Source organism: Cibotium barometz, chromosome 47 (assembly GCF_041138505.1).
Source record: "Cibotium barometz isolate CiBa-2024 chromosome 47, ASM4113850v1, whole genome shotgun sequence".
Taxonomy (NCBI): domain Eukaryota; kingdom Viridiplantae; phylum Streptophyta; class Polypodiopsida; order Cyatheales; family Cibotiaceae; genus Cibotium; species Cibotium barometz.
In genome coordinates this window covers 41942985-42015073 of record NC_141092.1, presented here as the reverse complement: position 1 = coordinate 42015073, position 72089 = coordinate 41942985, and the positions used below count along the sequence as shown (strand labels likewise).

Below are 72089 nucleotides of genomic sequence, written 5' to 3'. Positions count from 1 at the left end.
CATATCTTAGGCATATATATATGTGGTCCCACACCTCTCTCTTCCCCAAATTTGAAGAAGACAGATATAAGGGACCCTAAAATTAGGGTTTTTTAAAATTTTTAAATTTTATCATTTTTAATCAAAAAAGGGTCCCTCAGTCATATGTAACTCCCAGAAGTACCTTTTCAAGGTCATTTTCAGCAATAAATACCTCTTTCAAGCCCCATATCTTTTCCATCATATCTCATGCATATATATGTGGTCCCACACCTCTCTCTTCCCCAAATTTGAATAATGCGGGTATAAGGGATCCTAAAATTAGGCTTTTTTAAATTTTAAATTTTAATATTTTTTAATAAAAAAAGAATCCCTCAATCATATACAACCCCCAAAAGTACATTTTCAATGTCATTTTCAGCCATAACTACCTCATTTTCATCTCACATCTTTTTTCATCACCTAATCCTTTTAAAAAATGTATGACTTTAGTGTCTTTTATAAAAAAGTGACTCCCTGACCATAGCTAACCTCAAAAAGTAAATTTATATTACTAGTTTTAGCCTGCAACTGCCTTCTTTTATTTCCATCAATATATTGCAACTTTCATCTTACTCTAATCCTTCTTTCATTGCTGACCTGAGTTTAAACCATGCCTCCTTTAGAAGATATTACTGATGTAAGAAAATGTAAGATATATCTTCATATTCATGTGGCAGAGGAATATGCATCAATTAAACGTCCTGATGTAAGACAACCATTGGATAATGTATCCACTTCTTTACTTAGGGCTCAAGGAAAGAAACATGTAGACTTATGGGTTGACGATGCGCTCTATCCTCGTGACCCATTAACCTTAGATAACCCACTATTCAGTGATCTGACTAGTTTAGTACGTCACATTAGTGATGGGGAAAATGGGCTTCTTGGATATTGTAAACATCTACAGTCTGTGGTGGCGGGGCTTACATGCAACATATATACACACATCAAATTTGCATCTTCAATCAAATATTGAAGAATTAACAAACCAAGTGCAAATTTTAGAGGATAAGAATAAATAAAGGAGATACAAACCAAGGAACAAGAGAAAGAATTAAATAAGCTTAGAGTCAAATTATATCATTTGAAGAAACCCCGGTTCGTGCAAGGGAACACCAAAGAGAGTTATCAAAAATTGATAGGCTTGCAATATAGGCGATGGTGCTAGGAAAAGGCAAATCATGGCAACAAGGTGAATAATTGAGTGTTGAATAATTTACATAAGAGTTCTACAACTAACACTTTTCTTCAACCTTTACATTTCAAGAACTTTTTGATTGATGCATCAGTGGTGGCGGAGAATACACAAACTTACACCCAGAGTCTTTTGAAAGCTTGCATTAGGGAGCAAGACATGTTGGCTATTGTTCGTGACCGCAATTACAAGGGATTTCATGATGTTTTCATGAAATAAATCATGAAGGACATTAAGGGGATTTTGAGTGCAAATGATATTCAAAGTGCTTGTGATGATGAAGCAAGTATAAGTCGCAAGGGCCATGAGTCTATCCATACCATCATAAAGGAGGCTCTTCACAAGTGAGGGGTCAAACGTCACTTTCTTCCACCTCCATACAAAGTTGCATTGGCAAAGAAGACAAACAATGCACATGTAATATCACTTGTCGGTGAGTATTTCCATGTAGAGGGAACAAAAGTATTGAAGGACAAATCAAAGGGTGATATCAAAGTAGATTATGATGCCTTCAACAACATTTTCGTGGACTTAAAGAGGCTTCAACAAGTAATGATCAAATTTTTTAAAGTCTCTCATGAAGGTTAGTATGATCTAAACTTTATTATTCATGAAAAATCAAATAACACGTATATCGAATCATGTGTTGCTTCATGATTGTAAAGTCTATAGCAGTGGTCTATTTTGTATTGAAGCTAGATGAGTGCTAAATTGTCAAAGGACGCATATTGGAAAGAATGGGATTTATACTCATGAATGAGGCAATGGCACATGCAAAGGACAAGGACAATGGCACATGACAAGGACAAGGACAAGGACAAGGTGCCTTCTTTCAGTGTTCAATCTGAAAAAGACAATTAGTGGTAAGGAGCTTTTGAGGTGCCAAGGAGAACCATGAAATGCTAGATTGGATGCTTCAAATATGTCCTTGGATTGTTGACGTCATCAAGCAACAAATAAATGGTGAAAAACTTGAAGTTCCAGGTGTGGATACCTTTGTAGTAGATTGGCATTTAGGAGGAGATTTGAAAACAATCAAATGCATGCTTGGTTGTGACACAAGTGCTACCTCTTTACTTCCTTATGCTCTATGCATGAAGAAATCAAAGCAAAAGTGCAAGAAGGAAGATGAATTGCAATGGATTGATGGAGTCATGTCATGCAACTTGGAAGCACTGCCAGATAGGGATGCCAAGGATCCTACATGGAATCCCATCATTTCATTCCTATGTAAAAAAATACACTTCTACACATTACATGCCATGATGAAAATATTTGATAACTTGCTCAAATTGCACATTGACTTTGCATTCACTATGAAGCCGGCCGCTTGATCAATGGAAACCATTTCCAAAGTGGAGGATCTACTCAACTCTCTAGGGGTGCATGGAGGCAATATCAAAATAGTGAAAGATACAAAGATGTCTAGAGATAATCACGTTGTGGTACAAGTATCAACGAGTGGAGAAATGGCTAGGCGATTTTTGAACAACATGTCAAGGAAAAACTCCAAAGCAAGATGGGAGTTGTGGAAAGAGTTATGCAAGTATACTTCTGATTGTGACAAGGATGCAAGTCTACGTAATAAGCATGCAAAGGTTTGGGCTTGTTTTGACAAGATGGTGTCAATCATGCTATTAAGTACTACCAGCGCTGAACAATGAAGCATATTCAAGACAACAATCATCGAGTTTACTCAGCTGGTTATTGACAGTTGGGGGGAAACATTAATCACCCATTTCATGGTACATTTTTGTTATTATCAAGTTGTTACAATCTATATGTATTTATAATCACTCATGCAATTGCTTGTTTCCAGCATATTGTTTACGCTCATGGATCATATTACTTGGAAAAGTATGGTTCCCTTGACATGTGGAGCACCCAAGGGATGAAGAAGTCACATTATAGGGCAAAGAGAATCTATTTCGAGAACACTCGGCATGGTGGAGGGGTGACATGAATAAATTACCTCATTGAAATGTTTGATTGGTTTTTTCGATACTGGTTTTTTCGATACACATTAAGTAGAAGCTTATTGAAGGAGAAAACAAAGACATCTCAAATTGCAAAAGTAGTCCAACTCCACATATGAAGGATACCAATAAGGCTAGATGGAACCAAAGTAGTGGGCCAACATGCCATGCTGCATGGTGTGCTACAATGGTTAGAAAGGGCATATTTTGGGTGAAATAACATTAAATTGTAATGGACATAATTTTTTTTGGTTTCAAACTAAATTGTAATTTTTAAAAATTTGACTTAATGTTCGGGTGCTTGTAAAAAGGCTCTATGGCCTCATTTTTGTCATTTCACTTTCGCTCTCCTAAATTTCTCACCCATGGCTCGAATTAAGAATACTGTACGTAGAGTACCTCCACATCCTACCAATGCTGCTACTCGCACTAGAAAGTCTCCTTACAATCACGATAGTACGAAATCATCAAGTGACAGAGCAAGTAGGGTCCTCCACCATGGAAAGGACTAAATATTCCACCTCCACGAGGGCAATGTGTTGGGAAGATGTTCTCTGCCAATATGGGTCCCCTTCCAACATGAGAGGAAGTCTAACAAGCAGGTGGAGGACAAGGAGGCTCTAAAAGTGAGGGGAGCATGCCTCGTGTTTTATATTTACAAGCACCTACACAATAGCGGCAGGTAGTAGAACCTCCACCACAACCTCACTGTGGCCGCCCAAGGACCTGACTAGAAGAAGACTCCTCGCCCTCCAAGGCCTCAGAACCCAAATGTGCCTCCACGTGCACCAAGGAGAGGAGGAGGAAATATGGAGTCAAGGCACTCCAAGAGATACTCAAATTTCAAAAATATATGGATCTCCTTATTCTCAAGGCACCTTTCACACGTCTTGTAAGATAAATCCTATACAGTTACTCTCAAGTCTACCGTGTGCAAAGCCTTGCCTTGGGAGCTTTACAAGAAGCTACATAAGCTTTTTTGGTGACCTTTTTTGAGGATGCAAACCTCTGTGCTATCCATGCCAAGAGGGGTACTATTGTGACAAAAGATCTTAAATTAGCTAGACTTTTGCATCATCAAGACTTGTAATCAATGGTGCTATGTAAAAATTTATCTTTATCAATAGAAAGCTCAAGTTTTTTTCCTTGTCTCATTTTAAGCTTGTATAATCATGGATTTTTGTTTTGGGACACATTTTAAAATACATAGTTTGAAATATATTTTATTAATGTACCATGTGCAAAATTGAACTAGATTGCACCAATTTTCTCATAGAGCAAGTCTTAAAACACATGAGTGAAATCTTTTGTAGATTCTTTTTGAGATTTTAAACATTTATAATTTTTTTTGTTCAATTGAATTGTAAAATCGATTTCTAAATTTGTAATAAAAAAATTTTAAAAATGAAAAAAAATTCCTAAGAATCCAAAACATTTTTTTCAAGTCTTTGTGGGCCTTCCAAGCCCTCCCCCAAGCTTCGAGGGGGTTGGATGAGCCTGGAAGGCCCCAAGCGAGCATGGGCAACTTGGGGCAAATAGGGTTGCACTGGACGGACCTAGAAGGCCCCAAGCTAGCACAGGGCAACTTGGGGCCAAACAGGGCAACCCTATTTAGCCCTAGGTCGCCCCATGCTGGCCTAGGGCCTTCTCGGCTCATCTAGCCCCCTCGAGGCCTGGGGGAGGGCTTGGAAGGCCCACAAAGGCTTCAAAAAAAATATTTTGGAATCGATAATAATTGCTAAAATTTAGTAAATTAGTACAAACTCAACTACAAAATTGGACTCACTCCATTCAACTACAAATTCAAAATCAATTGCACAGTTAAAAAATTCACTTCATGTAAAATTTAACTACAAAACTTAAAATTGAACTCGCCGTAGATGACTTCAAAACAATTGTATTTATATTTCTAAAAAGGGGAATTACATGAGAACCATTACAATTTACATCCCAATTTTTTGAAGTCTTTTGATTACTTCTTTTGAGGCCTTGCGCCTTCGCTTATCGAGGGGAAGAGTGCCCGGCACGATGGAATCCACAATACACTCAGCTTCTCTCTCTCCTGCTCTTTCTGTGATGGCTATATTGATAAGGAACTTATGAGCATAGCTTTGTTGAAAGGTTACAAAAATGGCCGAATTGCTAATGAGGATAATTTTTTCTACATTCTTGGAGACGCTAGACAAGCACAACACTTTAGATAAGGCCTTGAGAGAAAAAAGTTAGAATTTTCTCATAGGGCTAGAAGCACTGTGGACAATGTAATGAAGCAACACCTTTAATTTAGGTTTAGGACCTTGGTGTGGGATTTCAGCTGACGGCACCTTGACAGGAGGATGGCAAGGCTAGCTCAACCCATTAACACCTTCCTCCGTTTAGATCTATGAGGAGTGTAAAACCTCTAGAAAGAAGGCATGAGAGCAGTGTCCATAGCAAGCATCTACATCAGCGTCCATGACAGCAACATCAAGTAAGCATCCACACGGTAGCAACGCCCAAGGTTTTCTTGAAGCTCACAACAAGTGCAGCAAAGGATAGCACACAACAGCGTGACAACTTCTTCTTAAGCAGCAAACCTTTCATTGCTCTCTCTTCATTTCACCTCAGCAACGTATCGTCGGTAGGCATCGTTGCTTCATTTTGGCGTCACAATTTTTGAGCTCAATCTCATCGTCTGTTTCAGTCATCACCGAGAAGAGGAGAAGAAGAAGACGAAGATTGTGAAAATCTTCAAGCTCCCGTATGTGAGCAACAGGTTAAATAGTAGCATGCTAAGTGACATGCAAAATAGAACTCTCTCTCTCTCTCTCTCTCTCTCTCTCTCTCTCTAAGAGCAAACAAATTTAAAAAAAGAAAGATAAATAACTTGATTTCCTTAGAGAGATCAGCCTATTCATCTCTCTCAAGCGTACCCTAAGGGTAAACAAACAAAAAAAAAAGAAAGAAAGAAAAAACAGCCTCATTGCCTTAGAGGGCTCAGCCAACTTAAGTGCAGGTTGTTGCCCACAGTGAGAACACCATAGTGAGGAGGAAGAGGGCAAAATTGCAGCCAACAGCGTTTGAAGGTGAAGTCACTGAAGGGGAAGGTGACTTCACCTTTAAAATTTTTTTTAGGGTTTTGAGTGCCTTGGTCCACATTTCCTACCTTTTTGTCCACCCACACCCAAATACCCGGCCATTTCCATTAATACATGGACACTCCTTTTGACCTACCCATTATTCCTCTTTTCCAACCCATTTTCTTGGCCCATACTCCAATTGTCCACAGTCCTTCCTATTATTTTGTCCAACCTCTTTACCTTTCCACATTCTCTTGAGGATTTGGGCAGCTTCATGTTGAAATATACAAGTAAATAGGGTGTGTGCGGGAACAAGCCCTTGGTTAGAGGCTGTAAAAGAGAAGATGTAAATGTGAAAGAACCTGTGAAAAGGTGAGAAGAATCTACTGAGAGAGAATAAAGGGGCATGAGAAGATTTAGGAAGTGTGGAGATATTCTGGGAAGTGTGGAGATATTCTGGGAGATATTCTGGGAAAAGTGAAGAGGTGGAGAGAATCAAGCAAAAGAGGTGGAGTGAATCAAGGGAAAATCAGTGGGATTAGATGCTTGGATGTAAACTCTATAAATTGAGGCATTGGCCTAATGAGAATTTGCTGGTTTTTTATTATCCATGCCTACATTAAGCTATTTGTTAATTATTCACTAATCACATCTTAATTATTTGCTAATCACTTTATTAATGATGTTGATTCTAGTATTTGATCCACCATAGCTCATCACATTGCTCTAATTTCAATATGGTATCAGAGCCATGCCTAGAATCCATCAGGTTTATGAGCCCATTATCTAATTAATTAGGATTAGTAGATAATTAGAAATTAATCAAAATTTTAGTTAGTTTTTAACTCACCTGTGTACCCCCAGCTGGTGGAGGAGCTCTAGCTCTTTGCACACTCAACCATTGCCCAAACCCTTCTAATTAATTAGGATTAGTAGATAATTAGAAATTAATCAAAATTTTAGTTAGTTTTTAACTCACCTGTGTACCCCCAGCTGGTGGAGGAGCTCTAGCTCTTTGCACACTCAACCATTGCCCAAACCCTTCTAGCACAAGTTAGCTTAACCATTGCTACTCCAGCCAAGCTAATCAAAAGCGCAAACCACCAAGAAACGCAGGAGAAATCGCGATTTTTGCTGGCACCATTTTTCTGAGGAGGTTTTGACATTGCTGCTTCATCCAATCAAATTGGTCTAATTTCTCATAGCCCCGGGGGTTTTCAAGCATGCTCTACAAGCTGGTGAAGACAGAATTCAATTTCATCAAGGCTACAGTGAGATCCAAGCTCTTCATCAAATCTGCAGGTGACTTTGGTAAAACAGAGATTAAGCATTCAATATTTAGTCAAATCTTGTGTTTATTGGCTTAATCCTCTACTAGACTCATTGCTATTGATGGTTTTGAAAGCATTTGAGCTCATTTGAAGTCTAAGGTACCTGATCTGGACTCCCCGCATACTCTATTTTTTGCACACAAAACAGTGGATTAATTTGCTAATCAATGATTAATCAGTACTAATTACTGTATTTTGGTGTAATTGAGGGTTCAAATTAACCATTAGGTATCTGATACAGATCCCTATAACTTCATATTGCAATTCAGAGTTTGTTTGATACTCCAACCATTCCATACAAATCGGTTACCCTTGATTTAATGTAATTGGTAAAATTGCAATGATAAAATTGTCTGGAATCGATAATTTCACACATAAAAAAAGGGCCGACCGCCCAAAATACTTTATTGAATGTATTAATTTTAATTAAAGTACTTAATCCAAGTAATACATTTAATCAAACATATCCAAATAATAATTTTATATAAACTTATACAAATTGAACTTATTTGAATCATTCAAGCTTGATCCAAATAGTACATGCCATTCATTACATATCAACCAAATAGTACATGCCATTCATTACATATCAACCAAAAAAGGAAAAGTTGAATTACAACGATTAAAAAAATTTACAATGGCATTATCCAATTACACTCCTAATTGCAATTCCACACCCACCCTCGTCCGTCCAAGAATCACGAACCATGAAAGAATTCTCCATACGTCTCCAAATCTACACAAACACATATGAACAAATATCATCAGAGCATGGATAGTTAAGAAAAATTAACTCAAAAATTAATGAAGAAAAAGTTAATACCTTTCGACATTCTATCTTGAAGCTTGCATTTTGTACTTTCTCAAATTCCATGATTAGTAGGTGTTCTCAAACGTCTGCTAAGCTCCATTCTTTGCTAGTGTTAACAAGGACAATGGTGCAATTGGGTAGTTTGACCAGTAGTTCTATGGGTGAATCAACACCCTCACATGAATGCAGTGGATAGTAAACCCATTCATTAACCTTGAATCTCTCTCCACCAACCCACATACCTTGCTCATTCCTAGAGTTGTTAAGAACATACTTAGAGATGGAATCACTAGGTCTCCTATTAGATGTTTCCATGGCTGAGAACTTTCTTACAAGAGGATAAAGTGACTTGAGTGGGATTTGAGGAGAAATAGGGAGGTTAGAAGGCTGCTAGAGGATTAGACAAGAGCTCAGAGAGCCATTAAACCGAGAATAATTGCACCCATGGAGCTGTGGTACCGTCTATGGAAAGCATCGTAAAGAATCTGAGCTATCACAAAGTTCCCAGCAGTTTCATTGGTCGGATCATACAGATATAAGGGGTCCTGAAATGATAATTCAAAAAAGAAAAACAACTTTGGTTTATTTTACGACAGCTAAAGGCTTAGAGATGACAACAAAAAAAATCACACAGCCTGTCAAGCCACTCATAATAAGCTTATAGGTTTAAGCACACTACCTTTGTCTTGAGATACAAGGAAACAAATACAGAAGAACAAATATACATATATATATATATATGGAGACATGCAAGGACGAGGACACAATGTTCATATACTCCAGATTGATGAGTTGACCACCAATTTTAATGCTTCTTTTGGCATGATTAATGTCCATTAGATGGTATGCATTGATTTTTATGATCAACTATGGTCTTTATGGATTCGAGGAGCTTCTGTGCTTTTATCCATGGTTATATAAGGATCTTTTGATCTTTTGGATAATATCATGTGCTTTGAAGGTAGCATTTGCCTTCGTTTTTTGCACATAATTTTGGAGTATATTTCTTATACTCTTATATATATTCCAACTCGGATACCTAGTTGCTTATATATCTAGGTGAGTTATTTTTCTACCCTTAACTTTATTGTGTTTTGGGTAGTTATCATTAGAAAGGCGCCAATAATTCAATTTCTTTTCTAATGATGTACTCAGAAGGAGTTATTCCTTGATGTAGTCTCAAGTATATAGAGACAGGTTTAGTATGTGAAAGTCTGGATAAGGCCATCTTATTCCTTTTATACAGGATTTTATTCATATTTCCTAGACGGCATACTAGGGAGTTTTAAATTGTTAAGGTATGTATGGGTGGTATCATGGTGGTATGGGACGCTAGTGATCCCTCACATATATTATCTTATGGGATAATTTGGGCTCAAGATTGTTGCTTTGCTTACATCACTTAGCATGTTGTCCTCAACATTCAAAGACAATCTCATTTTCTAAATTCACTAGAAGTTATATTGTAGGCATTTTTTAGATAAACTTCTTTTATCTGTAGCTTACATGTTTTGATGAGGGTAATCTTGTCTGCATTTTCACTTGTTGAAATCTCTTTCTTTAGAGTTCAAACAAGTTTATCTTGTTGTGTTCGGATAAAGAAATTTGGATTGTTCCTTTGTTGGCATTTCTTTCTCAAGTTTCGTACTTTAGGTGATTTATATAGTCAACCTGATTGTTTACAGATGGACATATGTGACTCATCGAGACGCTGATGACTCTGTATGTTGATATGGGTAACTCGAGACGTCGATTATTCCATATGCAGATGTGGGTATGTCGGGGCACTGATGAATCCCTGGTTCTGAAGTTATAATGCCATGTTTTCCTACTATTCCGAATGGTTTAACGAGGAAGTTACTTTGAATGTGAATTGCTTTGATCGTCCGCAGTAGTCTGATGGGCAAACAGAGTGTATGAATTAGATTGTAGAGTATATGCTTCATGTATATGTCTCTAGAAAATCATCATATTGGAAAAAATATCTTCCAATGATGGAATTTGCCTATAACAGTTTTAAATATATGGCTATTGGTTTTTAGTCCGTGCATACTTATGTATGGGTATCAGCCCAGGGCACCTACTATTGATGTCGGTATTAAGGACATCGAGCTTGATGCATCGAGGGATTTCTTGCGTGATATGCAGGAAATGCTGACCGAAGCTCGAGATTCTATCAGGAGGAGTGCTCAAGATAGGGCACGGTTTTATGCTGATAGGGGACGCTCATCTGGGTCTTTTGAACTAGGAGCGTTGGTTTATTTTAATGTTCCTAAAGATTCTCAGACTTTGTCAATAGAAAAATGCTTGAATTCATCTCCTAGATATTGTGGTCCATTTTCGAGTTATACATCGGATTGGCACGGTTGCGTTTGACCTTAAAACTACCTCCACATGTTAGAGTTCATCCAGTCTTTCATATCAATAGATTGAAAGGAAAACTGGGAGATGAGGATAACACAGTTACTCGTTGAAGTTGAAGATTTATCCTATGTTCCACATGAACCTGATAAGGTACATGAAGTCAGGGAAAGGAAACTTTGTAGCTGACTTATCCCTGAGGTTAAAATTAGGTGGAAAGATAGGGAAATAGAGGATTGGACTTAGGAGTCGGTTGAGATTGTTCAACGCAGTTCTCCTTCTTTTCATTGGGCAAGAGTGCAATGTTTTGAGAGAGGGGAAGTATGTTATATGTACATTATGTGTGCTATGTTATATGCACATTATGTGTGCATATACTAGGAGGCTAACCCACATTAGGCTTGTGAGCATGGGAGCATGGGAACAAGCTCTAGTGGAGCATGGGTTAGGACTAACCTTAAGGATTAAGGTTAGGGTCAGGCATCCAAGGGGTCACACATGGGGAATGGAAAGTCAAGTCACTTGAGGGTCCTCCTATATAATAGGGGCATGGGGCACACTCAAGGGGGCTTGGGGGCTTGGAGCCTTATGCTATGGTCTCTTGTGTAGAGGTCCATATCTACTCATCTACCGTTTCACACTATAGCTACATGCTATTGGATTGGAGTTATACCTCTTGATGGTATGGGACATCAACGTAGAGGTATGATGTATTTCATTTATAATTCATGTGTGCATCCCTTGGGCTCGGGGGTGGTTGGGTGGTTGAGTTTATGCCTGATTTATGCATGTTTATGCATAACAATTATCTAGAGAGATCTTAGGGTTTTAACAGTGGTATCAGAGCAATCTCTATTTAATTGTTGTTGATTTTTTTTACTAAATTTTAATATTTACTAATAAAAATGTTATTTTGTTGATTTGTGTTGATGAATTTTACGTGGATCGTCAATATGGCAATTGGAATGCATGTTACTACAATTCAATGGATGAAATCGACGTTGCGGGGAAATTTCGTGAGTTTAATGCTATTTTTTTTATTTTTTATGGTTTAAAATAAGCATTAATGGAATTTTTTACAAAAATACCACATATTTTATGGTGGATATTTTTGGTAGAATAAATTCCCTAAATTTCTATAATTTTTTAAAATTTTTCCTAATTTTCTAGGAGTTTTTTGAGCATTTTTATGATTAAAATGTATTTTTTATACATTTTTGCAGGTTTTTTCCGCGGGTATGCGATCAAATTTCTGTCAATTTTCTATTAAAACTCAGTAGGGGACAGCGTGTTGATGCATGAAATGCTCTCTCGTGTGCGTGGGACTCTCTCTGCCTCTCAAATCTGATTTTTTCTTCTTTTTTCTGTGAGAAATTCTCTTAAAAATGATTTTTTAAACATTAATTATAATTAATGATTATGATTAAGTATTTTTTAATTAAAAACTTTAATCAAAGATTAAAGTTAATCTCCATGTGGTTAACAGAGGAGAGATAGGAGAGGAGGATTGTATTTTGGATGGAGAAAGAAAGGAGAGAGGGGAGAGGGAGGATTCCCTCTCCATCACTTCCATCAGGCGCAACGCGGGGGGGGGGGAGGGGCAGCAGCCGGCGGGAAAAAACGCCCACCCCTTAAAAAAATCAATTCCCATAATTTTTAAAAAAGAAATTATAAGTTTTTTATTATTAAAAAAAAGCTTTTGAAATCTTTTTCAAGAAAGCTTGGGAAAAAGCCAGAAAATGTGAAATTTGAGATAAAAATTCTGAAAATTTCTTCTTGAAACTTTTTGGCTATTCATCTTCTGGAAAACCTTTGGCTTTTCGTTTTCCCGAAACCTTTTGGCTTTCCAAATTCTGGAAAAACTTTTGACCTTCCATATTCCGGAAACTTTTGACCTTTCACATTCCGATTTTTTTTTGTCTTTTCATTTTCCCAAAACTTTTGGCTTTCCGTATTTCGGGAAAACCGTTGGAATTTGGAAATTTTTTGACCGTTGGTATTCTAATGCATTCGGGGTTGATTAAAAATTTCAAAAAATTCTTAAAAATTAGTGGAAAATTAGACAAAGGTTATTTTAAATTTTAAAAAAATGTGGGATTGGTGTCTGGCATGTGGTGTGTCCATTCGGGCGCCCGTGACCATTCAAATTTCTTTAAACATATATTTTTGACCCAAAAATTTAGAAAATCCATTAAAATTATAAATTTTCATTGGATTTGAGAATTGTCGGGCGGAATTGGAAATTTCGTGAACGATGGGATTCTCAGGAAAAATTAGAAAATTTCTAGAAATTATTTTTAGAAATCTTAAAAATTGGTATTTTTAAAATATCAATGGTATTTTGGCAAAATTAATTGCTAAAAATATTCTGGAAAAATATAGGTTTGGAATGCCATAAGATAGGTTTGGTGGAATTCAAAATTATTATATTTTGAGACCCTATAAAATTAGGGAAAATTAAGAATAAATCATGATAATTCTTTTTCTTGAGAATTTAATATTTTCGAGGGTTATTTAATGTTGAAGTACGTTTTCTCATGCTGACATTAGATAGATGCGGGTTATTCGCATATTATTAATACAATTATATCTCGTATTAATGAATACTTATGTTTGGATTAATTCTAAACGATGTATTCATGATTTTTTACCATTGTTTAGTCATTATTTTTGGACATGTTCCTTAATTTCTTTTGATGGCTATAATTTACATTCAAAGTGTGTTTCACCTTTGACACTTTTCCATGATAACTTATTTTGCACTTGTTTAAGTGTGGTTTGTGCTTAATTTCTTAAGCCTAAGCCAAATTCTATCATGGGTTAGTTGATCAGTTTGTTTTGGTGGATTTTTATTGGATGTTTTCCAAGTTTTATATGGACTCATCAGGTTCTACCTAGATCACTTGTGTCTAGGGGTTTTTTATTGAGTGCTACATACATGTGTTTCACTTACTTACTTTGGAGTTTTGCTTGAACGACACAATGTTCATATACTCCGGATTGATGAGTTGACCACCAATTTTAATGCTTCTTTTGGCATGATTAATGTCCATTAAATGGTATGAATTGATTTTTATGATCAACTATGGTCTTTATGGATTCGAGGAGCTTCTGTGCTTTTATCCATGGTTTTATAAGGATCTTTTGATCTTTTAAATAATATCATGTGCTTTGAAGGTAGCATTTGCCTTTGTTTTTTGCACATAATTTTGGAGTATATTTCTTATACTCTTATATATATTCCAACTCAGATACCTAGTTACTTATATATATGATGATTTTCTAGAGACATATACATGAAGCATATACTCTACAATCTGATTCATACACTCTGTTTGCCCATCAGACTACTGCGGATGATCAGAGCAATTCACATTCAAAGTAACTTCCTCGTTAAACCACCATTCGGAATAGTAGGAAAACATGGCATTATAACAGCAGAAACCAAGGATTCATCGGTGCCCCGACATACCCACATCTGCATATGGAATAATCGACGTCTCAAGTTATCCATATCAACATACAGAGTCATCAGCGTCTCGATGAGTCACATATGTCCATCCGTAAACAATCAGGTTGACTATATAAATCACCTAAAGTACGGAACTGGAGAAAGAAATGCCAACAAAGGAACAATCCAAGTTTCCTTATCAGAACACAACAAGATAAACTTGTTTGAACTCTAAAGAAAGAGATTTTAACAAGTGAAAATGCAGATATGATTACCCTCATCAAAACATGTAAGCTACAGATAAAAGAAGTTTATCTAGAAAATGCCCACAATATAACTTCTAGTGAATTTAAAAAATGAGATTGTCTTTGAATGTTGAGGACAACATGCTAAGTGATGTAAGCAAAGCAACAATCTTGAGCCCAAATTATCCCATAAGATAATATATGTGAGGGATCACTAGCGTCCCATACCACCATGATACCACCCATACATACCTTAACAATTTAAAACTCCCTAGTATGCCGTCTAGGAAATATGAATAAAATCCTGTATAAAAGGAATAAGATGGCCTTATCCAGACTTTCACATACTAAACCTGTCTCTGTATACTTGAGACTACATCAAGGAATAACTCCTTCTGAGTACATCATTAGAAAAGAAATTGAATTATTGGCGCTTTTCTAATGATAACTACCCAAAACATAATAAAGTTAGGATAGAAAAATAACTCACCTAGATATATAAGCAACTAGGCATCCGAGTTGGAATATATATAAGAGTATAAGAAATATACTCCAAAATTATGTGCAAAAAACGAAGGCAAATGCTACCTTCAAAGCACATGATATTATCCAAAAGATCAAAAGATCCTTATAAAACCATGGATAAAAGCACAAAAGCTCCTCAAATCCATAAAGACCATAGTTGATCATAAAAATCAATGCATACCATCTAAACATTAATCATGCCAAAAGAAGCATTAAAATTGGTGGTCAACCCATCAATCCGGAGTATATGAACATTGTGTCGTTCAAGAAAAACTCCAAAGTAAGTAAGTGAAACACATGTGTGTAGCACTCAATAAAAAACCCCTAGACACAAGTGATCTAGGTAGAACCTAATGAGTCCATATAAAACTTAGAAAACATCCAATAAAAGTCCACCAAAACAAACTAATCAACTAACCCACGATAGAATTTGTCTTAGGCATAAGAAATTAAGCACAAACCACACTTAAACAAGTGCAAAATAAGTTATCATAGAAAAGTGTCAAGGGTGAAACACACTTTGAACGTAAATTATAGCCATCAAAAGAAATTAAGGAACATGTCCAAAAATAATGACTAAACAATGGTAAAAAATCATGAATACATCGTTTAGAATTAATCTGAACATAAGTATTCATTAATACGAGATATAATCATATTAATAATATGCGAATAACCCGCATCTATCTAATGTCAGCACGAGAAAACGTACTTCAACATTAAATAACCCTCGAAAATATTAAATTCTCGAGAAAAAGAATTATCATGATTTTTTCCTAATTTTTCCTAATTTTTTAGGGCCTCAAAATATAATAATTTTGAATTCCACCAAACCTATCTTATGGCATTCCAAACCTATATTTTTCCAGAATATTTTTAGCAATTAATTTTGCCAAAATACCATTGATATTTTAAAAATACCAATTTTTAGGATTTCTAAAAATAATTTCTAGAAATTTCCTAATTTTTCCTGAGAATCCCATCGTTCACGAAATTTTCAATTTTACCCGACAATTCTCAAATCCAATGAAAATTTACAATTTTAATGGATTTTCTAATTTTCTGGGCCAAACACCAACCCCACATTTTTTCAAAATTTAAAATAACCTTTTTTCACTAATTTTTAAGAATTTTTTGAAATTGTTAATCAACCCCGAACGCATTAGAATATGAACGGCCAAAAATATTCCAAATTCCAATGATTTTCCCGGAATACGGAAAGCCAAAAGTTTTGGGAAAATGAAAAGACAAAAAAAAAATATCAGAATGTGAAAGGTCAAAAGTTTTCGGAATATGGAAGGTCAAAAGTTTTTCCGGAATTCGGAAAGCCAAAAGGTTTCGGAAAAACGAAAAGCCAAAGGTTTTCCGGAAGATGAATAGCCAAAAAGTTTCAAGAAGAAATTTTCAGAAATTTTTCAGAGAATTTTTATCTCAAGTTTCACATTTTCTAGCTTTTTCCCAAGCTTTTTTGAAAAAGATTTCAAAAGCTTTTTTTTAATAATAAAAAACTTATTATTTTTTCTTGAAAAAATTATGGGAATTGATTTTTTTAAGGGGGGCATTTTTTTTCCGCCGCCTGCTGCTGCCCGTCCTCCCCCACCCCCCTCCCCCCCCCGCGTTGCGCCTGATGGAAGTGATGGAGAGGGAATCCTCCCTCTCCCCTCTCTCCTTTCCTTCTCCATCCAAAATACAATCCTCCTCTCCTATCTCTCCTCTTTTAACCACAGGGATATTAACTTTAATCTTTGATTAAAGTTTTTAATTAAACAATACTTAATCATAATCATTAATTATGATTAATGTTTAAAAAATCATTTTAAGAGAATTTCTCACGAAAAAAAGAAGGAAAAATCAGATTTGAGAGGCGAAAAGAGTCCCACGCACACGGGAGAGCATTTCATGCATCAACATGTTGTCCCCTACTGAGTTTTAGTAGAAAATTGACAGAAATTTGATCGCATATCTACGGAAGAAACCCACAAAAATGTTTAAAAATACATTTTTAATCATAAAAATGCTCAAAAAATTCCTAAAAGATTAGAAAAATTTTCTAAAATTTCTAGAAATTTAGGGAATCCATTCTACCAAAAATATCCACCATAAAATATGTGGTATTTTTGTAAAAAATTTTCATTAATACTTATTTTAAACCACAAAAAATAGAAAACAAATAGCATTAAACTCATGAAATTTCCCTGCAACGTCGATTCGCCATTGAATTGTAGTAACACGCATTCCAATTGCCATATTGACGATCCATGTGAAATTCATCAACACAAATCAATAAAATAATATTTTTATTATTAAATATTAAAATTTACTAAAAAAACAACAACAATTAAATAGAGATTGCTCTGATACCACTGTTAAAACCCTAAGATCTCTCTAGATAATTGTTATGCATAAACATGCATAAACCAAGCATAAACTCAACCACCCAACCACCCCCGAGCCCAAGGGATGCACACATGAATTATAAATGAAATACATCATACCTCTACGCTGATGTCCCATACCATCAAGAGGTATAACTCCAATCCAATAGCATGTAGCTATAGTGTGAAACGGTAGATGAGTAGATATGGACCTCTACACAAGAGACCATAGCATAAGGCTCCAAGCCCCCAAGCCCCCTTGAGTGTGTCCCATGCCCCTATTATATAGGAGGGCCCTCAAGTGACTTGACTTTCCATTCCCCATCTGTGACCCCTTGGATGCCTGACCCTAACCTTAATCCTTAAGGTTAGCCCTAACCCATGCTCCACTAGAGCTTGTTCCCATGCTCCCATGCTCACAAGCCTAATGTGGGTTAGCCTCCTAGTATATGCACACATAATGTGCATATAACATAGCACACATAATGTACATATAACATACTTCCCCTCTCTCAAAACATTGCACTCTTGCCCAATGAAAAGAAGGAGAACTGCGCTGAACAATCTCAACCAACTCCCAAGTCGAATCCTCTATTTCCCTATATGCAAGAGGGTTAGAAATTTGCTACTGCAAGATTAAAGACACACAAGAGGATTGGAGAGAGATTACAAGATTACATCAAAGATTAGAAGGTTGCAAGAAAGATTAGAGAGGTATTAGAGAGCTCTAGGACTAATGGGTTACAGGTGTAATTAGTTTAAGAGCATAGAAAGGGGCTAGGAAGCTTGGAAAATCTTTTTTTCACTATAGAATAATATGGAAGTAGTTTTTTGGAGACAAAATCACATTTTTGGAGGAATTTTTTTCCCCAGTTTTTAGGGTTACTTTTTGGTCGAGTAGATGTGGTGGGACCCAAGGGAGGTGAAGTGACCCCTAAGGACACTAGTTGGGCTACTAGATAAAAAAGGTGATGTGATTGGTGTTACTAGGGTGAAAAGCCTAGAGTATAACAATAAATACCCCTATTTTAGGTCCTAAAGCTAGTGGATAGAATGTGCACTCCCCCCCTCCCATTGCTCTAAACTTGATTAAATGTCATTAAAATTAATCCTAAAGGGCCCTTTTTGCAGTCCATATTTCCCCTAATGCCTATTCTGGACATCCATTATGATCTTCATGTGCTCTTCCTGGATCTGGGTGACCTCCTATGCTTCTATGATTATTTGCCTTTCCATGGCCTTGTTTAAATCATCCCACATCTGCAGGGCTTCCCGGTTCCTTCTGGCCCTTTTTGTAGTCCATATTTCCCCTAATGCCTATTCCTGGACATCCATTATGATCTTCATGTGCTCTTCTTGGATCTGAGTGACCTATGCTTCCATGTGTATTTCCATGACCTTGTTCAAATCATCTTGCATCTGGTAGGGCTTCCTAGTCCCTTCTGGCCCTTTTTGTAGTCCATATTTCCCCTAATGCCTATTCTCGACATCCATTATGATCTTCATGTGCTCTTCTTGGATCTAGGTGACCTATGCTTTCATGTTTATTTTCCTTTCCATGGTCTTGTTCAAATCATCCTGTAGGGCTTCCTGGTCCCTTCTGGCCATGTGTTTCTTCATCTCTTCCATCTCCTGCTTCAATCCTTTGCTAGCTTATTAGATTTCCTTAAGCTGCCTCTGTAGGTCATCCACCTGGCCAACTTCTACCCTCCTTCTGTGAAGCTCTTCCTGCAATGGTTCCTGTTGGCTTATAAGGTTTTATAAGGCTTTAACACCTTATTAGATGATTTGGGAAAATCCTCGGTACTATGGGAAAACTTAAATTGAGGTTGTCCCATTAACTTTAGGAATTTTTCATTTAATTTGGAAAATTTTTTAATGTGTGGAGTCCAAGAAATATGTGCTCTATTGCTGACAGAGATATTCATTGAGTACTTCTTAAAGTTATCAGCTCTTTGCATGATGTGGAAGTTCAAAATCTCATAAATGAAGATGGTGTTAATAAACACCTTAGAAAGAATTTTTTGCACTTGCAATTTGTCTTGAGAAAATAGGGTGAGCATTAATAAGATGAAAGAATTCAACTTGCTATAGATCTTTAAGAAACAACCAACAAACGTTACAACTAAATTTCAACTTTATATACCTTGCAAGCTTACGAGTTTAAGTTTGATAATTTTAAACTCGCTCCTCTATAGTCTTTAAGCTTTCTTGGGCCTTTAATTGGATTTGTTTTGGAATCTTGACCTTTAATGGGTTGCTTTGTCCTTTTCGAGTCCATGAGAATGCAATTGCATCAATATTCTCACACCTATGGATTTCTTATATTACACATCCATTGCTTCTCCCAACAACTAACATAGGCTGCCTCTACATCATTTGTGCCCCTTTTCCTACAAATAGGTGCCCAAAATTGTATCAAAACCTTATTGTAGTTAGTGGACCTTAGATCCATATCCACATATGATTGAGAAACACCTACCCATATTGGGTAGGTGGATATGGACCTTAGATCCATATCCACATATGATTGAGAAACACCTACCCATATTGGGTACACTAGATCTGATGGTCGCACTAAGATGAAGTCTCCTTTTTTGACATCTACTATAGGTGTGAATGCCTCCTTTGGTCTTTTACTTTGAGGTCCACAATAGTGGTGTTAACCTATGGCGGACATTGAGACGTATTACTTTTTATGTCATATAATTATTTTATGTATTCTAAGTCATGGGCCGGGCTTGTCAGCACGCACCACATGTAAAGGGTAAGGGGATTGGGTGATCACCGATGAGAGGTGCACCTCGAATTTCATCAGGATAAGGGGGTTAGGATCGGTCGGCCATGTGTGGGCACCCATGAGGTGTCTTGGAAGATGAAAAAATCAAGTCCTTCACATTAATCTTCCACCATACAATCATTAGTGATGGATTTTCAAAGAAGAGGGTCATACATGATGATCCTTGAAGGGCCTTACAAAGTAAGGCTAGTTCATGATTGGGAATCCAATCACATTTATATATGCAAAGGTAGCCAGTCCTTGAAGATACACCTAAAAGCAAGGAAGACTCATCCCATGGGGCATGGCATTCTCACCAATGAGTCTAATATACAACTCAAACTGCATCGGACATGTGTAAATGTTGTAATAAGTTGTTGGATAATGAAGATGAGAACCAAGACTATGAACCTCTCCCAAATCTTGACAAATCTAAGTATTGGGTAACCATGTACACTCTTATACAATATCTTGAAATAAGGTTTGCATAACTAGATGGGATAGAAATCACCTCCATGTTCATGCTTAGTGTAACATCCCTTCTATAAGCTAATAATGACTTCAAAATAGGAGTAGCTCAACTCATCTAGCAAGGACTCCTCTGTAGAAGAATCAACTTCTGCTTTACCCGCAATCACTTGGACAAGAAGGATAAAACCACATAGAAATCCTAAGAAGTATTTTCTCCCCATTATGAAGACAAATCTAAATCGGATTGATATAGAAGGATACTTTGATGAAGAAGCGCTACTATGGACTTCTCACCTAGTATATGCTCTTCCAAATCCATAAGAAAAAAGAGAAGAAATGAGAGACTGACAACAAAAAAAGGAGGGCGTGCCTTAAAGCAGCCACATGACAAATCCATAAGAAAAAAGAGAAGAAATGAGAGACTGACAACAAAAAAAGGAGGGCGTGCCTTAAAGCAGCCACATGACAAAAGAATACCCAAAGATGTCATAAACCCCTAAGCGTATGAATATTTGTGCATGCAGCCAATATCCAACCAGGCATCCAAAATAGAAACATGACAAAAGAATACCCAAAGATGTCATAGACCCCTAAGCGTATGAATGTTTGTGCATGCAGCCAATATCCAACGAGGCATCCAAAATAGAAACATCCATGGAACCTCCTCACCACCATGAGCTAGAGTTCCCCCAAGAAGACCACCTAGCAGCATGGCCAACCTTGGTGGACACTGGGGCTAGCCTTGGTGGACACTAGGGCTAGCCACAATGTTGTCTTGGGAGACATAGACCTTATTAGGCCACCCACCCCTCACACCATCTATAGATGACCCTTATCGCAGTAAACAATTCCCAATTCATGATCATTGGTTATCTTGATGAATCTAACCTATGATGTGGAAGTTTTATATGACCCTTGCAGGTACAATGAGAGAGAGAGCATCATCATCGAAAAGGGGAAGGATAATGGACACTAATTGCACCGTCACCTCTACAAAAAAGAACCATATTGCTTGAGCTTCCCTATGGAATGGTTATCATACCTTTGGTAAATGAGGTTACCTCTAACATATCAACATCCCCATAGACCATCATTCCAGATAACCTCTAATACATAACACTTCCCTCATATTGATGCATCGTCGGTGGTGGCGGTCGGCGGGCCACCATCTCCAAGCCTATGAGAGAACCAAAACCTCATTGATAAAGACGAAGACGAACCCCAAACATTAACTTTAATGGACTCTAGGGAGGTTACTAAGGAGTCGATATAGGTACTCTTGGTAGCTAAGGCAAATTATCAACACCCAAGCAAAGACTAGGCAGAGCCACCATTTGGCCTAAAGCCTAATCATGAGCAGAGATCTGCCAAGTGGGAGCCCCATGCCGTTAAGCTACTAGAGGCTTAAGACTTCTACAAAAAGGGAACCCATTCGTTTTGTCCCATGAACCTCACCATCTGTATAACCCATGAAGCCAAAAAGATTCAAGTGATGACGGTGAGCCTCAATACCCCCAATACCACTCTAGCATGTTGACACTTCATTAGATACAAATGGAACCCCCACATTTGGTTGCCAAGGTCAAAGAAACCTGTGCCCCAAAGCCCTGCACAAAAAATTCACCCTTGAATGACCAAATCCAAGTGGTTGTGGAGACCCAAGTCCATGCGATGCCATCTCCAAAGTCTAAGAAAGAATGGAGAGTAATGGTAGCACCCTCGACGTGCATACCAAACCCACCAATAAAGAATGTGAAATGGCAACACTCCTGATAGTTTTAATTTTAGATGAGCCCGACTATTCCACTATGCCTCATAGATTCTCTCTAAACCTAGAGGGATCCCCATGGTCCCCCCCATGACACCCCCATATGCTAAGCCACAATATCAACTCACCAGTTGGAAGGCCAAAGTGCAAACAAGTGCACCAACAAAGCCGATGATGATGGCATTCAAGATTTTGTCATGGATGGGCAAGTGATTCTCCACCCTCACCCTATTGAGCATGTGCATGCCTCACCCATGTGCACACGCACCCAAATGTACATACACCTACCCCCCACACATACGCACACAAAAAGCCCAAGGGATTCATAAGCCATATCTTATGGTATCATGTAAGTGTAAGGGAGGGGGGTTTTGGAAGGGGAGACTTAAGCTTATAAGTTAGGGGGGGTTGAGTGGGGATTTATGGTGGTAAAACGGGGCGCGACAAGGGAGTAGGAGAGAATGAAAGTAGGGATTTTGTTTCTTCTTGTATATAAGTTTATAATATGTAATCTAGTGGTGTAGTTTAAAAACTGGATTAGTTTACTACTCTTTTAAGCTAACCACACATGGAACAATTTTTGGAGAGTACATGTAGTTCTTTGTGCTTCTATTTTTCCTTCTTGTTTTTTGTGGACTAGAGTAGCTACTTCCTAAGAGTCCTAGGCTGTGATACCATGTAAAGAAAAGAGGATCTAGCTCTATGATGCATATGCAAGAGGCTAAGGAGCTTCCATGGCTATGGAGGTAGAGAGAGTAGAGCATTCATATTGGTTGTGAGAGAGATAATGAATGAAAAAGAGGAAACTACGAGTTTGCAAGTTGTGGACAAAATGTTTTGCATAAAAGATTACAACCTATTCATTTCTTATGCCATAAAAGATTACAAGATTAGCCTCATGGCCTTCCACAACCAATCACCATGGACCCCAGATCTCCCTCTTACCCTATGTAAAGAATAGAGGATCTAGCTCTATGATGCTTATGCTCTAGTGCACATTTGCTCATCCTAGGCATGCTAACATCATTATCTCAACACCCTACACTACATTGAGTCCTATTATACTATAAACAATTCTCGTGGGAGGTTGAGATGTTGGATGGTTCACTTTGTCAGATCCCTCTTGCCAAGGATCTCATGTGAAGACCCCTATATCTCCTAGCCCATGCATCCAAATTCCATAGGGGGAAGGGAGTCATGGCCGCAATGGGGCTAAAATGGTCTCAATTGACATAGTCGTCACGGAATGGGTGTGCAACCAGCCTCTATTCTCACCTTCCTCACATACCACAAGTCTTGGGACCAAATAACATGATGTCCTTCACCATCCTAACCGAGTTGATTTTTGGCCAATCGATAAATTGGGCCAAAGCCTTCATTGCTTGTGCTCTAAAGCTCTTGCAAGAATCTAGCAAGTAAGGTACATTGCATACATATCCTCACAATAATACCTTTGTCATCCTTTGTCATGCCATTGGCAAAGAGCTTACCTTTACCCTCCTCAATCAAACCCTAGCCCTTTATTTACTTTAATTTGATATCTTTTTATCATTCTATTTCAACCCCCCACCTTCCACACCATCTTAGCCCGCATTAACATCGTGCAACACACCCTTTTCTTCTTTGACCAAGCCATATCCTTCATGGACACCATACTCCTATACTCCATTGAATCCCATTGCTTGTGTCCAATCTGGATACTTAGTGTCACCTACTCACAAACTTTAGTGGGGAAGAAAATTTCCTCAACCTCATAGCACCACCCACTACTTCCCCATCCATGCAAAGTCACTTCACCGGCCATGATAGCCATGAAAACCCTTATTTGTCGAGTAGGGAATTCTACTTTCTATGAGCTTTATAACATGCCCAATAATCACTACAACCCGCTTGCCAGGCATCCTCCGATAATAGTATATAGTTTAATCTCTCGAACAAGCCCTTGCCATTGTCGAAGCCATCATTCAAACCATCCATGTGGCTTACCGACAGGACATGCCTATGGATGAGGCTTAGGACGCCTTTGCCTTTTTCCAAAGTTATAAGCTTGAAGATGAGAAGGACAACAACCTCGTTGAGCTCTTAGAAGGAACTTAAGGCATGCAGCATAACCTTCTAGAGAAGAAGTTTCCATAAGCTAATCAAGTCCCCCTCTTTGGATACCTTGGGCAACAAAGAAAACCCCAGAGCCAAACCCATGACCTCTCCAATCGGCCCAACTCTAACCCTCACCCATAACCCTCCCATTAAACCATCCGTGCAACATCTTCCATGGAGCCCCTTTCCCATTGCTCAATCCCAAAGCCTTGATATTCTCCCACCATAACTAAACCACCTCATTAACCACATCACAAGCCTCCCATCCTCAAATCATTCCACAAGGGGCTGGATCTCAATGAGGAACCACTGCTAGCTACTTAGGAAGAATCTAATGAAGATAATGGGAAGGACCCAAGGGTATCATTACCTATCTATGAGTAGCACCTCACTTACCTGCCAACCGTGTGGGATCTCACATTCCAAAGCAGCTTCAGATACACCCTTTGACGTAGCCAAAATCTGTCTAGTGATTACTTACTAGTAGACCAACCATGACACACCAAAGGAGGCTAGCACTTTGTTGATCCTAGGTACTACCTAGTCGTGTAAGTCACATAGGAGTCCAATCCGAGTGGTGATGGTCCTATCTCCTCAGTGATCACCAAATGTGTACATGGCCATGTCTAGACTAGTTCACATGTGTACATGGCCATGTCTAGAGAAGTCTGCATACAATGGGGATACATGGCCACACCCAAAGAACTCCACACTGAACCTAAGTTCAGTGTTAATCAAAAGAAGGTGGTCTTGGCATAAGTTCCTATGCATGGAAGAAAAAGGATCAACTTATAACTTTCTCTACATTGATGGCCCCACACCCCTCATCATCACCACTGAGATATGGCTACTAATGCAAAACTTTAATGACCTCTACTATGCCAAGGTCCTTCCTTGCTATCATCATTATATACCGATTCTTCTAGTCGACTTTTAATGTACAAAGGGTACAACACACAAGCTACTTGAGAAAAGAGTTGAAGAAAGTGAAATTAAAAGTGTTGAAGAAAGCAATTGAAATTTTTAATGAAAGAAGCTTCTACATGCGCCCATCTTTTTCCCAATGCCCATGTGCACCACTTACAATATATGCATTGGCTCTACATGTATTATATTACAAGTGAAACATATGCATTGGTTCTACATGTAATATATTACAAGTGAAACATATGCATTGTTATTTCATGAACCTACATTTAGCCTCATCACCAACAACTATCTAGTACAGATTTGGATGGGGGGACCATGGCAAGCGCAAGCCTAGCCCATGGTGCAACCTATCGCTTGAACCTTCCTCAAATGAGGAGGAACCTTCCATAGCCTTGTCTTCGAGTCCACACATTAATCCACACTACCATTATCCCATGTGCTCAATGATGTTAAATCCCCCATGTCTTCGAGACCACACCACCCATTGATCCACACTGCCTCTATCCCATGTGCTCAATGATGCCAAATCTCCCAAACCATAGCGGCCACCCAACCCCATTGCAACCATAAGCAAAGTTTATTACCATGCCTCAACTAATACAAGAAAAGGGATGTCAATTAAATGTCAAAGAAAGTAGAAAAGAGAGTCAAAGAAAGTAGTTGAGTTAGAGAAGTCTTCATGTTGGAGAAGTGCACACACATGGGCAAGGTCCAAGGTTCCCCAAGCAAGTCGTACCATGGCCTAGGCCCACCATGGTCCCCCCCCCATCTCGAAATATACATAGAGGGTTGGCATTAGCGAGGCTAGAGTTGTAGGTGCATGTGTTTATGAGAGCCATGAGATGCAAGTGAAAAAATTGTGATGCCCATAGTGAAATATGTAGGTGATGTGCATGGGAAATGGGCAGAAGGTGTGAATCACTTATAGTTCTCATGAAGACATCACAATGAGTGGTTTTATGGCTGGAAAGATATAAATGATGATTGCTTCAATTGAGTGACACCAGTGGAGTGGAGTGAGCCCCTAGCGGCCTCACATCAAGGAGATAATCCTCATTGGGGTTGGCTAATTGTTGCTAGTTCCCGAACCAACCCTTGCATATCCTTCTTCCTCTTCTTTTTCTCTTGTGTAAGAAAGCATGTTCATTTTGGTGAACATCTTTGGCACCGCTGCCATGGAATGCATTTAGCTTAGGGTCCTCCACATCCTATCACTTACTAGAGTCTGTGGCTAGGCCCCATCCCCCATGTGCATGTGCATACCAAATCTACTTCATTACACTAAAAGGATAGAAAATGATGTCGTGAAAATGACACTAAATGAAGGTTTTTTTTTTCACATTGCATAGATGTTCATTAAGTGTTATATTTATTTAATCATAGGGCTCACACATCATTTTCATGGCTCAAATTGAGAAAAATTGGTTGGCAAAATAAGACTTGAATTTAAAGATTCAAAATTTTAAAATTTTAGTTATAACACTAGTTAACATATACGATAAAACGGGTTTAGCTTGAAGCTCATCCTTTTTTTTCATTGTTAGAAAAAAAGTTTATTTTTGGTACTAAATTCAAACTCAAAAAACCTCCAATATGGCCCCAAAATGTTTTCTTGCAGCACATTAATTAATTAATCAATGTGCACTTCAAAAACGTGATATATTTCAAATGTTTTGAAGGGTTTCAAAACCTTTCAAATTGTCAGTATGCTTCATTATTTGTGTAGTCTAACATTTCTTGCATGCCTTTTGTTTCTCTTGGTCGGCATGCACCTCGCCTCCATCTTAAGCATTTAGCCTTGTCTCACCTCGCCTCCATCTTAAGCATTTAGCCTTGTCTTTTTTCTCTACTCAGGTCGACGTCTCTTTTACTTCGCAGGTCTATATTTCAAACTGAGAACTTGCTTCTCTCTCTCTCTCTCTCTCTCTCTCTCTCTCTCTCTCTCTCTCTCTCTCTCTCTCTCTCTCTCTCTCTCTCTCTCTCTCTCTCTCTCTCTCTCTCTCTCTCTCTCTCTTTGCACGCCCCACTATCTGTCTCGAGTATGCAGGTGTCCACACAAGATTTCCCCCTCTTGAACTGTAGCCAATCGAGAGCAATCTCAGCAACCTTGGGGAGCGCCATGGACTTGGTGAGGGGAGAAGAAGCAAACACTAGTTACACAATAAAGAAGCCAAGGAGGTGGGAGGGGAGGGGAGGGGAGGGGAGGGGAGGGGAGGGGGCAAGCATGTTGCGTACGAGATGACGAGTAGGCTTGAGAAGGAAGACGAACATTGGACTTGAAGGTATACCTTATTCAAGGTATACCAAGAACGTTTGTTAATGCCATGTGAGTGGCATTAATAAATATGCATACAAAACATTCTCAAAATGCATACAAAATGTTCTCAATGTCCATAAGGCAGGACCAATAAAAGCATTAAGAATACGGCACAATATGTACCCAAAATATTTTTGGGGTATGATTTATTAATTGCTTTTCGACCCGCTACTAGAGATTAATATTTTGGGTACATATATTAGTAACGTTCATGCTGACCATGTGTTCACACGCTTGAACATGTGGTTGCATTAATTTTTGACAATTTTCGATGTAGCTATCCATTTGGTGGTCATCTTTTTGTGCATTAATGCTGCTCGGCGTCTTCGGCTGGTGCTCCCCTGGCTCTAGTGCTCGTCTCGCATATGGGAGGTGCTGCTGTCCATGCTCTTTCATCCGATTATCTGCGTGCTCCCTTGGCTCTAGTGCTCGTGTCATGTATGGGAGGTGTTGCTACCCAATGCTCTTACATCTGATTTGCTCGTCAACTATCAATGGCTATGTATCTGTTGTTTGCTACGCTAGACTATCGATTTGGTCGTCAACTATGTATTGTTTGCTTTGTTGTTATTTGTTCGCCTGTGAAGTTTGCTTCATTGTTATTTGTTTGCTACCACGTGTCCGATTTTGACGGTCTCTCTTGCTACCGCATGTGATCTTGATGGTCTCTCCTCCGAGCTTTAGCATGCGATAATTTTCATATATTATATTTCTTGTTTGTGATTAATGCAATGCTATTTTCTACTTGTGTATGCATGTTGTCTCCTATGAGTTATAGCATGAAGTCTCGATGTGACGATTTCATCTATTTTGTTTCTTATTTGTGATTGGTAGGCTGTTTTCTACTTGCGTATGCATGCATGCAAACACATGCATGTTTGTACACTGGCATGGATGTCTGTAAGGTAATGTTTTTTTTTTAAAGCCTCAGACGTTTGCATATGCATGCATGCACACGCATCCATGTTTGTACACTACTATGGATGTCAATATGCCAGCGATTGGTTTCGTGTTTTCGTTTGTGAGATTTTTGCTCCGTTCGTCCTTGTGCTTGATGTTGCATATGCATCCATGGATGTATATGGATGTTTCTATAGTTGCATCGATGTTAGTAAGCGATTGATTAATACAGTTGCATGGATCCATCTACGTACAGTCAAATGTATGTTATATTTGTTGTATTTATTCAGGATTCTAACTGTGGGTAACATGTAGGTACATTGCTGTGGGTAACATGTAGGTACATTGCTGTCATGTATTTCTTCTTGCCATATCGTGTTGTCTTATGCTTTTTATGGATGTAGTGACTTCTAGTTTTAGTCTGCTATATAAAGCATTTATGCTTACTATTGGTAGATATAACTTCTAACCATACTGTGGTGTGGGCTTTTTTTAAAGGTCAATATCCTTCTTATTTAATGACTTCCAGTACTTTTTTCTTCAATTAATAAAAATATTCAGTGCTCGCTTTGTGTGGTCGTGATGCTTCCTAAAAGAAGACCCTTTCATGACATTCGTAACATAATGAAGATTGATCGACAACCTTGTTCTTCATCTATGTTATGTCATGACATGGACCCTGGTCCTTCTTGTACGCCCTTGCTGTGTGATGAGGAGGTGAACCCTCTACATCCATTGTACCAAGGGGTCAGTGCAATCCGATAGCGAGCAAAATTGTGATGCCCCCAAAAGGCTCCTTCATTGTTCGCAATCTACGTGCAGTGAAGCAGAAAGCTCGCTCCTTAGGTGTGAGCATCATCTATGAACGTCTCCCTTGCATGTTCCTTATGCTGTAGGTTCATGTGCATGTTCCTTATGTTGTAGGTTCATTTACATGATCCTTATGCTATAGGTTCATTTACATGTTTCTTGTGTAGTAGGTTCATTTACATGTTCCTTATACTATAGGTTCATTTACATGTTCCTTGTGCTATAGGTTCATGTGCATGTTCCTTATGCTATAGGTTCATTTACATGTTCCTTATGCAGATTACTTGAAGTCTTATTTTTAAATTTGCATGTTCCTTATGCTACAGGTTCATCTGAAGCTGAAAAAAAAAGGCAAAAAGCCAAAAGTGGCACCTTTTGTGGACGCTCTACCCAATGATAGGAACACAAAATCTGAACCATCTATTCACAAGATTCCTAGTTTCCTAGAGCAGACAAAAGAACTAAATTGTTTGAAGTCTCTGTGTTCGACTGTTTTGTTATAGGAAATAGAGACATCAATATCTACTCGTGGGGGAGCCACTAGAAGAATTCGTTAGGATGGAATGCCTCAAGGGTCTGTTTGCCCTTGAAAAAGGTGGTACTCTAAATCATCTCCATTTCCAGATGGTGATAACTATGATGGCTCCTTCACTGATCAGCATTGGTAAAGCGATTAGATGATACTTGGATGGGACTTCTATAAACCAGAAGGTGGCATGGTCATGTGTAGACATCTACGGAAGATTCAAATTCACACATTCAAAGGCATGGTCGGTTACTGCATGAAAGACCTCCATAAAGCACATTTCAAATTCTTCTCACACAATGCCTTCGCATAAGAGATAACTAGAGGCAGACAACTGTATGCACTATATGGACAAGCTGATCTTAAAAATAAAGTTTCCTTTGTCCCCTGTAAATCTTTTTGAGAGAGCATATGTTTTTATGGATAACTATGTATGCAACAAACTAGGTGCATCATTTGAAAGCACACTTCTCAGAATGGTGCACACAAGCAAGTACTACCTTGCTATATCATGGATAATACCGAAGACAGGCAATGGAATGCATAGAAGAAGGTTGGTAGCAATTTGGAAAGTAATGAAAGTGCCTCACCTTACATAATGCATGGACATTAACGAGATTTTCTTCGCAGACACCCCTCGTGGTAGATATTTTGATCCACTGTATCACTATGCAGACATCAATGAAGATGATAATTTAAGGAGTAATGGAAGAGATGGTGATATGCAGCTTGGAAGCCAGAGTAACCCTATCATTGTAGATGATAATGATGATAGTTCCCATGCACTACAATACATCTTATCTAGCTATGTGGGAGAAAACACACAATTTCGAAAAAGCTATCGTGGATGGTGATGAGTTTGTGCCACTTTCACCATCCGTTTGTAAATATGTCGGTCTTACGGAGGAAGAGGGGTGTTTTTTATAGTTCGCTTTCAATATGCTGTTGCTTTGGTTTGTTACTTATGTCATGTTGTGCTACCATATGTAAATTTACTCATGAATAAATTTTGAGGCTTTTTTCAATAATTGCCTTCGTTCCTTCAATTATTTAATGTTCTAAATTTGGCCAGTGATAAATCTGCAATATTTGTCATGTAAATCTCCACATTTGTACCTTAATGTTTGTCAGACCTTAATATATTAAAGTATTTATATTAATTAGCTGCAATTATGTAGCTAATTAATGCACACCAAACAAAAAGTTGTGAATATGCACCCACAATGTTTTTTTTGTCCGCTTTAATTAAATAGATGGGAATTTGCTGAAAAACACAAGCTATGCCTAAGGTGTTAACCTTTTTTTAATGAAGTTTCTTTTCTTAGCATCGATGAATTGATGATATTCCACAAGTTGTTTGAACACGTGTCTCTGTGCATGAGTCAACCGATTAGGAGAGTAGATCTGAAGAGGGCCATGCATTACTGTGCATCGCAATCTCTCCCTCGCTATACTATGCATCATGATCTCTCTGTGTGTCGCATAGGTCCAGGAAAGCAACACTTCTCTTGCGTAAGGCGCATGGCAAAAACGGAGGTAGTGGGCGAGGGAGAGAAGAGGGAAGAGCAGGGAGAGCAAGGAGGAGGTGGTGGCCATGCCACTGATCAACAAGAGGTGGTGGACGTGGTGGATGACATTTAAGGAGGACGAGTAGGCTTGACGATGACGGCGAGTAGGCTAGATGACTATGTGGCAGGTAGAGGATGTTGCGGGTAGGCTGTTGAGTTGGAGACGGGCAAAAGGTTACCTTATTTAAGGTATACTTTGCACATTTATTAATGCCACGTTAGTGACATTAATAAATTTGTTGAGTAGGAATACGTGGACTAGCTCTGCCCATTCATTTCAAATATGCTGTGCTATTATTATTATTCTTCTTCTTCTAGGTGTAAAGTTTTTTATGTGCAAGCCACCCCCCCCCCATTTGCATCATCATGTGCTCGCTTGTTTTTATTTTTTTAACTCAATTGCGTCTTACTTTAATGTCATTTTCTATAAATTTCCCATCCATGTAGCATCTCTCCAAAACTCGTAAAATTTACTTCCACAGTTTTTTTTATAAAAAAAAAGCAAAACTTGTGAAAACGGTATGTGAAATTTCTGTAATAGCTTTGTAGAAGTTGAATTATAAGCTCGATGTGTCGAAAAAACAACAAGTGGATGCGTGGTGGATTGGTGGGATCATTAAACTCCATGTGCATTTAATTTGTTGTGGACTTAAATCTTTACTATCGACAGTAGGAGTTCAATTCAACAAAAACAAAAAATAGAAAATTTAAAACACTTTTAGAACTCTACTTTAAAAAAATAATAATTCTTTCAAGTAATCGTACTTTACATTGACATTACATTGACGAGGAAGGAAGGGATCACATAAGGTATGTGCAAATTCAAAAAATAAAACTAAACATTTTACAAAAACTATCAATAAATAAAAGCATTAGAAGATATTAGTTGTAAATTATAGGTGTATATTCACTCAATTTTATTGTAGGTGCATTAATTAAATGCCACTTACGTGGCATTTAGTTAATGCCTACCATACCCCCCTCCCCCTCCACAAGCTTCGAACGCTCACTCCCTACCCTCGAGCGCGCGCAGGCTTTGGCGTCGAACCCTCGCTCCCTACTCAGTGCCTCCCCTCACCGCCTGCTGGCCTCGTCCGCCCTCGACTGTTTGCCTCCCTCGCCTCAAATCTCCTCCCCTCGGCAATTTGTGTCCCCTGACCCACCTCACGTCCTCACCCACTTGCTCACCTCCCCCACCTTGCCCTCACTTGATCGCCTGGCCTGACCTGCCTGTGATAGACTCCACCTACCTGGTCGCCTCCACCCCTCCCTCCCTTGCACTTGTGCATGCTGGGAGGGAGTACGCAGTTTGCTCTATGCAGTACGCAGGAGGTGTAGGAGCAAAGAGGTGAAGGACGATGATACAGGAGGTATAGCAGTAAACAATTTGCTCAACGAAAGAATGTGTTTTCTGGAAGCATGTAGAAACGCCATGTCACAATGAAACAAGATCACGCGAGATTCTCACCAAAAAAACGAAAAAAATCGTATTATTTAACTTTAGAAAAATCAACAAAAAGATTTTGGGTGCCTATAATATGAAGAGCAAAATTAATAAAAGCCACCCGAAAAACGTTGACTGATAGACTCCACCTGCCTGGTCGCCTCCACCCCTCCCTCCCTTGCACTTGTGCAGTTTGCTCTACACAGTTCGCAAGAGGTGTAGGAGCAAAGAGGTAAAGGACGATGATACAGGAGGTATAGCAGTACACAATTTGCTCAACGAAAGAATGCGTTTTCTCGAAGCATGTAGAAACGCAATATGTCACAATGAAACAAGATAACGCGAGATTCTTAAAAAAAACGAAAAAAATCTTATTATTTAACTTTAGAAAAACCAACAAAAAGATTTTGGGTGCCTACAATATGAAGCCACCCGAAAATCTTATTATGTAACTTTAGAAAAAATCTTATTATTTAACTTTAGAAAAACCAACAAAAAGATTTTGGGTGCCTACAATATGAAGAGCAAAATTAATTAAAAGCCACCCGAAAAACGTAAATTGCGATGGAAGAGGCAGTGTCAAGAGACAGAGGAGGGCGAGGGCGAGGGCGAGGGCGAGGGCGTGGTACGGGAAGCACAGGTGCCACACCCACCGCCATTAACGCATCAGGTATTCAATCCTTCTCAGCACATGTAGAAGAAGCTCCAAAAAGAGGAGGGCCTTCAAGAAGGGGTAGAGGGGCATCAGGGCGAGGCAAACGCAGAAGATCTTCACAGGAACAAGCACCTCAAGTTCAGGAAACCAGGGTTTCTGAGTTGCCTTTACCCTCAACATGTATGGAAACAGGATTTCTGAGCACCTTGGAATGTGCAACAGGAGATGCCCCAGTTGAATCCAACCAAATTGATGAAAATACACATGCCCCGAAAATTAGGGTTTCTAACATGTCTGTAGAGTGCGCCACATTGCCTCTACCATGTGCAGGAGCCTTGGAAGCAGGAGTTCCCATTAGTTTACATGTAGCAGTGCCACATGTTGACCAAAGCAGGCTGGATGACCATGTTGAATCGTGTTCTCTTGAGGTACCACCTACTGCATCCTCTTTGCAAAAAAGAGGTAAATTGCGAAAGCAAAAAGAAGATTTTCTCATGTCAACAAGGTTTGAATCTAGTACGGCAGATGATCCAAGTCGTGAGGGTGTTCGTAAAAGGACCAAATCGCGAAAACTAATCGAAAATGAGTCACTGTTAAATGAACTTACTGTAGACAATCCTCAGCCTAAGGCTGCTGGCAGAAGTAAACCGCGAAAGAAAGTCGAAGATGCTGGGCCCACCAGTGAAGCTAGTACGACAATTGGGCCTCAAGTGACCAGTGAAGATACCTCAGTTGATCCTCCACTTGAGGATGCTTGCAAGGCATTAAATCAAATTCTAGCATGGCCAACAAGTCAAGGGCAAGATCAGCCCGATGCCACCACAGGTGCTATGTGTGTCAATGCTAGTGGGTCAACACATCAGGGTATAATGAAGGAGGTAGGTCACCTCGAAGCATCAGCTGTGGAAGCTGGAGCAGCTTTGACGTATCCAGGCAGGCCAACAAGAGAAGACTTTGATGAAGTGTCTGCTGCCACACATGGAGCTTATGCTAATGCCAAAGCTTTGGCGAATAAAAGAAGAATGTGGTTACTTCAAGAGCATGGTGGTGTTACAAGGCCAATGCCTCAAGAGCATGGTGATGGTACAAGGCCATTACTTCATGAGCATCGTGATGGTACAAGGCCATTTCTTCAAAAGCATACAAGGCCATTTCTTGAAAAGCATAGTGATGTTACAAGGCCATCACTACAAGAGCGTGGTGATGCTTCAAGGTCGTTACTTCAAGAGCATGGTGGTGCTACAAGGCCGTTACTTGAAGAGCATAGTGATATTACAAGGCCATCAGTACAAGAGCATGGTGATGCTACAAGGCCGTTACTTCAAGAGCATGGTGGTACTACATGGCCGTTACTTGAAGAGCATGGTGATGTTACAATGCAATTGCTTCAAGAGCAACGTGGTGTTACACCCTTGGCAGATCTAAGGTCTGTAGTTCTAATGGAATGTCACCGTGATGTTTTATCTGCCAAAGATGGAGCTTCTGCTGACATGAGAGATTCTGCTGTCAGTGTTGGAGCTTACCCCAACATTGAGATCGTCAAGGACTGGCACCTTTACTGCCCATATGCACCATTTTCAGCTAACTTAAACTATGTTTATGAGGATGGTAGGCCACAAATATCACACTTGCCTCTTTTTGGATCATCTCGTGCCACCATGTGTACAGATAAAACAATACCGAATTACTATGATTTGGTAATGAATGCAGGGGGATCTGTGTGGGCACTGGATTGGTGCCCACAAAGGCGATTTAGAGAGGCATGTAGAAGGGAATACCTTGTTGTTGGAACCCATCCCTATGATTCACCCGCTCACAGACTTGGTGAGCCAGTTCATGGAAAAGGCCTCATACAAGTATGGGCTTTTGATGTGCCGTTACACTTTCAACCCCAGGCTGGTGGGTATCGTCATGACAAGCTACGTGCCAAAGGAAGACCAAAGTCAAGAACTGCTTGCCAAGCACAGCCCAACAACAAGAAAATAGTAGATGAGGATTTCAGAGAACTTTCTGTCCAAAATGCTGCTGAGATCTCAGAAGAAGATGCATTCAATCTGGATAAGATCCGGTCTGTCTCCTTGGAAGAAACAGAACACGATTTAAGAGTTGGCATTGACATGGAGCATAATCATGGAAATGTAGAGACTTTCATACCTGCATCGACTTTCTCCTCCAAAGAAGAAGAGTTTGATTTGCCCCAAATGGTCTTGGGCTTGGCACATGATGGAGGACTCACTTGGGATGCAAAATGGCAGCCTGCGGGAGATGTGTCTTCAGATCTTGACAGCAAAGACTTGTATCGATTGGGTTATTTGGCAGTTCTGTTTGGAAATGGCTCGATGCAGGTGTTCGATGTGCCCTTGCCAAGCCTGGTAAGGGAATCAAAAGCTTGTGGTAGCAGACAGTCGAACCCTAACCCTGTTGTTGTGAAGATGAATCCTGTTTTCAAATGCTCAGGGCTTCCAGCGGGCAGGCTAAAAAGCATGCCCCTGACATTGGAATGGTCCTCATCACCACAGGATCTGTTATTAGTTGGGTGCCATGATGGAGTGGTTGCACTCTGGAAATTTAATCCAGAGGCATCGTGTGTTCGAGATACTAGGCCATTAGCATGTTTTGTGGCAGACTCAGCACCTATCAGGGCAATTGCCTGTGCACCAGAAGGTAGTGAGGCCGAAGGCAGGAACATAATAGTCACAGGTGGTCATAGCGGTCGCTTACAGTTTTGGGATATCCGTGATCCATTTTATCCATTGTGGGACCTGGCTTTAAGCAAGGGAGGATGCATTCTAAGTATTGATTGGCTTTCATATCCCAAGGGCATTATTCTTTCTATGGATGATGGGTCCATTAGAACCCTCAGTCTTGACATGGCATCATGTGATACTCCAATAACTGGAAAGCCATGCACAAAGACGGTGACGCACGGCATGCATTCTATTTTCTCCTCATCTTTTGCCATCTGGACAGTCCAAGTGTCAAGATGGTCTGGTGTAGCTGTGTATGGAGGGGAAGATGGCTCAGTTATACAGTTTCAGCTCACAGAAAAGTTTTTGCTTAGTGACAGGACGCGAGCAAGGGAGCCACACTTCATGTGCTGCAAATTCACAGAAAACCTAGGCACTGGTGTCCTTTCCATTATTTCTCAAAACTCTGCTGCTCCTGTGCAGTTGAAGAAATACAGAGCTGATAACAATCAAGCTCCCTTTTCCAAGGTGCTTTCCAAAACGGCTTCTAGTAGAATGACGGAAGAAGAGGCTGAAGTTAAGAAGAATTCTCGCAAGCAGTCTTCAAAAAGCTTACTTCGCTCAGTGAGAGGGAAAGAGATAGATGACCAGGGACCCAAAATAGATGCTTTTACTACACCATCAAATGAAGTGAACCCCCTGGCTTTGGTTCCATTTGATCTAAACAATTACGAAAACTCCAGTGCTGGATCCTTGTTGACAGGGAATGGTAATTGTAGTAGTGAAAGAGGCAAACAGAAGAAGCATGGAAAGCCCTCAACAGAACACTCAGCTCAATTGAGTGGTAACACTCAAGCCATGATAAGTCCGGGAGGAGAAGCGGATACATTCTCATCTGGTGAGGGCCAGCCAGCTGGAAAATTGCCAGAAAGGATGCCTCCTAAATCAGTTTCTGTGCACAGGATAAGATGGAATCCAAACAAGGGGTGTGAGAGCTGGGTATGCTTTGGTGGAGCAGCTGGGATTGTTAGGTGTCAGTTAATCATGCCCAGAGAATAGTACATCAAACTGGCTTCTATTTGTGCAAAGAAAGGGTTTCTAAAAGCAAGAATAATTGGTTTGATGGAAGGGAGTCAGGACTGATACACGTGTTGTTGGTGGAAAGAAGAGTTAGATCCTCGCTAATGCTTATGTCATATTGTAAGAAAGATAGGGTTAGTGTAGCAAAGAAAAATGTGAAAGTCTGAGGGGTTTGAGGGCTTACTGGTAGTGAAGCCAACCTGCGAGATGCACTCCACGAGGTGCTTCAGTTGTATGTTGTGCTCTTCATCTTGTGGCTTAGCTGCTACTCCAACTGGGCTATTCATTTTATCTTTATTTGTTAATAAAGTTGTGACATCCACTTTCCTTGTGGTTCATGCCTGTAAAAGCTGATCATTATTTGTAGTAGTCTCCTCTGCACTACTTTGACCTATTCTTCTAGCTGCACTAGTGTCTATGTAAGTACCTCTTCCTTTGCTTTTAGCTTTGCTTTTGATTATTGGATACAGGTTAGATGTGACACCACTTGCTGGTGTCTAGTGATGGCCATTTCCAGCTGCTCTTGGCTTGCTTTCAACTCGACATTATGTGCTCTTATTGCCTGTGCATGCTTCTTGTCCAGTTCCTCACGCTCCTTCTAAAGGTATTTCAATTCTTTACCTCTTCATCCTTGTGTTATACTGTGATCTTTTCCTTTGCCAACTTCTTGCTTGCCTCGTAGTCTCTTTTTACTTGTAGCTTGTCTTGAAATTCTTGTGCTCTTGCCACCTCTTGTTGCAAATTCTTTCTTCTCAACCTGCATCTTTTTGATGTGCTCAATGACCTGGGCTTGCAGAGCAGCCTTTGAGATTCCTCTACATGAGCCATAAACTCTGTTATACCTGTCCACCAGCTTGATCTGCATGATCATGGACATTGCCCGTACAGTCAGTTTATTTGCTTTTTCCTTGACATTCGTATACTCGACTTTGTTGTTGGAAACTTTCTTCTTCAATATGTTGCCAAATGGTAGATCCTTCTTTTTGAATCGGTGGGTGTGGGTAGCCGAGGGCAGCTGCATTGCCTTGTGATATCATCTTCTCAGATCATAACCCTCCTTGTGCTTCCATCTGGCATAGTTACCGCCCCAGTGTTTGTCCTCTTGTCATGTGACTTGATGAATTCTCAGTGCACAGCGAGGCATTGATGATTTTTGGTAACTGCTCTGTGTATTGGTCCAATCCAATAGCTCGTAAGTTCTCTTTTACCTCTAGAGCAATCATTTTAGTGGGGAGTGGTGCTGAAAGAGATCTTTAGCTTTGGCATGGGCACCTCCCTGTTGATGATGGTCCCAGCCACACCAACGTAGAGTTGATTTCTAATGTTACAGGATGGCTCCCCCTATAAAGGAGTACAAGGATTCTAATTATGCATCCTCGGATCTGGAGGCTTCGATGCACTGGCTGGTAGAAGATCCTCCTTGCTTGTATACCCTATTTTCTTTTTCTTTTTGGAAAGTTTAGAATGTTAATGCTATCTGCAGATGTTAATGCAACTTTCTGGAACCTCTAAGTTGCCCTGGTCTGGGTTTGGTCAGTGGTTAGTTGTGACAGTCTGGTTTTTTACATAGCCCCATGAATATCTAGAGATATTCACACCGATAAAATGGTAGTCATTATTAGTAAAATTTATTATAATGATTTAGAGATGCATGTAGAGTAAGGACTAAGTGCAGAAAAAACAGGGTGCTTGGCAATGCATTGGTCAACCTCAAATGAAGGGGAGATAAGGTCACTGTTCATGCTGCATCAAGCAACCGCCCCACCAATCGAAGAGGCTTGTCTCTAATGCTCTGGCATTGCCTCTCCAACAACAACAAGAAGCCCTGCTATGCCCAGTCAAATCCTTGCCCAATAACGAGCCTCAACCTGCATCTGTCGTAATTCCCCTGCACCATCAGGTATGTTCAAAGGCTTCACCAGCCCTGCCTCTCCCACACAAAAAGGGGGCCTGTTTGTCTCCTGTAAAATTGCCTCTAATCTGGGGCTCATGCTCACTTCTGCTGCAAGCATCCCGCTCAAACGATGGGGGACTACGACTTGTGTTTGTGCATGCAGATGCACCCACCCCCTCCAACACATGGGCTTTATGAGCCCAGACCCTCCCAAACGCGCGGGGGGGGGGGTGGGGTTGGTGGGGAAGTGGGGGTTCCTTTCTGCCTCATCTCCATACATCCCCATAGTAGGGCCCTCACCTTCTTCTGCAGCATATGCCCCCTCAATCAAAGGTGCCCTTGATTCTGGCCTCTGCATCTGGCCTCTCAGCCGTACGCGAGGTCCATTTCCTTCACGACACCTCTGCCCCCTCACACATGACGGGCCTTTTCCAGCTTTGTTGTTACAGTTTCCAACCACCTTTCAGAGGGGTCTCTCCTTTGAGCCACAACCTTCCACATGGCCCATGCCTTCAAACAGGCTTCTGTCAACAGCCCCTCCCAATGGGCTTGCTGGTAATCAGTATGATGTGCTTGTCCCTCAAGCCTCTATCTCCAAAAATTCACCCCTACCAAGTGAGGTTCTTTCAGGGGCACTCGCGCCCAACATGGGCATGGTGAGCAAGCAATAAGCTGTCTTGAATGGATGCAAAGTAAGGGCCTTTCTCCAGATGTAGTGACCTTTACCTGCATTTTGAAAGCCTGTAGCAGCATGGGAGCCATAGTCACATGGGATGGGAATGGACAGATGGAATGGGGGTCTGTTTTGGAATGGGAACGAGAACCCCGAAAGAAAATGGGAACGACATGTCACATGCACGCCCATGCCGTGGCTAACCCTGTGCATGAACAGTCTTAATCCCTGATAAGTCAGCATACAGTAGCAAAGCATCAGAACCATCATCTTCATCATCCTTGGGGCATCATTGTAAGCATCAGCATCATCATCAGATTCAGCAGCATAAACACCATCATCAGCATAGTCATCATTGACATGGGGTTGGGAACCCTGTCCGGCAGCCAACAGGGGGGCTTCAGCCTGCTGTCGGCAGCGTATGGGGGACTCAGTGGCTTGTCAGCAGCAGCAGCACTATAGGGCCAGCAGGTGTTGGGCATCATGTGTAGCCAAGCGCAGCATGAATGCAAAATATTCTTGTTTATTTGTCCAGACAAACAGGCCGACAGACTGACTGCTGGCAGACTGCACTCTCAGCATATTATATAAGCATCTCACCACATTTCAGCATAAGTCAAGTCATTAGTTTCATCATTCCTTCATTATAGCATCAGTAGGACATGTAGAAGGGCCAGGGCCTAAATCATGTACAAGCAATCAGTTACCTTTTTGTACCAATACAAGAAAACCTGACACCTAATCTCTCTCCTCTGTCTTAATCTTGTGTTAATTAGCATCAATGTTCTTAATCATGCTTACGGCTGTGGATCAGTATAGCAAGGCTTCCACACATGCAACATTGGTATCAGAGCATTCAAGCTCAGCCCACTAAGCTGTCCCCCAAGGAAGGTGCACAGTTCCAGCAGTTCCAGCAAAAAGGATGCAACAAGGTAGTAGATGGAGTGCTCTGCAACAACAGGCGAAGCAAGAGGAAGCATTCCATGAGGGTAGGTATGCATATCCAGTACCTCATTAAGCTCTCAAATCATTTCCAAAGGCCTAGCAACAGGCATGATCAGTTCCAGCAGGTGACCCAACGTTGTGTCAAGGTTAAGGGAAAGCAAGCATGGGGACAACAGTGAACAGATGCTCAATTCTTCATCAAGACTTGGAAGTGGAGATTAGGAATGAAGGTGTTCAGACCAAAAATATCAGTCAGTTAAAGTCAAAGTCAGTAAAAGTCAAAGCTAGTAGCAGTTCAAGGTCAGTAGAAGTTCAGGGAGGAAGAATGACAGATTGTCCACCCCGTCATCAATTTTAGCAAAAGGGAATGTCATGTGCACGCCTGTGCCATGCCTAACCCTGTGCATGAACAATCTTAATCCTTGATTAGTCAGCATACAAGTCAGTATCAGAAACCTCCGCAAAATTCACCATCCCAAAGGTCTTTCTTGACATGCAATATGGTTTGTGGCAAAGCATCAGAACCATCATCTTCATCATCATTGTAAGCATCAGCATCATCATTAAATTCAGTAGCATAAACACCATCATCAGCATAGTCATCATTGACATGGGGTTGGGAACCTTGTCGGCAGCCAACAGGGGAGCTTCAGCCTGTTGTCTGTAGCCTGTGGGGGACTCAATGGCCTATCAGCAGCACTATAGGGCTAGCAAGTGTTAGGCATCATGTAGAGCCAAGCGCAACATTAATGCAAAATATTCTTGTTTATTTGTCTAGACAAACAGGCCGACAGGTTGGCTGCTGGCCGACTGCATCCTCAGCATATTACATAAGCATCTCATCATTTCCAGCATAAGTTAAGTCATTAGTTTCATCATTCCTTCATTATAGCATCAGTAGGACATATGTAGAAGGGCTAGGGCCACCCCTATGGGGCTGGCCAAAGCCCTAAATCATGTACAAGCAATTAGTTACCCTTTTTGTACCATAGTAATACAAGAAAACCCGACACCTAATCTCTCTCCTCTTTCTTAATCTTGTGTTAATTACCATCAATGTTCTTAATCATGCTTAGGGCTATGTATTAGTACAGCAAGGCTTCCGCGCATGCAACAACATGTCATCACCATATGGCTACCATTTGCAAGCTAAGGAGATGCAAGGACATATATTGCCAAGCCTTTTAAATGCAAGGACATATAATGCCAAGCCTTTTAAATGCAAGGTCATACACCACTCTCATATGATATGATATGATCATAGAAAAATACAAAAATTCTCATTTAGACCCAGAATGCCTTTAGCCAAGGATGCACGTTTGCAAAACAGGAATGAGAACGACACAGGTTATGGAACGTGTTCCCTCGTTCCCAAGGCTATGGAATGGCGTTCCATGTTACTATGATGGGACCAGCTAAGAAGGGCAAAGAAATACATGTTGAGATCATCAGGGATGTCGTGTGCATAGCACATGTACATGTAGACCAACCAGGTTGTGACAGTTTTGGCTCCAGATCTTGAGCAAGAGGCCAGGAGAAGCTATCGTCGGCTAGGGCAGCACGTGGGTAACTCAACCAGCCATGTGTGCAGCCGAAAAGACTTTGTGCAATGCATGAAGCAAAACACATGAAAAATAACAATCAGATCTGTCCTCTGCTGCCTGATTGATGTGGAACTAGCCGAACAATTTGTTTGGAGCCTATATAAGGCACCCATTGTTTCTCATTCAGTTCCTCTTTAGGATTGAGTCACAGTAGGGTCCTAGATTAGGTCTTTGACAGCTTTTTCATGGGAAGCAAGGCTTCTAGAACTTGTATATATACATTCTTATGAATACAGATTTTGATTAGATTAAGATATAGCCATCTCTCTCTTTCTTGTGCTCCATTGCGTTTGCATCATATGTTCATATGTAGTGCTTTGTTGGATGAGTGTTCCGGCCAGAGCTTCTCCATGTGTCATTGGTATCAAAGCATGTGATCCCAGGAAGCTAGCTGAAGATAGTGTGTTTCTACTATCATCTATTTTGTTGAGTGTCTCTACCCCGGACTAGTGGTAGCACCTTGCTCCATTAGTCACTCCCTCCCTTACTCCATCGTGCATTGGGCCGACTCCCGTCTTCACCCGCAGCTGGAGGTGCTTTGGATGTTTGGATCCATAGAAACAGAGTTCAGGAACTCAAGTGCTGAAGAGCAGTCCTAGATGAGGGTGCACAGTCCAGGGAGAGTAACACAAGACAAGGGTAGAATTCCCAGGAGGATGGCCAGGTGTTCAACATGACCCAAGGGGAAAAGGCAGTCTTGTGGGTCGGATGCCATTTGGGGCATACCAGGAAGGCCCACAGGAATACTAGCTCCAAGGGATGCTCACATCCAAGGGGTGTAGCTGCATAGATCTATCAAATTTGGAGTGGATGCAGAGCATGGCAAGATTAACCAGGTTGCCAGGAGTCCAAGGATGGCAGTGGGAATTCACATGGAGCAAAGGGATGATGATAGTCATCCAAGGCAACGGTTGGATCCCCGTCATCAAGTTTAGTAGGAGGGGATGTCATGTGCATGTACATGTAGACCAACCAAGCTATGGGACAATTTTGGCACCAGATCTTGAGCAAGGGGCCAGGCGAAGCTGTCGTCACTGGCTAGGGCAGCACACGGCCAACTCAACCAGCCACATGTGCAACCGGCAAGACTAGGTGCAACGCATGGAAAAATACTAGTCGGATCTGCCTGACTGCTGTGGAACTGGCTGACCAGTTTGTTTGGGGCCTATATAAGGCACCCATTGGTCCTAGTGTTTCTCATTTAGTTCCCCTTTGGGATTGAGTCACATGGTCTTTGACACCTTTTCATAGGAAGCAAGGCTTCCAGAACTTGTACATATACATACTTACGAATACAGATTTTAGGATATAGCCATCTCTCTCTTTCTCGTGCTTCAGTGCATTTGCATCATATGTCCATATGTAGTGCTTTGCCGAGTGAGTGTTCCGGCGGCCAACAGAGCTTCCGTATGTGACATGGGAGGCTTGCTACAAAAAAAGGATGTTCTTGGCAATGCATTGGTGGATATGTATGCAAAATGCGGTGCACTTGCAAAGGCACAACAACTGTTTGAGGAGCTTCCTGTTCAAGATGTAGTGTCTTGGACTGCGCTAATCGTAGGGGATGCCCAACATGGGCATGGTGAAGAAGCACTCCACTATTTTGAATGTATGCAGGGTGAGGGCTTCTCGCCAAATGCAGTGACCTTTACATGCATCTTGAAAGCCTATGGCAAGCATAGCAGCAATTGAGAAGGGCAAAGAGATACATGCTGAGACCATCGGGGAGGGATTGTTGAGGAAAGATAGTGTAATTGGCACTACATTGGTGGAAATGTATGCCAAACGTGGTGCTCTTGGAAAGGCACATGTATTTGATGACCTTCCAATCTCCTGGAAGGCATTGATTTTGTAGGATATAGCCAATACCAGCACGGTGATGAAGTACTCAAATGTTTTGAATGGATGCAATGTGAGGGTCTCTCTTCGGATGCAGCGACCTTTGCTTGCATCTTGAGAGCCTGTAGCACTGTAGGTGCAGCTAAGAAAGGGAAAAAAATACATGCTGTGATCATTAGAAATGAGATGCTAGGAAAAGATAGTGTACTTGGCACTGCACTGGTGGATATGTATGCCAAATGTGGTGCACTTTCAAAGGCACAAGAAGTCTTTGATGAGCTTGCAATTCGGAATGTTGTCGCTTGGACTGTGCTCATCGCAGGATATTGCAAACACAGGCATGGTGATGAAGCACTCAACTGTTATGAATGGATGTAGAATAGTGTGCTTGACAATGCATTGGTGGATATGTGCCAAATGTGTGGCACCCACAAAGGCACAACAAGTGTTTGACGAACATACTAGTCTCTTGGATTGCATTGATTGCAGGATATGCCCAAAATGGGCATGGTGAGGAAGCACTTGGTTGTTTCAAACAAATGTGACACGAGGGCCTATGTCCAGATGCAATGAATTGTGCTTCCATCTTGAAAGCCTATGGTAACATAGGAGCAGATGAGAATGTCAAAGAAATACATGTTGAGATTGTTAGAGTGGGATGTACTGCAAAAAAAAAAAAACAGGGTGCTTGTCAATGCATTGGTGGATATGTATGCCAAATGTGGGGCACTCATAAAGGCATAACAAGTGTTTGATGGACTTGCAGTTCAGAATGTAGTCTCTTAGACTGGATTGATTGCAGGATATGTCAAAAATGGGCATGGTGAGGAAGCACTCGGTTTCGAACAGATGCAATGTGAGGACCTATCTCCAGATGCATTGAACAATGCTTGCATCTTGAAAGCTTGTGGTAACATAGGAGTAGTTGAGAATGTCAAAGAAACACATGCTGAAATTGTGAGAGAGGGATCTGCTGCTCAGAAAAAATAGCTGCTTGGCAGTTCATTGGTGGGATATGTATGCCAAATGTGGGGCACTCGCAAAGGCACAAGTGTTTGACAAACTTCTAGTTCAAATTGTAGTCTTCTTATGATTTTGGAAGGACATCACATCTGGCATACATATGCAATCATAGCCAAATTATTTATTCATAGCATTCCTCATTCCCCAATGTATTTCTCGCAAGTGCCTCTAGGTTGCCAATCTTTCAAGATGCAAACAAATGTGATTGTGTCTAGAGAGGCACAAGTTTTTCATGAGCTTCCTATTAGGATACACTCTCATGGAATGAGCCAATTGCAGGATATTGCCAACGTGGGCAGGGCGAGGAAGCAAACAATTTTTATGAACAAATGCAACAGGAGGGCATATCTGCAGATGCAATGACATTGCTTCCATCTTGAAAGCTTATTGCAGGATAGGAGCAGCTAAGAAGGGACATCAAATACATGTTGTGGTCATGAGAGAGGGGTCTCAACTCTCCATGAACCCAGCGTGGACGGTGCCAACCATGAACCTATAAGGATTCCTTAGTGATTTCGTGCCTAAAATCTAGAGATTTAGATTTCTTCAATGATGAAAAAAATGTCAAAAGCAATCTCGTAGAAAAAAATGCAATTGCAAGTGCTTACCTTGTTGTATTCCAACTGTCCCAATAGTGTGATGGATCCTTAAAATGCTTTTTCCATAGGAGGCCCTTGTCAGTGCGAAGGAGAAGCGAGAATGCTTCAAATTTGGACATAGAAGGTCATGATTGTTAACCTTGAGCTGCTATTGTTGGCCCAAGTGGGTTGTTGTAGATAGACAGTTAGGGTTGGCACAGTACACACTCACATAGAGTGAAGCAAGTCACAGGTTAAGGAATTCTGTGCCCAAGAGCCTTGTCACACGATCAAAACGAAACCCTAGGTTTTTGTGCGGCTAAACCCGCAAAGAAAAGCTTGTGGATCTTGGGGCATTTGTAAATGTGGATGATTGGAAATCAACCTCTGGTACCTTTGACCACAAAAGTTGTGTTATCAACCTATGGTTTCTGTTTCTTATGTAGAGGAAAGAATACAAAGGCATCACAAATAATATCTGAAAGTGCATCTTAGACTAGTTTTGGCTGTTTCGTAGAAACATGGAACTAGATCAAGAGAAACTAACTCTGCTTCCCTCTAATAATGTTAACACCATCCTACTAGCAAACATTCCTATGTTGCTAACCCAGACCAAGCATGTAAAGATTAAGAACCTCCACATTATCACAGATACACGGAGCAGAAATCTTCACAAAGCCACACTCATCCAAGATAAGAGAGTCATCAAACCATGTCTACATACTGAGAAACCTCGGGCGTTCGTGGTATCTAGTGTTCAGTCCAACGAGGTGCACAAGAAAGAGGCCACGTGTATGGAAGCCTCCAAGTATCCACTGGATGGAGGAGGAGAGGGCAAGGAATTTTGATATTGATAGGAGATTCGATCCCTCAATTGACCGAATACCTCTAACTTCATGTATATATACCACGATCAAGTAGCACAAATGGATTTTTTTGCAAGATAGGATTTGGAATGCTTATGTTCTCAAAGAATTTCTTGCTAAAAGTATTGTTGGAATGCTACCAAAACATTGCAAGAGTTTTGTATAACTATGTTCATCAAAAGTACTTATGGCATATCCTTAATGTTGCTATACCCCTCCCCTCTCCTCCCCTCCCCTCCCTCCCCCTTAACTTAAATTTAAGATTTAGTATTCACCTAAATACCCCCCCTTACCGCTACCTTATAAGCTTATGTCTCATTTCAACAACCCCTCCTCTTGTACACTCACATGATATCATAAGTTTTCTAAGAGTGAATCCCTCAGTCTTACATGTCATTCCACACATGGACAAGAAGGGCTTTCTACAAAAATGACTTCAAAGGTTTTGTCTTTGAGAATAATGTGGCAAGTGCCCCACCCCTAGTAGGTGAGGATATCCTTAAAGGTAGGTCCAAATGGAGGGCCATATTTGTGCTTGTGTGCATGGCCATCATGTACCGCCTCATTTTCTTCTTTGCACTCAAGCTCAAGGAGAGGCTTCCTTCCTTCCTCCATAACCTCAGATTGAGAGGGCTGCCTTAGGCAGGTTCATTACGCCTCAAAATGATATGGATGAGGAGGATAAAATCTAGATATTGGGACATGCACCGGGGCATATTTTCTTTTTTTTTTTAAAGCTTGGAAAGAGCCCGCGCATCCAAGCATTTTTTTAAAAGAAAATATTCACAAGTTCTTTTAAAAAAATGCTCGGAAGGAGGCCACGCCGACGTGGCCTCCTTCCGTGCATTTTTTCAAAAAGAAAATAGTGTATATACTCTCTCCACATGCATATGTATATACTCTCTCTCCACATGTGTACACATGTGTATACATACATGCATGCATATATATATATATATATATATATATATATACTCTCTCTCCACATTCATACATAAATATATACAAATAAGAAAATATGCCTAGATCCGCCTTTGAGATTGACACAGACACAGGCAACGATGGAACCGTCATCGACTCTGGCATGCCATTGACAACCTTTGTTGATGAAGCACACATTGTCATCAGGCAAGCTTTTGAAAGCTCTCAAACTTGATGCACATTGTCATACCTATGCTAAATACCTCAACTTTATTTTCCACTGAAGTCAACACAAAACGGGCTCGCCGAGTGCCTGTTCCGTGACCACATCCTCCATATTGCCGCGCTGTCAAACAAGACAACAGCTCTTTGGCCACCTATGTATCCAAAAGTCTTGAGCAATTCGTTGTACTCATACTCTTGGTCATGGGCGCCCTTCTGCTTCTCTTTGAGCTCCCGACTAACGATTGCACCAACTGAAGCACCAAGATCCGAAGAACTAGGGACTGCTCATTGGGGTCTGTGTTGTGGGAGTAGGACTCACCACTAAAGCTGTGGAGGCTGGGGTGGTTGTTTGTGGAGTGGTAGTCTTCTTAGGGCACTCCCTAGCACCTACCCTCCTTCTTGTACTGATTCATATCTCTATAGCTTTAAAGAAATCATTTAGCCAGGCTAGGGCCACAACCAATTGAATAAGGGCAGCTTTAAATGCAAGCATTCATCAACATGATTTTATTAATCAGAAGATTTTTTTATTCAAAAAATTTAATATTACTATTAGCTTTTAATATTATTGACATTGAAATTAGAAAATACTTGATTTGGTCTATAAATTTAATTACATCAAATGAGAAATTGTCTTTAGACTAGAAATTGCCATGGTTTATGCCTATCAACTTTCATATTAGATGTTCTAGTGGGTTGAGGGTGGTATTTTTGAATTAGTAGTCCCTTCTATTATTTAGAATGCAAGTCCACACTTTATTAACTCTAATCCAATAAGTCCTCACTAAAACCTTTATTGAAAGATTTCATATTATCCCAAACCACTATCTTAGACTAGCAACACTTCATAAGTTCCAACCAAATATCAAGTGTGCTTGTCCCACTTGATATCTGGCTAGAACTTGTGTATCACCGAAGGGACACAATCTTAAGCTCGATGGTTGGTATGAGGATCTCAGATTGTTATGTGCTTTAGCATTTAGATGAACATTGTATTGATTAATCTTGCTGATCTCAAGTCTCCCTCGAGTTCATTAAATGGGTTGGAGCATGTCCCTTACAAAAAAATTAAGACTTCAAAGCACTTGGAAGGCACTCTTAATATCTTTTGTTTTTCCTCCAATCCTACACATACAAGTTAAACTTGTATGACGTATGAATGAGTTTTACCAAATAGTTTGTTATACAAGTGCTCTTAAGTCTTAAGTTTCAGAGCACTTAGAAGGCACTAAAGTTTTAGACCACTTGAATACATACCAAATAGTTTGTTATACAAGTGCTCTAAAGTCTTAAGTTTTAGAGCACTTGGAAGGCCTTAGGTCATGTAGTGAACTTGAGGGTTTTTATTGCTGGCTAGTTAAGGGTTTCTTCTAGGTTTTCTTTAGGGAGATCTCAGGCAACAACATAGGCCAAGAGTGCACGCAGCAGCCACCATGAGTGAGTGACGGGTGTCGATGACGCCTGAGAAGTCCCGAGCATGCACAGAGAGAAGCCATGTAAGTAATCTATCAAGCTTTAATGAAAGCTCAAGGAGCACCTGCATGCGCGGGTTCTCAATGAGCTCACATGTTTATTCCACTTTTTAGGCTTGGTTGTGGTCGTGGAATTGATTTTGAGACAACCCACCTATGAGCTCATTTCAATAAAACATTTCTTACATGCCCTAGTTTACAAACATTGCATGCCCTAGTTTACAAAAATTGCATGCCTTGGTTAACATTAGATAACATGCTTTGGTGTACATTAGTGTTTTACCAAGCAGTCTACAAACATGATTGCCTTGGTTTACTCCCATGATTGCCACTCAACTTCATGTCTTTGTAAGCTCAAGGAGCACCCGCATGCACGTGGGTGCTCAAGGAGCTCACAAATTCATGAAATGCCAAGGGTGCTCAAGGTGCGTGATGATCTTGATCTCCAATATCTTAATATCTACCAAGTGTAAGTGGTTCTGATGACAACTTGCCATAGATCCTTCAGTGTCTACCAAATTCTCAAGAGCATTCCCATGTATCCTTCAAACGCTCATAGACAATCCGCCGCACACGGGTTCTCCTTGAGCTTTCATGGGATGGTCTGTCAATCGTTGCTCCATGTGAGCCCATCTAGCTACTCTCACAAAGAAAAAGCCTCCACGTCTTGCATATCCCTTTGAAGACTTGCACATGGTCTAAATCTTTGTGCAAACCTATCCTCTTCACTACACGGGTGGATTTTGTCCCTATATCAGTAGGGTTCAAAAAACTTGTACTAAACTTAGTGTGCTTCAGTAGACATGGCACATGTATTTAATGTCTGGGATCATGCATGTGGCAATTCTCAAGGTTCCCCCCTAGTTGTTTGCTTGTCCGAAAAATTTTAAGTCCCATCAATGCCTTCTTCCTTGACCAAGCAATGTTTTCTCTTTCTGAAGGGATACGTTACTTCTTGAACTAGAGAAACAGCTGTTGTTGCAGCTCTCAATACAACCATCCCAGTTCCATGCTCTAGCTACGCTGCTTGTGCACTTGACAAGCCCTTGCACAAGATCATATCAAAACGTATCGCCACAAGAACATATCCCATCCTTGAAACTATGAATGCAAGAGTCATCTTGAAGGATAATCTCCCTACTTGCATTGTGACAGTCACTGTACATCCTCAGATTTTTGCTCACCCGCACAACAACGTCTGCCCTTGGGGAGTGTTAAGAAGCCCAAATGCTATTGCCAATTTCTCTACATGCTCACATAACACAACTTCCTTGCACTCACCCAAAAATGGTTTAAGGACTAGATCTAGATTTGGCATATGCTTTTCTGCCTTCATGCAGGTATTTAACATTTCTAGCATTGTTAAGACTCCCTTGCTTTGCTTTATCACCCACCACAAATGCATGCACCTTATCAACACTAACCTCTATTAAAGAACTTGCACATTTCTTCTTTGCTCCTACATGTTCCCTCAGTTCCTCTATTCTAACAGCATCATCACATGTGCCAGCACTTCAATGGATGTCCGCCATGAGCACATACAAAGTTGCATCTCACCAAACCGAATCAAAAAGTAACCAAACTAGGTTCAAATCTAGTCTAAATTCAATCAAACTGAATTTGGAAAATTTTAGAATTCAGTTAGCTTTGGTTAGAGCTCCCCTCTCCTATAAATAGAACATGAGTCCTTTGAAAAAAAGGTGAAGAATTTTACTATACTAGAGTTATGCTGAAATTACGCTAGTTTCTACTACTCTCTAAAATTCTCTCCAAATTGAAGAAATTGGAGCTTCCCTCTTTCTTCAATCCCCATTGGTGGCTCCATCAACATACTTAACCAATTGATTGGTTGGGGGCCTCTACCGTGAACAAAGAATCAAGCAATTTGTAAGGTAAATGGTGAATTTTGATCTTTTCTATAATTTCTCAAAGTTTCTCTCTTCTCAACCCCTCTCAAGCTTGAGAAGCTTAATTGGAATGGTTTTTGAATGCTATTGAAGTTAATTGATGAATGGTAGTGAAGAGTTACATAATTTGATGAATGATATTGAAGTTAATTGATTAATGATAGTTAAGAGTTACATAAATTTCCATTTATGTTTAATTCAAATGGTTTTTATGTAATTTCTCTCTCTCACTCAAGAAATGGTCATACTCATGACCCATTCTCAATCCAAATGAAGCTTTTCATAAAGTTTTTCTTTAATCCAAGATTAATCTATACTAGAGGTCAAATTAATGGCTTTTTTCTATGCTTTTAGTTTATGTATTTCATGAATATTGATGATTCAATCCATTATGGATTAATGATCCACTTAGGGATCATTCTAATTATTTCCTTAATGATAAGCTTTATCCTTTAGAAAAATTGAGATTTATCAGTCATAGCAGCGGAGCTATGGTAAAATTTTTATAAAAATTACGCATAAAATAATTTCATTCAAAGCATGAAAAGAGGACTTCCTACCATATTCTAGGAATTATCATCCTAGATTAATTGAAAGATATTCATTGTAAGCCTAGAGAAATTGGTTTTTATATTATGCATAATTGATTTTCATGCATAGAGGTATGCATAAAAGATTATTATTTTAACATAAAAGTGTTACTTTTATCATAATTAGATTTCATGCATAGAGGTATGCATAAAAGATTATTATTTTAATATAAAAGTGTTACTTTTATCATATTTGAATTTCATGCATAGAGGTATGCATAAAAGATAATTATTTTATTATAAAAGTGTTACTTTTATCATATTTGAATTTCATGGGTATGCATAAAAGATGATTATTTTATTATAAAAGTGTTACTTTTATCATATTTGAATTTCATGCATAGAGGTATGCATAAAAGATGATTATTTTATTATAAAAGTGTGACTTTTATCATAATTGAATTTCATGCATAGAGGTATGCGTAAGAGATGAATATTTTATTATAAAAGAGTTACTTTTAGCATAATTGAATTTCTTGCATAGAGGTATGCATAAGAGATGAATATTTTATTATAAAAGAGTTACTTTTAGCTTAATTGAATTTCATGCATAGAGGTATGCATAAGAGATGAATATTTTATTAGAGTTACTTTTAGCTTAATTGAATTTCATGCATAGAGGTATGCATAAGAGATGAATATTTTATTATAAAAGAGTTACTTTTAGCTTAATTGAAATTCATGCATAGAGGTATGCATAAGAGATGAATATTTTATTATAAAAGAGTTACTTTTAGCATAATTGAAATTCATGCATAGAGGTATGCATAAGAGATGAATATTTTATTATAAAAGAGTTACTTTTTGCATAATTGAATTTCATGCATAGAGGTATGCATAAGAGATGATTATTTTATTATAAAAGTGTTACTTTTAGCATAATTGAATTTCATGCATAGAGGTATACATAAAAGTTATGGGAAGTGATAAGATGTGATAAGATGCATATGAGATGAGTTACGATGTGATAAGATGAGTTAAGAAGTGATAGGATGTGTATGGGATGAGGTAAGAAGTGTATGTGATGGGATAAGATGTATATGGGTTGTGATAGGGTGAGAATATGGATGTGAATGTGGATGGGTATGTATGGATGTATGCATGTAGATGTGGATGCATGAATGTGGATGTATGGATGTGAATGAGGATGTGGATGTGGATGCATAGATGTAAATGTGAATGTGTATGTATGGATGTATGCATGTAGATGTGTATGTGGATGTATGCATGTAGATGTGAATGTGAATGTGGATGTATGGATGTAAATGAGGATGTGGATGTAGATGCATGGATGGAGATGTGGATGTATGGATGTAGATGTAGATGTATGAATGTGGATGTGGATGTATGCATGTAGATGTGAATGTACGCATATAGATGTGGATGTATGGATGTGAATGTGCATGTAGATGTGGATGTATGGATGAGGATGCATGAATGTGCATGTAGATGTGGATGTGAAAATAGATGCATGGATGTAGATGTGGATGTATGGATGTGAATGTATGGATGTGAATGTGGATGTGGATGTGGATATAGGTATGGATGAGGATGCATGAATGTGCATGTAGATGTGGATGTGAAAATAGATGCATGGATGTAGATGTGGATGTATGGATGTGAATGTGGATGTGGATGTGGATATATGTATGGATGAGAATATATGATATGTGATGTGAAGGAATCTGAAGTGATGAGATGGAAAATGATGTGATGGGATGAGTACACATATAAATGGAATGTGGAATAAGTAATGTGGATTGATGAGGGATAATGTGGAAAAATGAGAGTTAATATAGAAACTGTATTTGTAAACTGTTTGTAAATGCTGTTTGTAAATGGCTGTTTTATGTCAAGAATGCTGGGGAAGCATTTTGACCGTCTTGTGATTAAGGTCGTGGAGACCTAACTGATAAAGTTGCAACTGCTGGACGGAGAGTCAATGGAGGACGTCTCGCAAAGCAAAGTCGGCCGAGGTCTTGACCAGCCTCGGTTCGATTAAAATGGTGAGCTTCCGGTACGGTGGATGAGGGACCAAGGAAGCGGCCTATGAGTGAAGCGCTAGGTCACCTACGAAGGATCCTAGAGGGTGCTGACCATACGGTACTCGGGCTCTGGGTCGCCTAGGATACCCACGCGTGCATCGAGGAAGATATTGGAACAAGGAGTAAGAGTTGTTTTGTGAAACCGGGCATGGATCTGGTTGATTGACCTTGCTGGTCTTCAATGGATGAGTCCATGGCTCTTTATATGGATCTGTTGGTTGATCTTGCTGATCTTCAACGAGAGTCCATCTTGATTTTTATAAGTGATGATTTGCCGAGTATTATGGGCTAGGAGCTATTGAAAAGGCCCCTGAGTGGACAGGTGGTGAGCGTTCTAGTTGCCAATGATGCCATAGATACTCTGATGAAGAAATGATGGAAAATTAAGAATCAACAGGATAATTTGGAAGATGGTGATCAGTGATACTATGGTTTTATTAAAGGATTGTTTTAAAACTGGTTGAATCTGTGAAAAGGCAATTTCATATTAGGTGTGTAAGTGGTGTGACTAGTTTTATTTTTGCATGAACTTCTGGCTAGGGGGCCTTGGAACTCTTTTCCTTGGTACCCGGGACAAAACCTAACCAAATTCTTAATTGGATCCCATCACTACAGTGGTTGGGCGGTTGGCTAACCCATGGGATCGGATGGGGTTAGGCTGGACTAATGGATCCATAAATCGAGACTCAAAAATTCTATTATTACGATAGATGAAATAAATCCCGGATAGTAATTGTTCTATGGATAGGAATCAACGGCTGTGCCTCTTGATGGGAAAAAAAGCGTTGATCCCAATGATCCAAGTGCAAGTTTCTTCCTTGATCTGACCGAGTATCTTTATAGGTGCAGTCAGATCAGATTGATCACACTAATGGTCTTGACTACGTTAGAGTAAAAAGTTATCCTGGAGGAATCGCCCGTGCTTTCCGGATAAGGGAAGTTTTTTCGGGTTCAGTTTTGGAAAAACCGACGGATTAGTCTTTTGTCCGGATATCCGTGGACGACGCCCCAAATGTGGGACCCCTGTCCCGCGCGAGAAGTGCTACTTCCGCTGCTAGTATCTCGAAACTGTTGCTCGGTGGGAACAGGGATCTCACAGTTGGTATCAGAGCCATTCGGCTAATAAAGATCAACTGAGAAGCCAATTATGTCAAAAATTTATCAAGAAACACAAAAAGGTTGTAATTGTGTGATATAAGTCATACAATTTGATATTCAAACTGAAATTCGTAATTTGGTAATTGGGTCTTTAGATGGAAGTACCGCAATTATATAGAATCCCTGACTTGCTTGAGGCCTAGACATGATGGTATTTACCTTATAATTCCAAGGGCCGTGACTACCCGTATATACCGAGAGTATAACTGCAGCTCTTTACTGACAGTATATACGAGTAAATCTAAGACTTGAAATTATAAGCATTAATGCTATCTAGATGATGATTTCGAATGTGGTTGATATGATTTTAAATTCTGTTTGAGAACTGATGAATTGATTTGGATTCTGATTGAAAAATGATGAATTTTGAAATTTAGTTGAAATGTAATAAGCTGAGCGAAACCACAATGAGGATGAATGGGACGAGTCCCTGTGATGTTATTCATAACTAGAATGATGATAATGAATTCAGCAAATCACTATGAGATTAGTGGATTGTGCTATCAGATTGCTACTGTTAACACTTGACCGGTAGATCAAGTTAAGGGATGACAAATTGAGAACTTGCTTGACTGAAATTCCCGTTGGAGGAATGTTCAGAAGGAAATTTTTTGGTCTAATGGACCATTATCAAGTTAAAGATATGAATGATATGATCTGAATGAATTGTTATTTAATGATGAGTTCTATATAAGGGATATTATCCTAGTATTCTGTTGGGTTGACCAGAATATAAAGAACCCCAGAATAAAATTGGATCTTAAGGAAAAGAGTTGTCCTCTACCTTGCGAGATGAGGACATCTCGCATTTTTAAGGGGGGGTAGAATGTAAGATTCCTCCCCAGCCTTCGAGGTATGCAGGAGTAAGAATCTCCCTTTCTGATCTTATAATTATTCCCTCTCTAAAATAAAAGAAAGATTCTGTTTAAAAAAGGAAGACCCTTTCCCTAGAATACTTCTCAGGAGTCCCTCCTGTTTTAAGGATTCAGAACAATGAGTTCAAAAGTGAAAATCGGTGTTTTGGATATCAAGGTTTTGGGTCTTCATTCGAGTACAGCCCAAAAGAAGTTCTTTATCTCTTAGGAGGTATAAGAAATTATCCCCCAGATATTGTGGGCCTTATCTGAATTCAAAGAAAGTAAGTGACTTAGCCTACGAACTTCTTTTATCTCCTCATCTCAAAGTTCTTAATGCCTTCTATAGAAATATGTGCCAAACCCAAATCATGGAAAGACGGTAAAACTTCAGTGGCAAGATACCGTTGGCTTCTAGGTTACGCTAGCTCCTTCCTTTATATAAGTCGTAACTTTTACTTATTGCTCACAGTAATCTTACTTCCATCGATCTCCTTTCTTTCTTAATCTCCTTCATGGCTTGGCAACAAGAATTAGTTTTATCCATGATGATTTCTCACCTTCAAGACGCAAGCGAGTCTGTGAAGAAGGATTTTATAGAACTGTATGAGCGCTCACTTTTTCCTCACCTAGGAACTTCTGTAGCTCAGACCAAATGGCGGACCTATCAAGACATAACTAGGATAACACCCTGGGGTCAGCAGTACTTTCGTAATAATGTCCGCTTGGCCATGGTTATTGAAGCTTTGGGTTTGGGTCCCCGATACTACTGCGTCATGAGATCAAGGCATCTTGGTTTTTCTGGGCGGGTCTTCTTACTGGCGTGTTTTCTTCCTCATCAGAAGATATGCCTTTATCCCATTTTTGGCTTGCCTCTCAGAGGTCCTTTTGTTAGATCACCTCATACCACTGAGATAGGTGCGGCAATAACCAACAGAATTATTCCCATAGATGAGTTACCTTATACGTGCGCAGCTTGTGAGTGCTGCTTTTGTGATCATATGATGGACGGACGTATGGAAGTGTAAAGAGTTCTTCTATCTTTACTGTATATGTTCCAAGAATGAATAAAGTTTAAATCTTGTTCTTGTCTTGACCCTTACTCTCTTTGAGACTTTTTTATTTGGTGGTTAATCTTAATTAAATTTTCTCTCAGTCTCATATTCGTGCATCTTGCGAAATTACCCCCAGTTTGCGAGATGAGGACATCTCGCGTTTTTCAAGTCGGAGAGAATGTAAGATTACTCCCCAACCTCTCAAGATGTCCAGCATCTTCCCCTGTAATCAATCCCCTCTTCAGAAATATAAAAGATCTTGTCTCTGCCTATTTTGACATAGAGAGAGAAAATATTCTAGAGAGAGAATATTCAGATTTTGAATATTTTTAGATAGAAAAAATTCTCGTATTATTAAAATGAATTCCCCTGAAACAGAAATTCAAAAAGAACTTTCCAATGTGCAATTGGAATTTATTAGAAATGGGTATAAAGGATCTTAGCCTAAGGGTCTAGATTTTCAGAAATTTTTGGATTATGGTCCAATTAAGGTTCCTATGGGCCAATAGCATCAATCCATGTGTAGGGAGGTGATAAATCCAATTTGTAAAAGAAGATACCCAAAAATGAGTAAATGCTCACATAAGATGAAGAGTTGAAAATGTACAAGGTTTATTAGTAAAAAAAACTATGAGCAATGTTAAAAATATGAGATATTTTAGGTATCCAAAAATGAGTAAATGCTCACATAAGATGAAGAGTTGAAAATGTACAAGGTTTATTAGTAAAAAACTATGAGCAATATTAAAAATATGAGATATTTTGGGTATCCAAAAAGGAGTGAATGCTCACATAAGATGTAGAGTTGAAAATGTACAAGGTTTATTAGTAAAAAACTATGAGCAATATTAAAAATATGAGATATTTTGGGTATAATGATTCCATTTTGACACATATGTAAGGAGGGGAAGTTCTTTAAAGGAGGTGCATATTTCACATGCTTGAATGAGTTTTAAACTCAAAAATAATGTGATATTTTTATCTCTCCTCTCTCTTGAACCAAACCAAATCAAAATGGAACCAAACCGAATCAAAAAGTAACCAAACTAGGTTCAAATCTAGTCCAAATTCAAGCAAACTGAATTTGGAAAATTCTAGAATTCAGTTAGCTTTGGTTAGAGCTTCCCTCTCCTATAAATAGAACATGAGTCCTTTGAAAAAAAGGTGAAGAATTTTACTATACTAGAGTTATGCTGAAATTACGCTAGTTTCTACTATTCTCTAAAATTCTCTCCAAATTGAAGAAATTGGAGCTTCCCTCTTTCTTCAATCCCCATTGGTGGCTCCATCAACATACTTAACCAATTGATTGGTTGGGGGCCTCTACCGTGAACAAAGAATCAAGCAATTTGTAAGGTAAATGGTAAATTTTGATCTTTTCTATAATTTCTCAAAGTTTCTCTCTTCTCAACCCCTCTCAAGCTGAAGCTTAATTGGAATGGTTTTTGAATGCTATTGAAGTTAATTGATGAATGGTAGTGAAGAGTTACATAATTTGATGAATGATATTGAAGTTAATTGATTAATGATAGTTAAGAGTTACATAAATTTCCATTTATGTTTAATTCAAATGGTTTTTATGTAATTTCTCTCTCTCACTCAAGAAATGGTCATACTCATGACCCATTCTCAATCCAAATGAAGCTTTTCATAAAGTTTTTCTTTAATCCAAGATTAATCTATACTAGAGGTCAAATTAATGGCTTTTTTCTATGCTTTTAGTTTATGTATTTCATGAATATTGATGATTCAATCCATTATGGATTAATGATCCACTTAGGGATCATTCTAATTATTTTCTTAATGATAAGCTTTATCCCTTAGAAAAATTGAGATTTATCAGTCATAGCAACGGAGCTATGGCAAAATTTTTATAAAAATTACGCATAAAATAATTTCATTCAAAGCATGAAAAGAGGACTTCCTACCATATTCTAGGAATTATCATCCTAGATTAATTGAAAGATATTCATTGTAAGCCTAGAGAAATTGATTTTTATATTATGCATAATTGATTTTCATGCATAGAGGTATGCATAAAAGATTATTATTTTAACATAAAAGTGTTACTTTTATCATAATTAGATTTCATGCATAGAGGTATGCATAAAAGATGATTATTTTAATATAAAAGTGTTACTTTTATCATATTTGAATTTCATGCATAGAGGTATGCATAAGAGATGATTATTTTATTATAAAAGAGTGACTTTTAGCATAATTAAATTTCATGCATAGAGGTATGCATAAGAGACGAATATTTTATTATAAAAGAGTTACTTTTAGCATAATTGAATTTCATGCATAGAGGTATGCATAAGAGATGAATATTTTATTATAAAAGAGTTACTTTTAGCTTAATTGAATTTCATGCATAGAGGTATGCATAAGAGATGAATATTTTATTATAAAAGAGTTACTTTTAGCATAATTGAAATTCATGCATAGGGGTATGCATAAGAGATGAATATTTTATTATAAAAGAGTTACTTTTAGCATAATTGAAATTCATGCATAGAGGTATGCATAAGAGATGAATATTTTATTATAAAAGAGTTACTTTTTGCATAATTGAATTTCATGCATAGAGGTATGCATAAGAGATGATTATTTTATTATAAAAGTGTTACTTTTAGCATAATTGAATTTCATGCATAGAGGTATGCATAAAAGTTATGGGAAGTGATAAGATGTGATAAGATGCATATGAGATGAGTTAGGATATAAGATGAGTTAAGAAGTGATAGGATGTGTATGGGATGAGGTAAGAAGTGTATGTGATGGGATAATATGTATATGGGTTGTGATAGGGTGAGAATATGGATGTGAATGTGGATGGGTATGTATGGATGTATGCATGTAGATGTGGATGCATGAATGTGGATGTATGGATGTGAATGAGGATGTGGATGTGGATGCATAGATGTAAATGTGGATGTGGATGTGGATGCATAGATGTAAATGTGGATGTGTATGTATGGATGTATGCATGTAGATGTGAATGTGAATATGGATCTATGGATGTAAATGTGGATGTATGCATGTAGATGTGAATGTGAATGTGGATGTATGGATGTAAATGAGGATGTGGATGTAGATGCATGGATGGAGATGTGGATGTATGCATGTAGATGTAGATGTATGAATGTGGATGTGGATGTATGCATGTAGATGCAAATGTACGCATATAGATGTGGATGTATGGATGTGAATGTGCATGTAGATGTGGATGTATGGATGAGGATGCATGAATGTACATGTAGATGTGGATGTGAAAATAGATGCATGGATGTAGATGTGGATGTATGGATGTGAATGTGGATGTAGATGTGGATATAGGTATGGATGAGGATGCATGAATGTGCATGTAGATGTGGATGTGAAAATAGATGCATGGATGTAGATGTGGATGTGTGGATGTGAATGTGGATGTGGATGTGGATATATGTATGGATGAGAATATATGATATGTGATGTGAAGGAATCTGAAGTGATGAGATGGAAAATGATGTGATGGGATGAGTACACATATAAATGGAATGTGGAATAAGTAATGTGGATTGATGAGGGATAATGTGGAAAAATGAGAGTTAATATAGAAACTATATTTGTAAATTGTTTGTAAATGCTGTTTGTAAATGGTTGTTTTATGTCAAGAATGCTGGGGAAGCATTTTGACCGTCTTGTGATTAAGGTCGTGGAGACCTAACTGATAAAGTTGCAACTGCTGACGGAGAGTCAATGGAGGACGTCTCGTGTAGCAAAGTCGGCCGAAGGTCTTGACCAGCCTCGGTTTGATTAAAATGGTGAGCTTCCGGTACGGTGGATGAGGGACCAAGGAAGCGGCCTATGAGTGAAGCGCTAGGTCACCTGCGAAGGATCCTAGAGGGTGCTGACCATACGGTGCTCGGGCTCTGGGTCGCCTAGGATACCCACGCGTGCGTCGAGGAAGATATTGGAACAAGGAGTAAGAGTTGTTTTGTGAAACCGGGCATGGATCTGGTTGATTGACCTTGCTGGTCTTCAATGGATGAGTCCATGGCTCTTTATATGGATCTGTTGGTTGATCTTGCTGATCTTCAACGAGAGTCCATCTTGATTTTTATAAGTGATGATTTGCCGTATTATGGGCTAGGAACTATTGAAAAGGCCCCTGAGTGGACAGGTGGTGAGCGTTCTGGTTGCCAATGATGCCATAGATACTCTGATGAAGGAATGATGGGAAATTAAGAATCAACAGGATAATTTGGAAGATGGTGATCAGTGATACTATGGTTTTATTAAAGGATTGTTTTAAAACTGGTTGAATCTGTGAAAAGGCAATTTCATATTGGGTGTGTAGGTAGTGTGACTAGTTTTATTTTTGCATGAACTTCCGGCTAGGGGGCCTTGGAACTCTTTTCCTTGGTACCCGGGACAAAACCTAACCAAATTCTTAATTGGATCCCATCACTACAGTGGTTGGGCGGTTGGCTAACCCATGGGATCGGCCGGATGGGGTTAGGCCGGACTGATGGATCCGTAAATCGAGACTCAAAAATTCTGTTATTACGATAGATGAAATAAATCCCGGATAGTAATTGTTCTATGGATAGGAATCAATGGCTGTGCCTCTTGATGGGGGAAAAAGCGTTGATCCCAATGATCCAAGTGCAAGTTTCTTCCTTGATCTGACTGAGTATCTTTATAGGTGCAGTCGGATCAGATTAATCACACTAATGGTCTTGACTACGTTAGAGTAAAAAGTTATCCTGGAGGAATCGCCCGTGCTTTTCGGATAAGGGAAGTTTTTTCGGGTTCGGATTTGGAAAAACCGACGGATTAGTCTTTTTTCCGGATATCCGTGGGACGACGCCCCGAATGTGGGACCCCTGTCTCACGCGAGAAGTGCTACTTCCGCCGCTAGTATCCCAAAACTGTTGCTCGGTGGGAACAGGGATCTCACAGTTGGTATGAGAGCCATTCGGCTAATAAAGATCAACTGAGAAGCCAATTATGTCAAAAATTTATCAAGAAACACAAAAAGGTTGTAATTGTATGATATAAGTCATACAATTTGATTTTCAAACTGAAATTCGTAATTTGGTAATTGGGTCTTTAGATGGAAGTACCGCAATTATATAGAATCCTTGACTTGCTTGAGGCCTAGACATGATGGTATTTACCTTATAATTCCAAGGGCCGTGACTACCCGTATATACCGAGAGTATAACTGCAGCTCTTTACTGACAGTATATACGAGTAAATCTAAGACTTGAAATTATAAGCATTAATGCTATCTAGATGATGATTTCGAATGTGGTTGATATGATTTTTAATTCTATTTGAGAACTGATGAATTGATTTGGATTCTGATTGGAAAATGATGAATTTTGAAATTTAGTTGAAATGTAATAAGCTGACTGAAACCACAATGAGGATGAATGGGACGAGTCCCTGTGATGTTATTCATAACTAGAATGATGATAATGAATTCAGCAAATCACTATGAGATTAGTGGATTATGCTGTCAGATTGCTACTGTTAATACTTGACCGGTAGATCAAGTTAAGGGATGACAAATTGAGAACTTGCTTGACTGAAATTCCCGTTGGAGGAATGTTCAGAAGGAAATTTTTCGGTCTAATGGACCATTATCAAGTTAAAGATATGAATGATATGATCTGAATGAATTGTTATTTAATGATGAGTTCTATATAAGGGATATTATCCTAGTATTCTGTTGGGTTGCCCAGAATATAAAGAACCCCAGAATAAAATTGGATCTTAAGGAAAAGAGTTGTCCTCTACCTTGCGAGATGAGGACATCTGGCACTTTTTTAAGGGGGGGTAGAATGTAAGATTCCTCCCCAGCCTTCGAGGTATGCAGGAGTAAGAATCTCCCTTTCTGATCTTATAATTATTCCCTCTCTAAAATAAAAGAAAGATTCTGTTTAAAAAAGGAAGACCCTTTCCCTAGAATACTTCTCAGGAGTCCCTCCTGTTTTAAGGATTCAGAACAATGAGTTCAAAAGTGAAAATCGGTGTTTTGGATATCAAGGTTTTGGGTCTTCATTCGAGTACAGCCCAAAAGAAGTTCTTTATCTCTTAGGAGGTATAAGAAATTATCCCCCAGATATTGTGAGCCTTATCTGAATTCAAAGAAAGTAAGTGACTTAGCCTACGAACTTCTTTTATCTCCTCATCTCAAAGTTCTTAATGCCTTCTATAGAAATATGTGCCAAACCCAAATCATGGAAAGACGGTAAAACTTCAGTGGCAAGATACCGTTGGCTTCTAGGTTACGCTAGCTCCTTCCTTTATATAAGTCGTAACTTTTACTTATCGCTCACAGTAATCTTACTTCCATCGATCTCCTTTCTTTCTTAATCTCCTTCATGGCTTGGCAACAGGAATTAGTTTTATCCATGATGATTTCTCACCTTCAAGACGCAAGCGAGTCTGTAAAGAAGGATTTTATAGAACTGTATGAGTGCTCACTTTTTCCTCACCTAGGAACTTCTGTAGCTCAGACCAAATGGCGGACCTATCAAGACATAACTAGGATAACACCCTGGGGTCAGCAGCACTTTCGTGATAATGCCCGCTTGGCCATGGTTATTGAAGCTTTGGGTTTGGGTCCCCGATACTACTGCGTCATGAGATCAAGGCATCTTGGTTTTTCTGAGCGGGTCTTCTTACTGGCGTGTTTTTTTCCTCATCAGAAGATATGCCTTTACCCCATTTTTGGCTTGCCTCTCAGAGGTCCTTTTGTTAGATCACCTCATAATACCACTGAGATAGGTGCGACAATAACCAACAGAATTATTCCCATAGATGAGTTACCTTATACGTGCGCAACTTGTGAGTGCTACTTTTGTGATCATATGATGGACGGACTTATGGAAGTGTAAAGAGTTCTTCTATCTTTACTGTATATATTCCAAGAATGAATAAAGTTTAAATCTTGTTCTTGTCTTGACCCTTACTCTCTTTGAGACTTTTTTATTTGGTGGTTAATCTTAATTAAATTTTCTCTCAGTCTCATATTCGTGCATCTTGCGAAATTACCCCCAGTTTGCGAGATGAGGGCATCTCGCGTTTTTCAAGTGGGAGAGAATGTAAGATTCCTCCCCAGCCTCTCAAGATGTCCAGCATCTTCCCTTGTAATCAATCCCCTCTTCAGAAATATAAAAGATCTTGTCTTTGCCTATTTTGATATAGAGAGAGAAAATATTCTAGAGAGAGAATATTCAGATTTTGAATATTTTTAGATAGAAAAATTTCTCATATTATTAAAATGAATTCCCCTGAAACAGAAATTCAAAAAGAACTTTCCAATGTGCAATTGGAATTTATTGGAAATGGGTATAAAGGACCTTAGCCTAAGGGTCTAGATTTTCAGAAATTTTTGGATTATGGTCCAATTAAGGTTCCTATGGGCCAATAGGATCAATCCATGTGTAGGGAGGTGATAAATCCAATTTATAAAAGAAGATACCCAAAAATGAGTAAATGCTCACATAAGATGAAGAGTTGAAAATGTACAAGGTTTATTAGTAAAAAAAACTATGAGCAATATTAAAAATATGAGATATTTTAGGTATCCAAAAATGAGTAAATGCTCACATAAGATGAAGAGTTGAAAATGTACAAGGTTTATTAGTAAAAAACTATGAGCAATATTAAAAATATGAGATATTTTGGGTATCCAAAAAGGAGTAAATGCTCACATAAGATGAAGAGTTGAAAATGTACAAGGTTTATTAGTAAAAAACCATGAGCAATATTAAAAATATGAGATATTTTGGGTATAATGATTCCATTTTGACACATATGTAAGGAAGGGGAGTTCTTTAAAGGAGGTGCATATTTCACATGCTTGAATGAGTTTTAAACTCAAAAATAATGTGATATTTTTATCTCTCCTCTCTCTTGAACCAAACCAAATCAAAATGAAACCAAACCGAATCAAAAAGTAACCAAACTAGGTTCAAATCTAGTCCAAATTCAACCAAACTGAATTTGGAAAATTCTAGAATTCAGTTAGCTTTGGTTAGAGGTTCCCTCTCCTATAAATAGAACATGAGTCCTTTGAAAAAAAGGTGAAGAATTTTACTATACTAGAGTTATGCTGAAATAATGCTAGTTTCTACTATTCTCTAAAATTCTCTCCAAATTGAAGAAATTGGAGCTTCCCTCTTTCTTCAATCCCCATTGGTGGCTCCATTAACATACTTAACCAATTGATTGGTTGGGGGCCTCTACCGTGAACAAAGAATCAAGCAATTTGTAAGGTAAATGGTGAATTTTGATCTTTTCTATAATTTCTCAAAGTTTCTCTCTTCTCAACCCCTCTCAAGCTTGAGAAGCTTAATTGGAATGGTTTTTGAATGCTATTGAAGTTAATTGATAAATGGTAGTGAAGAGTTACATAATTTGATGAATGATATTGAAGTTAATTGATTAATGATAGTTAAGAGTTACATAAATTTCCATTTATGTTTAATTCAAATGGTTTTTATGTAATTTCTCTCTCTCACTCAAGAAATGGTCATACTCATGACCCATTCTCAATCCAAATGAAGCTTTTCATAAAGTTTTTCCTTAATCCAAGATTAATCTATACTAGAGGTCAAATTAATGGCTTTTTTCTATGCTTTTAGTTTATGTATTTCATGAATATTGATGATTCAATCCATTATGGATTAATGATCCACTTAGGGATCATTCTAATTATTTCCTTAATGATAAGCTTTATCCCTTAGAAAAATTGAGATTTATCAGTCATAGCAGCGGAGCTATGGCAAAATTTTTATAAAAATTACGCATAAAATAATTTCATTCAAAGCATGAAAAGAGGACTTCCTACCATATTCTAGGAATTATCATCCTAGATTAATTGAAAGATATTCATTGTAAGCCTAGAGAAATTGATTTTTATATTATGCATAATTGATTTTCATGCATAGAGGTATGCATAAAAGATTATTATTTTAACATAAAAGTGTTACTTTTATCATAATTAGATTTCATGCATAGAGGTATGCATAAAAGATTATTATTTTAATATAAAAGTGTTACTTTTATCATATTTGAATTTCATGCATAGAGGTATGCATAAAAGATGATTATTTTATTATAAAAGTGTTACTTTTATCATATTTGAATTTCATGGGTATGCATAAAAGATGATTATTTTATTATAAAAGTGTTACTTTTATCATATTTGAATTTCATGCATAGAGGTATGCATAAAAGATGATTATTTTATTATAAAAGTGTGACTTTTATCATAATTGAATTTCATGCATAGAGGTATGCATAAGAGATGAATATTTTATTATAAAAGAGTTACTTTTAGCATAATTGAATTTCTTGCATAGAGGTATGCATAAGAGATGAATATTTTATTATAAAAGAGTTACTTTTAGCTTAATTGAATTTCATGCATAGAGGTATGCATAAGAGATGAATATTTTATTATAAAAGAGTTACTTTTAGCTTAATTAAATTTCATGCATAGAGGTATGCATAAGAGATGAATATTTTATTATAAAAGAGTTACTTTTTGCATAATTGAATTTCATGCATAGAGGTATGCATAAGAGATGATTATTTTATTATAAAAGTGTTACTTTTAGCATAATTGAATTTCATGCATAGAGGTATGCATAAAAGTTATGGGAAGTGATAAGATGTGATAAGATGCATATGAGATGAGTTAGGATGTGATAAGATGAGTTAAGAAGTTATAGGATGTGATAAGATGAGTTAAGAAGTGATAGGATGTGTATGGGATGAGGTAAGAAGTATATGTGATGGGATAAGATGTATATGGGTTGTGATAGGGTGAGAATATGGATGTGAATGTGGATGGGTATGTATGGATGTATGCATGTAGATGTGGATGCATGAATGTGGATGTATGGATGTGAATGAGGATGTAGATGTGGATGCATAGATGTAAATGTGGATGTGTATGTATGCATGTATGCATGTAGATTGAAATAAGGATGTGTATGTATGGATGTATGCATGTAGATGTGAATGTGAATGTGGATGTATGGATGTAAATGAGGATGTGGATGTAGATGCATGGATGGAGATGTGGATGTATGCATGTAGATGTAGATGTATGAATGTGGATGTGGATGTATGCATGTAGATGTGAATGTACGCATATAGATGTGGATGTATGGATGTGAATGTGCATGTAGATGTGGATGTATGGATGAGGATGCATGAATGTGCATGTAGATGTGGATGTGAAAATAGATGCATGGATGTAGATGTGGATGTATGGATGTGGATATAGGTATGGATGTGGATGTGGATATAGGTATGGATGACGATGCATGAATGTGCATGTAGATGTGGATGTGAAAATAGATGCATGGATGTAGATGTGGATGTATGGATGTGGATGTGGATGTGGATGTGGATATATGTATGGATGAGAATATATGATATGTGATGTGAAGGAATCTGAAGTGATGAGATGGAAAATGATGTGATGGGATGAGTACACATATAAATGGAATGTGGAATAAGTAATGTGGATTGATGAGGGATAATGTGGAAAAATGAGAGTTAATATAGAAACTGTATTTGTAAACTGTTTGTAAATGGCTGTTTTATGTCAAGAATGCTGGGGAAGCATTTTGACCGTCTTGTGATTAAGGTCGTGGAGACCTAACTGATAAAGTTGCAACTGCTGATGGAGAGTCAATGGAGGACGTCTCGCGTAGCAAAGTCGGCCGAGGTCTTGACCAGCCTCGGTTCGATTAAAATGGTGAGCTTCCGGTATGGTGGATGAGGGACCAAGGAAGCGGCCTATGAGTGAAGCGCTAGGTCACCTGCGAAGGATCCTAGAGGGTGCTGGCCATACGGTGCTCGGGCTCTGGGTCGCCTAGGATACCCACGCATGCGTCGAGGAAGATATTGGAACAAGGAGTAAGAGTTGTTTTGTGAAACCGGGCATGGATCTGGTTGATTGACCTTGCTGGTCTTCAATGGATGAGTCCATGGCTCTTTATATGGATCTGTTGGTTGATCTTGCTGATCTTCAATGAGAGTCCATCTTGATTTTTATAAGTGATGATTTGCCGTATTATGGGCTAGGAACTATTGAAAAGGCCCCTGAGTGGACAAGTGGTGAGCGTTCTAGTTGCCAATGATGCCATAGACACTCTGATGAAGGAATGATGGGAAATTAAGAATCAACAGGATAATTTGGAAGATGGTGATCAGTGATACTATGGTTTTATTAAAGGATTGTTTTAAAACTGGTTGAATCTGTGAAAAGGCAATTTCATATTGGGTGTGTAAGTAGTGTGACTAGTTTTATTTTTGCATGAACTTCCGGCTAGGGGGCCTTGGAACTCTTTTCCTTGGTACCCAGGACAAAACCTAACCAAATTCTTAATTGCATCCTATCACTACAGTGGTTGGGCGGTTGGCTAACTAACCCATGGGATCGGATGGGGTTAGGCTGGACTGATGGATCCGTAAATCGAGACTCAAAATTTTGTTATTACGATAGATGAAATAAATCCCGGATAGTAATTGTTCTATGGATAGGAATCAACGGCTGTGCCTCTTGATGGGGAAAAAAGCGTTGATCCCAATGATCCAAGTGCAAGTTTCTTCCTTGATCTGACCGAGTATCTTTATAGGTGCAGTCGGATCAGATTGATCACACTAATGGTCTTGACTACGTTAGAGTAAAAAATTATCCTGGAGGAATCGCCCGTGCTTTCCGGATAAGGGAAGCTTTTCCGGGTTCAGTTTTGGAAAAACCGACGGATTAGTCTTTTGTCCGGATATCCGTGGACGAGGCCTCGAATGTGGGACCCCTGTCCCGCGCGAGAAGTGCTACTTCCGCTGCTAGTATCCCGAAACTGTTGCTCGGTGGGAACAGGGATTTCACAGCACCTATTAGAAATCTTTGGGTGCTTGGATTAGTACTTTCAAGCAATATTTAGGTGCTTTAAAGCTTCCATTAGTAGCCTTTGGGTGCTCTCAGGCAATCTTTGGGTACTTTTAAGCAATCGTTGGGTGCTTTAAACCTTCCATTAGCAGTCTTTGAGTGCTTTCAAGCCCCATTAGCAATATTGGGTGTTGTAAAGCACCTAATAGCAATATTTGGGTGCTTTAACAATCTTTGGGTGCTTTCAAGCACCCACTAATAGTCTTTGGGTGCTTTCAAGCACCAAATAGTAGACTTCTTAGCTTAAAACAAAATGAAAGATGCTTTTTGGATGCTGTAAAGCATGTTAGTAGTACTTTTGGGTTTTAAATTGGGGCTTTTAAGAACTTTGGTAAGTGCTTTCAGCAATACCAACAAGTGCTTTAAAGCACCAACTTAACATTAAAACTATAAAGCTTTTAGTAGAAGTAGCAATTCTCTTTGGGTGGGCATACCACTTGTTAGATGTCAGTAGCATGTATGCAAAATTTCCTTGGGCTCAACTTTCTCCATGCAAGCACAACAAGTGAAGGACAACATGTTGGTCATTATATGAACACCACTTTGTCATCATATGGGAATCTAGGTAAAGCCCAAACCCATTCAAGAGTTGTAACCTTACTTGACTCTATTTGGCTAACAATTGCACATCATAACCCATGTGCAAAGTTGTATGAAGGAGAACAAGTTGGCTCATCCCACAAGCCAGCAGTTGTAGCACAACAATGTATGAGCCATGATGATGAAACATCTTCTCAAAGGCATCTTGAAGTGTCGAAGGAGTTTTGTGATAAATTCATTGACCAAATCATATCTGACTTAAAGGCAATGGCCCAGAGTCTTTGTGCCAAAGCCACGGTATTCAGGTTGAGCTTAGTCCATGTATCATTGAAGGAGAAGCCTTGGAGATGGTGAGATAACTAGTAAAGTTGAGTTCAGCCCGCATATTATTATTGGTTTAACTAAAGAGTCTAGCCTTAGAGATGATGTGACACTTGACGGGCTACGCATTTGTGATGGCACAAAGAAGCACAAGGCCACCTATATGAACAAGGATTCTGAAAATGGTATGCAGTCATCCTACACATATGTATATCTTTTTTTTTTCATTCATTGATATACCTTCGTATGATGTATCTTTTTTTGTTTATTCATTGATATACCTTCGTATGATGTGTGCAATCCCATGGCCTAAGAAAGGGAAGTAGTTTGATGCTAGAGAAGACTAGAGCGGAGGAGACCCACAAGGAACTGAGAAGACGAGAGGAGGAGACTCATCACCCACACACAAGAAAAGGGGAAGTAGGTCAATTTTGGAGAGATTCATCCAACAAGGAACTGAGAAGATTGGAGCGGAGGAGACTGAGTCATCATCACCTGCACACAAGAAAGACAAGTCTGTGGATACTTCTAGCATGCCTACAAAATCTAAGCCATGTACATGCAAGAAGTTATAGACGAAGGGTTAGGGTTTAGATTTGGCTAGTTATAGTACATACATGCACTTGGTGTATGACAACCATTATACTTCACTCAAATGATATCGAGCAATCTTTTGTGCTCTATTTCAATTAGAATGAAACATATTTTCTTTCGTCATTGACATTGTGAGTTCTTTGCATTTATTTTGCAATATGTGATGCCTATGGTAGATTGTGTTGCATTATTGACGTATTGTTAGTGACCAACAAGGGTCACAAGCCACATCCAAAGAGGAAATGCCTCCGTAGTCCATATTATATTATATCTCTTTATAAGAAGGTAGCAGCTTCTTGATGTGGTGAATGGCCATGGCTGAAGTAGGGGGAGTGTGGAGGCCATCATTTCCACCTTCAATTTTTGAGAAAATATTTAACAAATCTGAGGAGCTCGTGCTTTGGTTCTTGACATGAATGGTTTAATTTTACATATGCACCATCGCCTACTGGCAAGGAATGGTTCTTTCCTCCTTGGCATATATACATACTGTGCAAATGCGATCATGGGAATAGAACTGTAGAGATGAGTTGGTCACATATTCTTGTGTTGGGTAGTATACTGTTTCATGTATACACTTGGAGATCATAGCATATTGACAACCTGGAAAGACGGTTCAAGATCTGTTTTCTAGGATTTTTACCATTGATTTCATGTTTTATAGGCCACACATACTATGATCAGGGGTCAGTTTTAGATTTGTTGGTTGAAAGGCAGTCTTCTTTAAACACCTTCACAATTTTTAGGAGTATTCTTATGAGGTGGAAAACACACTACTATACTACAAGTGTGCATGGAATATAGATGGCACGTATGCCATACTCCCCAAGTTTGAATCTATCCCAGATCATCAATAGGCAACATTTCTCATGTGAAAAGTGGCACCTTGTTTGTGGCAGACTGATGTCTTGCAGGATCGATTACAATTTATAATGGCAAATAGTTTTGGTGCCAAGATAGATGATGAGTCATTTTCCTAAAGTTTCTAAAGAACCGAGGAATTCTAGAAGCCTCAAAAAAGAAGATAGTAGAGAACATCCGCCACATATAGAACATGAAAGAGACCCCACTATAATGTGGTTTAGGGAAGGAAGAAAAACAACAACTAGCATGTAATGAGGGCATTGAATTTTGATATAACTATTAACCAATAAGTATATTTAGCTATATATTGTAATTAATTTAAACATATTCTGAAATATAATTATCAAGCCATTTTTCCTTTTGGTGATCCTTTATTGTGTCCATTAAAGTGTTCTAAATGGAGGCAGTATTCTTTTTTACTCAACTCTCCCTAAAATTTGTAACTATGACTCTTGAAAAGCACTGGTGGGAGTATTTTAAAGCAATTTGTAGACTACTTCTAAGCGTCTTGATGGAGCTTTTAAGAAATCTGTAGGTGTCTTATAGCAATATACATGTGCTTCCAAGCAATATCTTGCAGGGGATAAACACACTCCGAGCGACCGAAAACAAGCAGGAAACATCTCTAAGTGAGTGCGTAATCAAAATTAAAACAAGCATTTTCTGTGTTAAATTCAAGAAGTCAGTAGAGCAAAACTTTCTCAAACAAAATAGCTCTTTATCATTCCAAGTTTTAAGCATATACGTAGCTAGGACAAAGAAAATACC

General features: G+C 39.1%; 2 protein-coding genes across 2 annotated transcripts; both read left to right on the top strand.

Moving 5' to 3' along the window:
* Positions 1-33441: 33441 nt before the first annotated feature.
* Positions 33442-37723, top strand: LOC147611702 (uncharacterized). The gene has a single exon (XM_086784757.1). It carries the CDS (start codon positions 33525-33527, stop codon positions 37359-37361), a length of 3837 nt encoding a protein of 1278 aa, XP_086640883.1. The 5' UTR covers positions 33442-33524; the 3' UTR covers positions 37362-37723.
* A 6191-nt stretch (positions 37724-43914) lies between these two features.
* On the top strand, positions 43915-45740 carry LOC147611701 (putative pentatricopeptide repeat-containing protein At2g01510). The gene is made up of 4 exons (XM_086784945.1): positions 43915-44107; positions 44435-44680; positions 45140-45247; positions 45640-45740. The coding sequence occupies exons 1-4, from the start codon at positions 43915-43917 to the stop codon at positions 45738-45740; spliced, it is 648 nt and encodes a 215-aa protein (XP_086641071.1).
* Positions 45741-72089: the final 26349 nt, after the last annotated feature.

Excerpts from the sequence above, each read along its gene's own strand:
- LOC147611701 (XM_086784945.1), top strand. The coding sequence starts at position 43,915 with ATGGGAGGCTTGCTACAAAAAAAGGATGTTCTTGGCAATGCATTGGTG. Across the intron at positions 44,681-45,139 it reads ATATTGCAAACACAGGCATG|GATATGTCAAAAATGGGCAT; the intron begins GTGATGAAGCAC and ends GATTGATTGCAG. Across the intron at positions 45,248-45,639 it reads TTGCATCTTGAAAGCTTGTG|GATATTGCCAACGTGGGCAG; the intron begins GTAACATAGGAG and ends AGCCAATTGCAG.
- LOC147611702 (XM_086784757.1), top strand. The coding sequence starts at position 33,525 with ATGGAAGAGGCAGTGTCAAGAGACAGAGGAGGGCGAGGGCGAGGGCGA.